We start from the raw sequence: 60,948 nt of genomic DNA, 5'->3' as shown, positions 1-60,948 counted from the left end.
TATACCAGGCGGTGTCAGAGGAAGGCCCTAAAAATGGCCAAATACTCCAGCTACCAAAGTCATAGACTGTTCTCTCTGCTACCACACTGTAAGCGGTACCAGAACGCAAAGTCTGGGACCAAAAGGCTCCTGAACAGCTTCTACCCCCAAGCCATGCGACTTCTGAACAGTTAATCAAGTGGCTACCCGGTGTATTTGCATTGATCCCCTTTGTTTTGCACTGCCTCTCTTGCACTGGCTCTATCCATACTCACTGGACCCTACCGACACACTAACACATACTACACTGACACACCAACACACGCATACACATACACACACATAGACACACTTTCACCCTCTACATATACGCTGCTGCTACCTATTATTATCTATTCTGATTGCCTAGACACTTTAACCGTTACCTACATGTACATATTACCTCAATTTCCTCAACTACCTCATACCCCCTGAACATTGACTCAGTACCAGTACTCCTTGTATATAGCCTCGTTATTGTTATTTTATTGTGTTACTATTTCCTTTTTTCATTTAGAAAATGTTTCTTCATTTTTAATGATGCATTGTTCTTAAAGGGCTCGTAGGTAAGCATTTCATGATAAAGTCTACAGCTGTTGTATTTAGCACATGTGACAAATTAGATTTGATTTGATTTAATTTGCTGTGTTTTGAAAATAGACATATAAATGGTTAGGAAATAGCAGAAAAGTCGGTAATTACAAATAAGTCCAAGCAATCATGAGGCAGATCAGATTAAGTTCAGTTAAACTTTAAAGAGAAAAATAAGTTCAAAACATTTAGCAATCAATAGCAAAAAATAAAACAAACGTACAATTTTTTTACACGCAAATTACTATGTTTTTAGAAGTACATTTGTGAGAGACGGAGCACATAATAACTACGTACAGATACATATTCCTTCATTGTTTTATACAGAAAATTGCAACCCAGTGCTGAGCACCAATACACCTCCAATACATGTACGTAACTCTTAAGAAATATGGTTATGGACTCACACTTTACAATTGAGACACAAAATGAATAAGAAATCGATCACATATTATATGTAGCCTGTACTGTACTTCCATGTTATTTTTGACAAATGACTTTATGGAATATGTTGTACTGTTATGTCAATCATCTAATATGGTTTATTATAATCTTCTTTCTGCTATTGTGCAGATCTTCTGGTTTCTGGGAACATTTCCGGCATCTGTTAAATCATAATGCTGTAGACAGAGATGACGTCATCCATTGAAGAATAATAAACTCAAAAAATGGAAGCAGAGCATTGCCAGGTAATCTTACTTAACCCCTATTTTATCACTCTCAGTTTGTCTCTCTGTCTATAGTCTCTTTGTCTATAGTCTGTGCTTTGCGTCCTTGATCTCTTCTCTCATCCTCCTCAGTCATTTGGGTCCCTGTTCACAGATGAAGTTGCCAAGTTCTAACCCCTCTTTTCTCTAATTTTCTTTGTGTGTTGTGCCCTTTAATCATCCCTCCTCCTCCTCCCCCTCCTCCTCCTCCTCCTCAGTTGTCCCTGGCCCCAGAGGAACCACAGCTGGGGTAGTCACTCTCCAGCGACATGTTACTCCCCAGCCCGCCTATCCTCCTGCGTAACAGGAAGTGTGTCCGTCTTTGCAGTAGCCTCTGCTGCTCCTGCTTCAGCTCCACGTAGGACCGGGAGAATGTATGGAAGATGGAGGTGACTGGGAACGCCATGAGAAGAATCCCGCTCAGGATACTGCTCAGAGCCACCACCTGACCCGGGATGCTCCTCGGAACCATGTCCCCGTAGCCCACTGTCGTCATGGTAATGACGGCCCACCAGTAGGTGGCGGGGATACTGCTGAACTCGTGGGTCGTAGCCATCTCGTTCTCAATGAGGTAGAGCAGCGGGGAGAAGAGGGCAATGGCCACGCAGAGGAAGAGGAGGAGTAATCCGAACTCCCGCGTGCAGCGCCGTGCAGTAAGCCCCAGAGTCTGCAGGCCCAATGAGTGGCGTGCCAGCCGCATCACGTACAGAATCCTCAGGGCACGGAGGATCCTGAGCACCAGACCCACCTTGTCCAGGTAACTGCTGCCCGAGCCCAGCTTCTTCTCCCCCTGGTAGCTGTCCACTACCAGCGTGATGTAGTAGGGCAGGATTGCCACCACGTCTATGAGGTTCAGAGGGCGTCTCAGGAAGGCAAGTTTGTCCCGGTCCTGGATGAAGCGCAGGGTGAACTCAAGGGAGAACCAGCCCACACACACCGTCTCCACTATGAAGATGTTGTAGCACATCTGGGAGCACTTGCCCTAAGAGGCACAGGAGACACTGGTTAGCACCTGTACATACATCTAATATTATGCATCTAGCATATACAACAGTGTTCTTCACCATTTGTCCTATAAAGCCACAGGGTGTGTAGGCTTTTGTTCTGAACTAATTTTGGACCTTTTGTTGTTACAAGGATGTAGTTAGACACTAGATGGAGCTATTATGCTGCCTAAAATCTAAGGGGTATTATTGTGGTATCCCAACTTGTATTCCTCAAATGTCAAATTGTAGACTGCAGGGCATCAAAAACAGACTCTATTTATAACAGACCATTTATTTTCTAGTCACAGCTTGTTGCCAATCTTTTCATGTTAAACTCCAAGATTGCACCTTCTCTGTTCTCTGCTCAGATGGTTCTGTTCAGAGTGAGGTGTTGTGAGTGTAGGTGTTGCTTTATTAAGCTACATAAAAGATGAGAATGCAATGTACTGAACCAAAAACCTGACAAAACTCCTGAATGTAGTTAGCACCAGAAAATCCTCTCCAAGCCCGATGGTTATGTATTATTTGGGAGGTTGTTTCTAATACATTGTTTTTGTGAAGATGTTTCAATTGATATTCAATTGTTAACCAATTCAAAGCACATACAATATAATATAAAATGGCCTTTGAGTTGATTCTATTTCAGAAGAAAGGACGCAGTATTATTATGAAACACTCCCACACAGTCGGAAATGACTTATACCAGTGTATCATATCTACACAGAATGTAGAATAAGCTTTTTTTCAGACAGAACAGCTTTTAGAAAGCAACATACTCCTCTTCAATTAATTCTAACTGTGTAACAATATAATATATCAGGGATACAATTTTGGAATGCACTGCTCAGGTACAAGCCTTTGGAGCCCCATATAAAGTAATTCCCCTCTGGGGTAATGAATTACCTTCTGGGTACAAAAATATGTTCCATAATGGTTACATACAGGTAACTGAGTCTAAAGACAAATTAATTGCTTTTGCTAAACCTGAAAGTACTCTCCTAGAACTCACAATGAAACCAGAGAAGTGCAGTGTGTCTGTGCGTGTGTGTGTATGTGTGTGACTCCAATTTTCGATTTATTTTCTTTTTATCTGGCTACCGAGGCCAGAAAAAGTTAATTACCGCAGTGATTGAAGTCAGCCATGATAATGAGCACCTAAATTAGATTAGAATGAGACTTTTCCAAATGTTTTCTTTGCAAATTAGAAGGGTGGTCTGATGCCCACACACATACTCAATTATTAATGTTACTTGCCAAATGCTCTTTGAGCTTTGATATAAAAAAAGTTATTTACAATTTCAAAGTGCAGGCTTTGTTATCAAGGGTCGGGGAATAGAATTCTGTGTTGATGTAATGGCTATGTTAGTAATTATGTAATACGTATGGTGTAATTATTATGTCCATATGTAATAACTATGTAATAACCATGGTGAGAGTGTATGTCCTGTTGCCCTGTGCTGATGCCTCCTAGGCCTCATGATGTCCACCTACCTGCTCCTCCTCCTCTCTCATGGCAGGCATGGTGCTGATGGACAGGTTGACAGCCGTGATGGTGACAAACAGCACCGACAAACAGGCAAAGATCTTCCCTGGCAGGCCTGAGTGAGGCCTCTCCACCATGTCTCTCAGTTTGTTCATATAATGTCCCATCCGGGTCTCCGTAGCCCGGGCGGCGCTGCCCCTTCGGTGCCCGCTTTCGGTGTCCATCATCAGCTCCTCCTCCTCGTCCTCCTGGGCTGCCCGCTCCAGCTCGTCACACTCCTCCACCCGCTGGATGAGGCGGCGACGGCAGCACCACTCTAGGTTCTCCTCAGGGACCCCCCAGTAGAGCAGCTCCTCCCTGAAGGAGAGGGCACACATCTCCCTGAGGGATCGCAGCTTCCCGGCCCGCAGGAAGGTCAGGATGGTGCGGAAGGCGCAGGGCGAACGATCGAAGAAGTACTCGTTGCTGGCAATGTCGTAATCGTCGCAGACGCACATGATCTCGTCAAAGCTGCTGCAGAGGCGCAGCTGGCCAAGTCGGGACAGGGGGAAATCCTCCAAGGTGGTCCAGGGTAATTGATAACGCAGCCCGCCGACGTTGATAATGGCATGGAGTTTACGGGCAGCGGAGAGCGGGGTGGAGTTGGTGAGGAGGTGGTCTGGGTTCTCAGGCAGGAGTTGGGCCCGTTTGTAGAAGGCCCCCTTGAGGGCCTCTTGCTCTGACAGGGGCGGGGGTTGAGGGAGGAGGAGGGAGGCATCGGAGGCACAGCTCAGAGCGCTGTAGTCATAGTCTGAGCCGTCGCCTCCCAGCAGAGTCATCTTTACCTATACAGGCACAGAACCTCCATGTGCACTCCCACCGCAGCTCACATTCCTGTGGTCAACCTCTCACGGACACACCTTAACCTTCTGGAGGGAAAGGACAAACACAAAAAATCTCATATGAAAAGTGTACATGTACTATACACTCTTAAAAATACTCTTAAAGGGTTGTTAGAACCTTGTTAGAACCTATGGTTCTCGAGGGAAATATGGCCTTTTAGAATGTAAACATTTCTTGACCCTTGCATTAAAGGGATAGTTCACACAAATTACAAAATTACATTCGTTTCCTTACCATGTAACCAGTTTATGGACAAGGTATGACAATAATCCATGCTTTGGTTTAGTTTACCTGGCACTGTTTCCAAATGATAAAGTTTTAGCGTTTGTGGCACAAATCCCATTCTAGTCATGGAACTGACATTAGCATTTTTCGAGCATCATGTCCAAATTATTCAAAAGAATCTAAAATGGATTGTAAAGCTCAACAAAGTCACTTAAAGATCATTTGAATATGATGCACGAAAAATGCTAACATCGGTCCTATGACTTGAATTGGATTTGATCGATTGGAAACCATGCCAGCCACTGCCAGGTAAACTAAACCAAAGCATGGATTGCTGTCATACATTGTCAACATACTGCTTACATGGTAAGGAAACCAATATGTAATTTTGTTATTTGGGTGAACTATCCCTTTAAGAGTATAAGCCACCAACATACTTTAGGCATAGTTAGCCTCTTTCGTCAGTGGCACGGGGCCCCAAATGCAGTAGTCCGGCCCTGTCTTTTGTATTTGCTTGTAGCTTAATGTCATACAGTACATCAAACCTAAGGACATTTTCTCCACGTCCTCCTCTACCCCTCCCCCCACAAGTTATCGTGCCACTTTTTCTGAGATAATATCACCTGATGTTGAACCTCAACCTCTGTCTGAAGAACACGTGCCTGGGATGCCGGAATTAAAACTTTAGGTGAGTTACTTTTTCCTAACATTACTTCTTTGCATTTAACTGAATGAGACCTACATTATATTTGGTAGTGTATCTTCCTAGTTAGCTACATTTATATTGTTTCTTCTTTGAGTTGACTCGTAGCATATCAAATTGTAGCTGGCTGGGAAGCTAACTGCTCATTCCTGTCTATGCAACTCGGTGAACATTTCTCTATGTAGGCAGAACCAGTGCCACACCTGTTGTTTTTTTTCTTGCCTATTTTGCATGTTATTTTGGCATTAATACGTGTCACATATCAGTTTGAAAACAATGTAAAAAAAAAAATATATATTTAAATTAATAAATCCACATACAAATATGGTCTCTTTTTTGCTTTCTTGAGTAAGGCAGCTCCAAAATGCAGGTGTTTCAGTCTAGCTCAGTGCTTTCTGTGGTGGTGGGGCAGCCAGCGGAAAATACGGACCGTAGGGGTTGGTAATGTTCTCTAGTTGCTCAATGTTTTGTCACTCATAGGGACACTACGTCGCCACAAAATCTATCACTAGCCTGGTATTAAGGGGAGTGGGTGTGTGGTCCAAGTCTGGGTTTAAGGGTCTATTTTCCAAGCTTAGAAAGATCAACATTCAACATGATTTGCCAGAAAAGGTTGAATACATTGGCCATGCTGTCAATCCAGCATGACTTCTGCCGTGTTCAAAACAACTGGAAACTCAGAACTGGGAAAGACTTCAGTGAGTTCAAGACAACTGGGAACTCTGAAAATAACGAGCTCCGACTGGGAAAATACGTTTTGAACGGTCATCCAACTCGGGAACTCGGGCCTCTTTCTAGAGCTCCGACCTGAAGATCACTGACGTCTTGATTCAACCTTGTTCCCAGTTGTCATGAAAGCACCATAATTCCAGAGAATGCCATACTTTGATGACAAAGTTTGATGACAAAATTTGCCCACAAAGGACCGTCGCACCACTTTCCTATTCAAGTGAGCACAGCACAAGAAGGTGAGTCCAAAAATGTATTGTATGCTGCTGCATAAGGGATGTAATATGCCAGGGAGATATGTATACTGTAGCTAAGTAATACTAAATGTATGTTGTGTAGTAAGGTATTAGTAGCCTATGTGCCTCACCCTAATAATTTGGTCCCTTTCCCCCTCATGACTAAGCCTACTGTTCTGACTTGGTGGTCCACATGTAGCCTATGTTTTAGAGAAATGTCATCATCTAATATTGTAAGAGGTTTCATTGTCTGCTTATATGGCCCCTTTATTTATCCTACGGTTCTGACTTGCTGTAAAACAACACATTTCACTGCACCTATGTGACAATAAAACATTTAAGTTTTAGGAATATATATTGAAATTTCAACATTAATTTTCGATGGTATTGTAAAGGTAAAAATTGCAGAATGAGTCCAAAAACCGCAGTAATTTATTTATTTTCATGGCAGTTCATTCAGCCTCATTCACTGCCTTAAAAAAAAACATAGCTGATATGGCTAACTTGCTTAAACAAAATGTGGATTCTACTGACAATTGAGATGTACAAACTATGGCATAATGGGGCGACGAGCAGATAAGAGGCAATCCGTAATTTTGATTAAGATATTAATGAGCGAGCTAGGACGGACATAGTCAATATAACTATTTGTTCAGCCCTTTGAAATGTACAGCGACTGAATTAAGAACATGGGCTGTTCTTACAGTATTTTCCCTGAACACCAAGTCAGAACTGTAGGATAAATAAGGGTGCATATAAGCAGACAATGCTTACAATACAATACTCAATGATTATATTTCTCTATAACAGGCTATAGACTACAGTCAAGTCAGAACAGTCAGAACAGTAGGCTAAGTTATGAGGGAGGAAAGGGACCAAATGTTTAGGGTGAGGCACATGGGCTACTAACAGCTTACTACACAACATATCCTTAGTATATATTACATAATTTATGCAGCAGCATACAATCAATTTTTTGACTCACGTTGTTGTGCTCTGCTCACTTGAACAGGAAGTGGCACAGTGGTCCTTCTTGTGGGCTCTATAAAGAGACCTGAAATCCCGACTTCGAATTCAGAGTTGGATGACCATTCAAAATTATTTTCCGTATTTTCCCAGTCGGAGCTAGTTTGATCCGAGCTCCCAGTTGTCTTGAATTCACTGAAGTCTGAGATTTCCCAGGTCCGAGTTTCCAGTTGTTTTGAACGCAACAGAAGTCATGCTGGATTGTCAGCATGGCCAATGTATTCAAACTTTTGTGGCCCATGGCGTTACCATCTTTTTCGTGATATCCAATTGGTAATTACGATGTTGTCTCACCCCCACGGACTCAGCAAAGGTCGAGAGCCAAGCCGCACTGCTTCTTGACACACTGCTCACTTAATCTGGAAGCCAGCAGCACCAATTGGTCGGAGGAAACACTGTCGGGCTGATGACCGAAGTCCGCTTGCAGGCGCCCGGCCCGCCACAAGGAGTCGCTAGAGCACGATGAGACAAGGACATCCCGGCCAGCGAAACCCTCCCCTAACCTGGACGACGCCAATTGTGCACCGCCTCATTGGTCTCCCGGTCACAGCCGGCTGTGACACAGCCTGGGATCGAACCCGGGGCTGCAGTGGCGCCTTAGCACTCATTGTTGAATTTGCGATTTCCAACTTGTTATGTAATGTTTATGACCGATGAGTACTGATACATTTTATCTATAATTTCTCTTCATATGACAAGGATTGAAAAGTATTTGCCAGTAGATTGCAGACTTGATGCAGGATGATAACTGCTTGTCTAGCTTGCTAACTAAGATTTTGAAAGTATGATGTTGACATGATCTATCCAATTAAAGCTGCGGTAGATATAACGTGATTTGATGTAATTTTATCTCTGGCCAATGACCTTGTAAATCTAATGTAAATCTATGGCAGCACCCAAGGGGCTGGAATTTTCAATCTCTACCTGTAGGTAATGCGGTGACATAGTGTCCCAATGAGTGACAGAATACTGAGACAATCTCGGCGAACATTACCAACCCCTATACTCTGTACTTTCCGCTGGCTGCCCCACCACCACAGAAAGCACTGAGCTAGGCTGAAACACCTGCATTTTGGAGCTGCCTTACTCAAGAAAGCAAAAAAGAGACCATGTTTGTATGCAGCTATATTAACTCAATTATTCATTTTTGTACATTGTTTGCAAACTGATATGTGGCATGTATTAATACCAAAATAACATGCAAAAATATATATACAGTTTGGACACACCTACTTATTCTGAGGCTGGTAACTCTAATGAACTTGTCCTCTGCAGCAGAGGTAACTCTGAGTCTTCCTTTCCTGTGGTGGTCCTCATGAGAGCCAGTTTCATCATAGCGCTTGATGGTTTTTGCAACGGTTTTTGCAACTTTCAAACTTCTTGATTGACTGACCTTTATGTCTTAAAGTAATGAGGGACTTGTTTCTCTTTGCTTATTTGAGCTGTTCTTGCTATAATATGGACTTGGTCTTTTACCAAATAGGGCTATCTTCTGTATACCACCCCTACCATGTCACTACACAACTGATTGGAGGAAAGAAATTTTGCAAATTAACCTTTAACAAGGCACACCTGTTAATTGAAATGCATTCCAGGTGACTACCTCATGAAGCTGTTTTAGAGAATGCCAAGAGTGTGCAAAGCTGTCATCAAGGCAAAGGGTGGTGTCACGTTCCTGACCTTGTTTTCCTTTTGTATAGTTGTGTTTAGTGGGTCAGGACGTGAGCTGGGTGGGCAGTCTGTGTTTGTTCTATGTTAAGTGTCAGGTTTAATTGACCTTGTATGGCTCTCAATCAGAGGCAGGTGTTTTACGTTTTCCTCTGATTGAGAACCATATATAGGGAGGTTGTTTCACATTGTTTGTTGTGGGTGGTTGTCTTCCGTGTCTGTATGTTTGTACGTACCACACGGGACTGTAGCGTTTGTTCGTTCGTTTGTTGTAGTCTGTACCTGTTCCTGCGTTCTTCGTGTTATATGTAAGTTCTCATGGTTTAGGTCAGTCTACGTTTGTTTTGTTATTTTGTAATCATTCCAAGTGTTTGTTTTCGTGTTCGTTTTCGGCAGTTAATAAATTCATTATGTTTTCAAAACCCGCTGCATTTTGGTCTGATCACTACTCCTCCTCTTCGGAAGAAGAGGAGGAGGACAACCGTTACAGATGGCTACTTTGAAGAATCTCAAATATAAAAACTATTTAAATTTGTTTAACACTTTTTTGGTTCGTTATGTGTTATTTCATAGTTTTGATGTCTTCACTGTTATTCTATAATGTAGAAAATAGTAAAAATATAGAAAAACCCTGGAATGAGAAGCTGTGTCCAAACTTTTGACTAGTACTGTATATATTTTTTATTTACATTTTTTAGCTAAACAGGTAGTGCTCAAAACAGGTGGGTCTGCCCTGAATGACGGGTCGCCACTGCACCAATCTGAGGTATAAAGTTGGGTAATATACATTAATTAGATATGGAAAAATTATTTAATTTTATAGTTTAGCATGATAGTGAATGAAGCAAACTTTGAGATTTTTTCAGTAATGAAATATATTTCTCACTAGTTACATTTTTAAAATCAAATCAAATGTTATTTGTCACATGCGCCGAATACAACAGGTGCAGAGCTTACAGTGAAACGCTTACTTACAAGCCCTTAACCAACAACACAGATTTAAGAAAACAAGTGTTAAGAAAGTATTTACGAAATAAACTGAAGTAAACAATAAATAAATAAAAATGAAAAAAGAGGAAAATGGAAAAATACAAATAATTAAAGAACAACAATAAAATAAAAGTAGCGAGGCTATATACAGGGGCTACCGGTACAGAGTCAATGTGCCGGAGCACAGGTTAGTCGAGGTAATTGAAGTAATATGTACATGTAGGTAGAGGTAAAGTGACTATGCATAGATAATAAACAGAGAGTAGCAGCAGTGTAAAAAGGGGGGTTAGCCATTTGGTTCGCTGTTCAGGAGTCTTATGGCTTGGGGGTAGAAGCTGTTATAAGCCTTTTGGACCTGGACTTTGTGATTTGTACTGCTTGCCGTGTGGTAGCAGAGAGAACAGTCTATGACTAGGGTGGCTGGAATCTTTGGCAATTTTTAGGGCCTTCCTCTGACACCGCCAGTTATAGAGGTCCTGGATGGCAGGAAGCTTGGCCCCAGTGATGTACTGGGCAGTACTCACTACCCTCTGTAGTGCCTTGTGGTCGGAGGCCGAGCAGTTGCCATACCAGGCGGTGATACAACCAGTCAGGATGCTCTCGATGGTGCAACTGTAGAACTTTCTGAGGATCTGAGGAACCATGCCAAATCTTTTCAGGCTCCATAGGGGGAATAGGTGTTGTCGTGCCCTCTTCCTGACTGTTTTGGTGTGTTTAGACCATAACAGTTCGTTGGTGATGTAGAGACCAAGCAACTTGAAGCTCTCAACCTACTCCACTACAGCCACGTTGATGAGATTGGGGGCGTGCTCGGCCCTCCTTTTCCCGTAGTTCACGATTATCTCCTTTGTCTTGATCATTTTGAGGGAGAGGCTGTTATCCTGGCATCACACTGCCAAGTCTCTGACCTCCTCCCTATAAGCTGTCTCAACGTTGTCGGTGATCAGACCTACCACTGTTGTGTCATTGGCAAACTTACTGATGGTGTTGGAGTCGTTCTTGACCATGCAGTCATGGGTGAACAGAGAGTACAGGAGGGGACTGAGCATGCACCCCTGAGGGGCCCCGTGTTGAGGGTCAGCGTGGCAGATGTGTTGTTACCTACCCTTACCACCTAGGAGTCGCCCTTCAGGAAGTCCAGGATCCAGTTGCAGAAGGAGGTGTTTAGTCCCAGGGTCCTTAGCTTAGTGATGAGCTTTGGGGGCACTATGGTGTTGAACGCTGAGCTGTAGTCAATGAATAGCATTCTCACATAGGTGTTCCTTTTTGTCCAGGTGGGAAAGAGCAGTGTGGAGTGCAATAGAGATTGCGTCATCCATGGATCTGTTGGGGCAGTATGCAAATTGGAGTGGGTCTAGGGTTTCTCGGATAATGGTGTTGATGTGAGCCACGACCAGCCTTTCAAAGCACTTCATGACTACAGATGTGAGTGCTACAGGTCAGAAGTAATTTAGGCCTATTACCTTGGTGTTTTTGGTCACAGGGACTGTGGTGGTCTGCTTTAAACATGTTGGTATTACAGACTCGGTCAGAAACAGGTTAAAAATGTCAGTGAAGACACTTGCCAGTTGGTCAGCGCATGCTCGGAGTACATGTCCTGGTAATTCGTCTGGCCCTGCAGTCTTGTGAATGTTGACCTGTTTAAAGGTCTTACTCACATCGTCTATGGAGAGCGTGATCACACAGTTGTCCGGAACAGCTGGTGCTCTCATGCGTGCTTCAGTGTTGCTTGACTGGAAGTCTGCATAGAAGTAATTTAGCTCATTTGATAGGGTCGTGTCACTGGGCAGCTCGCGGCTGTGCTTCCCTTTGTAGTCGTAATAGTTTGCAAGCCCTGCCACATCCAACGAGTGTCAGAGCCGGTGTAGTAGGATTCAATCTTAGCCCTGTATTGACGCTTTGCCTGTTTGATGGTTCATCGGTGGGCATAGCAGGATTTCTTATAAGCTCCTTCAAAAGCGGTAGCTCTACCCTTTAGCTCAGTGCGGATGTTGCCTGTAATCCATGGCTTCTGGTTGGGGTATGTACATACTTTCACTATGTGGACCACGTCATCGATGCACACATTTTTGAAGCCAGTGACCGATGTGGTTTATTCCTCAATGCCATCGGAAGAATCCCAGAACATATTCCAGTCTGTGCTAGCAAAACAGTCCTGTAGCTTAGCATTGCATCATCTGACCATTTCCATCTTGAGCGAGTCACTGGTACTTCCTGCTTTAGTTTTTGCTTATAAGCAGGAATCAGGAGCATATAGTTATGTTCAGATTTGCCAAATGGAGGGCAAGGGGGAGCTTTGTATGTATCTATGTGTCTGGAGTAAAGGTGGTCTAGAGTTTTTTTCCCACTGGTTGCACATGTAACATGCTGGTAGAAATGAGGTCAAGCAGATTTAAGTTTCCCTGAATTAAAGTCCCCGGCCACAAGGAGTGCCGCCTCTGGATGAGTATTTTCTTGTTTGCTTATGGCCTTATGCAGCTCCTTGAGTGCAGTCTTAGTGCCATCATCGGTTTTTGGTTTTAAATAGACAGCTACGAACAATATAGATGAAAACTGTCTTTTTTTTGTAAACAAATGTATATATATATATTTTTTTCTTTTAGGGGCTAGATCAGCTGTAATACTGAAAACTCGTAGTGTGGTCTAGTGTGGTCTACAGCTTATCATGAGATACTCAGGCAATGACTCAGTCAAGCAAAACCTAATATTCGGATTCTTACAAGGCACCCCGACCTATGACCCATATATATCTCCGTCTCTTCGTCATGCTAATGACGAGGATTTGGGCCGTGTCCAGTGTCTGAAGTAAATCCTTCGCTTCAGACACGTTAAAGAAAAAAATCTTCGTCCAATACAAGGTGAGTAATCGCTGTTCTGATATCCAGAAGCTCTTTTCGGTCATTAGAGACGGTGGCAGAAACATTATGTACAAAATAAGTTACAAATAAGCAAAAGAACACACACAATGCTCCTAAGCACAATTGAAGCACTATTTAACCAGCCGCTCTGCTACACAGACCCTATGGAGTGTCCATAGGGTCTGTGTAGCAGGCTGAATGTTTTACGTCCCTACTCTTCGCCAGTGCTTTTATATAGCTGGCTACCATTGTCATTCACAATAGCTTGGTTAGTGATTGCTAACTAGCTAAAGTTATATGGACTTGTCACGCCCTGACCATAGAGAGCTTTTTATTCTCTATGTTGGTTGGGTCGGGGTGTGACTAGGGTGGGTCATCTAGGTGTTTTGTGTGTCTATGTTGGCCTGTTATGGTTCCCAATCAGAGGCAGCTGTTTATCGTTGTCTCTGATTGGGGATCATATTTAGGCAGCCATTTCCCCTTTGTGTTTTGTGGGATCTTGTCTATGGATAGTTGCATGTCAGCACTATTATTAGCTTCACGTTTCGTTTTGGTAGTTTGTTGTTTTTTGTTCAGTGTTCATTGATTAAAGGAAAATGTACGCCTACCACGCTGCACCTTGGTCCATTCCTTATGACGAACGTGACAGGACTAGACAAACGGGGCTATTTATTGGGGGAAAATTGTACTTGCTAGTTAGGATTTCTAATTGACTTTCTATATGTATCCTGCAATTTAACTTATACGTTAATTCAAAGAAGTGATGAGTTAATTTCATAGCTGTAATATATTTTTGTGTCTTTTAAAAGGATTATTTTACAATCATGTAAGGGATAATCAATGAGGAGCTATGCGTACTAAGGAAAATAAAGTATGTCGTGGAAGTTGTTAGTCACAATGCATAGCCTAATCGGAGTGGCACCAACCTTCCACGGAGTTGCATTATTTTCCAGAGAACGCATAGAACCCTGAGTTGATTATCCCGCTTATACCACGGCTATAATTTAACACATTTGCCACTAGAAATTTGTTAATTTCCCGGTAAAAATGAGTTCACTATCCACTACAGTAGCTAGAAAATGTATCAGATAGCTACAGCCTTGGTAATCAAACAGACTTGCTAGCTTAGCGAACAAAACCAACAGTCCTCCTACAGTAGTTTGCTATTATGAAAATCAAATTCAACAATGCCAAGAATGTTTTAAATTCTACTTTCAAAAGCAGCTTAACATAGAACATGTAAAAATGAACTTCATAGCCTTTGAATATTGCTGGGCATTATAGGGAAATCATGCATGCTCTAGAATGCCCTTCAAGCCAATCAGAAACAAGATTTCAAAAATCCCACGGTATAAGTGGCCATAATGTACGTCACTATACCACAACATACATGGCACCAAATGTACAGGGTGTTGTGACAATTATGGGAAACATCGAACACCACAAACATGAATAAATCATTGATTTAGCCTACTGTCTTTTCTCATTATGCCCCTAATGGAGAGATTATTGTCACAGCAGAGCAAAAGCCTCAACAACAAAAAAAACTATTGCATTTAGTGGTTGATTTAGGATGTTTGAAACAGTTACTGATTGTGGCTGATTTCCCCTTAATGCACATAAAAGCTTTGTCTAATCAACATATAAAATGTCTTGGGATTTGCGCATCAAAAATTCTGACTCAGGATTTTAGGCAACAACATGGTTTCACTGTGATGTTGATGCTTGATTGACAAAAGCTGAAATGATCCTGGCTTCCTATTATGTAGGGGGTGTCATTGTGAAATATGTCAATGTGAATAATTGCTGTTACGTGTCACCACACACACACTGTGTTCAATTCAGCCAGAGGGGAACCATGTATCATGTAGTGGAGTCATGTAGCCATGATAAACATTGGGTTGGAATGAAAAAATTACTTGTAACCAAAACACAAGTGAAAACTCATTCAGAGCCAAAGGTGAGGTGGTTCTGTTGTGATGGGAATCAAGATCTTCTAGAAAACTGCTTCTATTTCAGGAGCTTTGCATAACAACACTTATAGACAATAGACACACTAACACACACAGATACACAAACGCAGATAGCAATATGACATCATCATACACAGCGGGGTGACTTCCTGCTTACAAAAAAGGATTTCTAATCCGCCAAGACTGTTACTATTGGCTCTTCCTAATATGGACATTCCTGCCACATTGGTTCTGACTGAATTGTTGTTCTTGATGGCTGGCCTAATGCTGTCGAGGCAGCAGAACAGAGAAAACCCCAACCCCGTTACCCCCTCCCCCCGGGTTGGTCACAGCAAACGGATCATTACAATAGAATGGTGCAGCACTACACCCACACTGTTGACCCCTGTTACATGAAGATGCAGTTTACACATCTTTAAACAAGATTACTTGTCTAGATGAATTGATAATAACCTAGCCATGTTCTGACAGCAAATATATGCTATCCGTTGTGTAACAGTTGCTCAAACTGAGAACAATATGTTGCTTTTTGTTTTTCTGAAGTTGTTTTTATTTTTCCAGACTATATGTTAGCAAGAGCATTTAGGGCTGGATTGATTGCATGTGGTATCTAAGGCGAAAACTATGTATGTACTGAACACTTTTTAACAGTACAATCACCTCTGCTTTATACAGCTACACTCTCTACAACTAAACTCAGCAAAAAAAAGAAGCGTCCTCTCACTGTCAACTGCGTTTATTTTCAGCAAACTTAACATGTGTGAATATTTGTATGAACATAACAAGATTCAACAACTGAGACATAAACTGAACAAGTTTCACAGACATTTAAGCACCAGCTGTCAGAGCAGCTCACAGATCACTGCACCTGTACATAGCTCATCTGTAAATAACCCATCCAATCTACCTCATCCCCATACTGTATTTATTTATTTATCTTGCTCCTTTGCACCCCAGTATCTATACTTGCACATTCATCTTCTGCACATCCTACCATTCCAGTGTTTAATTGCTTATTGTAATTACTTCACCACCATGGCCTATTTATTGCCTTACCTCTCTTATCCTACCTCATTTGCACATGCTGTATATAGATTTTTCTACTGTATTATTGATTGTATGTTTGTTTATTCCATGTGTAACTCTGTGTTGTTGTATGTGTCGAACTGCTTTGCTTTATCTTTGCCAGGTCGCAGTTGCAAATGAGAACTTGTTCTCAACTAGCCTACCTGGTTAAATAAAGATTAAATAAAAATATGTAAAACACATGTGACTAACATAAATGGAATAATGTGTCCCTGAACAAAGGGGGGGTCAAAATCAAAAGTAACAGTCAGTATCTGGTGTGGCCACCAGCTGCATTAAGTACTGAAGTGCATCTCCTCCTCATCGACTGCACCAGATTTGCCAGTTCTTGCTGTGAGATGTTCCCCCACTCTTCCACCAAGGCACCTGCAAGTTCCTGGACATTTCTGGGGGGAATGGCCGTAGCCCTCACCCTCTGAACCAACAGGTCCAAGACGTGCTCAATGGGATTGAGATCCGGGCTCTTCGCTGGCCATGGCAGAACACTGACATTACTGTCTTGCAGGAAATTATGCACAGAATGAGCCGTATGGCTGGTGGCATTGTCATGCTGGAGGGTCATGTCAGGATGAGCCTGCCGGAAGGGTACCACATGTCTTCCCTGTAACGCGATTGCCTGCAATGACAGCAAGTTCAGTCCGATGATGCTGTGACACACCGCCCCAGACCATGACGGACCCTCCACCTTCAATTCGATCCCACTCCAGAGTACAGGCCTCCGTATAACGCTCATTACTTCGACGATAAACGCGAATCCGACCATCACCCCTGGTGAGACAAAACCGCGACTCGTCAGTGAAGAGCACTTTTTGCCAGTCCTGTCTGGTCCAGCGACGGTGGGTTTGTGCCCATAGGCGACGTTGTTGCCGGTGATTGGTGGTAAGGACCTGCCTTACAACAGGCCTACAAGCCCTCAGTCCAGCCTCTCTCAGCCTGTTGCGGACAGTCTGAGCACTAATGGAGGGATTGTGCATTCCTGGTGTAACTCGGGTAGTTGTTGTTGCCATCCTGTACCTGTCCCACAGGTGTGATGTTCGGATGTACCGATCCTGTGCAGGTGTTGTTACACGTGGTCTGCCATTGCGAGCACGATCAGCTGTCTGTCCTGTCTCCCTGTAGTGCTGTCTTAGGCGTCTCACAGTTCGAACATGGCAATTTACGGACATGGCCACATCTGCAGTCCTCATGCCTCCTTGCAGCATGCCTAAGGCACGTTCACGCAGATGAGCAGGTACCCTGGGCATCTTACTTTTTGTGTTTTTCAGAGTCAGTAGAAAGGCCTCTTTAGTGTCCTAAGTTTTCATAACTGTGACCTTAATTGCCTACCATCTGTAAGCTGTTAGTGTCTATTCAACCGTTCCACAAGTGCATATTCATAATTTTTTTATGGTTCATTGAACAAGCATGGGAAACAGTGTTTAAACCCTTTACAATGAAGATCTGTGAAGTTATTTGGATTTTACGAATTATCTTTGAAAGACAGGGTCCTGAAAAAGGGACGTTTCTTTTTTTTGCTGAGTTTATATAAAATTACCTTTTGTTACACTCCAATTTCCGTCTTGTGTGAAATACCGTAACTACCAATCCCACAACACAATACATTTTGTAGCTGTAAAAAAATACATGCCAAAAAATCTCCAGTTTGAATGTTTTGTTATGCCTATGATCCCATCGGTGCCCTGATTATAATGATTACAATAAATATTCTAATAGTATTTCTCTGATTCCTGACAGACTTTCCTTGGCAACGCCATAGCAACCAAAAATACCACTAAGAAAACAAAATTGGATTTCAATTCAAGAACAATTTTCAGAAGTTTCAGTGTGCAGCCACAAGACCAACCACAAATTAAAACGATTTACTTCATCAGTGGCTCTAAGGACCTTGTGGCTTATGTCCAAACTAATTAAATAAATTATTGTGATTAAGGAGAGGCAGGTTAGCAAGTCGCAAATTGTGACAAATTAATGTCAGAGCGCAGGCGTCTTCAGCCACCAATCACTGGGTGAGGAAGGATCCTAGGGGTTCTAAAAATGGATGGATCGGAGTGCGTCACGGTCAGTGGATGGTTATTAGGCACCTGCACTGTCAGTCCCTCTGAGCCAATGATTACAGTTGGCCTTCTCTCTGTTTCCCGCCTGTCACATTAGAGTGAACCACCCCAAGCGAAGCCAAAGATTATGGAGTACATTGACATTCGCCTATTCCTCTCTGGCAAAGCATCACTGTAACATTTAGCCTGCTTGGTATCCAATGGGAGCAATCTGTGTTTGGTTTGCCACTGGTTGTTTCTGAAGAACAGAGGGAACCAGCATTACTCATAGAAGGATATGTGTAAGATGAGGAGAGACACTTAGGTCACAATGATCAGCATCTTGAATCGACTCAACAGCTTGAACAAAACCTACAGTCCACTGTTGTGATGGTCAATAGAGAGCAATAGTAATAGCGTCTTTTTGTAGGCACTAACTCCGCCATGGTTCGTGGTCAAAGCTTATATTAATGTTTTAATTTTTTAATTTTCTAATAAACGCTGAAAATATGTCCTGTGGTAAACACATGCTTATGAGATCTTATAGGTTTTGTTCTGTGAGATCATCTTAATCAGCTAACAACACTTTTTGTGAATTTTGAAGCATTTATGTAATCACAATGAGCACATAAAGAACATAAAGGCCTCATAATTCATAAAGGCCATGTTAACTGACTGATATCTCATAGAACAAAATGTATAAGATCTCCTTAGCCTGTGTTAACCTCAGACATTATTTTCTGCATTTATCCCAAAACCCCAGTAATTTCCCCATAGGAATGACTGAACGAACCAGAGGTAACTCATTCCCGGTTTTTAGGAAAACAAGCTGGTGAGCTCTATGACACTGCAGTGATTCCCAACAGCATTCTATATCTTTATGGAATACCACAAAAGTATAACAAATAGACCATTTTAGTTTCAACAAACCATATCCCATCTGCTTCTAAAATCCTAAATATCCAGTAAATCTTTCATGAAAATTACTAATTTATTGATGCTCCAAGGATATTATACTGGTAAAAATCAAGAATAAAAGTTATTGAGACATTCTTCAAATCCTCTCCTCTTCTTTGCCCAAAGACAGTAAAAAACATGTTCCACTCTAAATTGCAGAACAATTAGTTATTTATTCTTCATGCTCCAACGGTCAAAATTCTCAAATAAATTATCTTAAATTCCTCTCCTCTTCTTAGCCCAAAGACATGGATGGCAAAGATACGATAGATAAAACCCTTATATTCTCCAGTTTTGTTTACTCTCTAGGGCCAGTAGTAACAGGTGTCTCCAGTCACAGGAGAACCCTTGTAGTTGTTGTGTTTTAGAACTCTGCTGTGCCTTTAAACACCTCCTTAAGGGAGATTTGTATTTCCCAGGGATCTCGGAGAAAGAGATGAAACAACACAGAGCCAGATACATTTTTCTCTCTCCACCAGATCGGGTGAGGTCTGGCCCTCTCTCGATGTGCCTCTCTGTGCAGGCGCTATGCCATGCTATCTATCGCAGCTTTGCCACAGGGCATGTTCTCTCCAGATTGCTTGTGAGTCACTGGCCTGGGCTGTGATTCCCTCTGTCTGCAGTGCTCATGCATTTCCAACTGTGCCTCGAGAAACTGACTCAAACTGTCTTTGGAAAACACTACCAGATTATACAGAAAATTTCAAGGGTCTGAGATATATAGGATTGACTGTGGCTTCGAAATGCAACACAAATGAAGCAGATTTCCAACAGTACCTTGAGAATTTGACTCAAATTGCTTGGGAAATATAGTGAGCAACATACTTCAAGTGTCTGATAAAGGCTATGGCTGAGATCCTTGAATTGTGCCATTCACGGCATTGTAATGTAACAAATATGAAGTTGATCATAAGTGATCCTTATTTGGTGACATTTTCTGGTCACACTTTGAATCAACATTGACGTTTCTGTTAGCTTTCAGAGGTCATTGGTTTGGTAATGAGTAAAAGGTTTCAGAGAAGTCTGTGTAAACACAAGTACATTATAGTTTATTAACTATACAAAGCTTAAATGCATCATACATTTTTTTATTTCATATTTTATCCCCTTTTTCAATCTTGTCTCATCGCTGCAACTCCCCAACGGGCTTGGGAGAGGCAAAGGTGGAGTCATGCGTCCTCCGAAACATGACCAGCCTTAACACCCGCCAGCTTAACCCGGAAGCCAGCTGCACCAATGTGTCGGAGGAAACACTGTTCAACTGGCAACCGGGGTCAGCCCGCAGGCACCCGGCCCACCACAAGGAGTCACTAGAACACGATGAGCCAAATAAAGCCCTCCGGCCAAACCCTCCCATAGCTGGGACGACGCTATGCCAATTGTACTACGGACCCGTGAATGGACCCGGGTCTGTATTAACGCCTCTAGCACTGTAATGCAGTGCCTTAGACTGCCGCGACACTCAGGAGGCCCCTAAATACATCTTCTTAAGTTCTTTTTAAGCTAGACACATTCATGTTCAGTTTAGATCAAATGACCGAAACTGAGTCAACATTTTTCCAGTCTCTTATAAATGAAATATTTGTAATTTAAAACAGAATCTCGGTCTGTTAAATGTAAAACTCACACCGAGGTTGAATTATGCAAATCATATATCTTATTAGTCATACTGTTGGTTACTTTGATTCGTTTTGTATTCTCTGTCATTATTTAATAATCCTGTCTACTTGGTATGAGCAGAGTGGGATTTTTTTTTCACCCTCTACTATGGACTGGTTTCTCTATAGACCATTTTCTCTGTTTCTCCACACGTTACGTGAAATGGATTTTTGACCACAGAGATACTGAGCTCTGCCTGTCACTCACTCTCTCTTCCCCTCTCTCTGGCTCACTTGCTCTCTCTTTCTCTTTCTCTTTCTCTTTCTCTTTCTCTTTCTCTTTCTCTTTCTCTTTCTCTTTCTCTTTCTCTCTATGTCTCTCTCTCTCTCTCACCTCTCTTTTCAAATCATTTTTTTATGCAGGCAAGAATCAACGCCTGGAGCAAACCTTATGCTTATGAATTGCGGAATCGAAAAAAGGCCCTTTTCTGATGCAAGTGGGTGGATTTAATAAATACTGAATACATTAGTACAAGAAATATCTCCAGGGCTATAATTGCTTTGCTAGCCTTCAACATTGTCCACCATATCCAAACGTCATTTACTTTAATCCACACAATACTACTACTTTACATTTTTCATATAACCAACAGTTGGTTTCGTACAGTGTAATGTATAAGGAGAGAGTGGGGTAAGTTGAGCCAAAGGGGTAAGATGAGCCAACCCTGTTTCTAGGGAACCATACACAAAATGTATAATTTCACCAAATATTTTATTTTATAATTATGAAATGTTAATGAAAACCATTTGTATCTCTCCTGTCACTCTTCCTTTGATGAAAACCCTTCATGCAATATTTTTAATCCTTCACTCATGCTGCCAAACATACCCTCGTAAAACTGACCATCCTAACGATCCTCGACTTTGGCGATGTCATTGACAAATTAGCCTCCAACACTCTACTCAACAAATTGGATGCAGTCTACTACAGTGTCATCCGTTTTGTCACCAAAGCCCCATATACTACCCACCACTGCGACCTGTACGCTCTCGTTGGCTGGCCCTCGCTTCATACTCGTCGCCAAACCTACTGGCTCCAGGTCATCTACAAGTCTCTGCTAGGTAAAGCCCCGCCTTATCTCAGCTCACTGGTCACCATAACCGCACCCACCCGTAGCACGCGCTCCAGCAGGTATATCTCACTGGTCACCCCCAAAGGCAATTCTTCCTTTGGCCGCCTCTCCTTCTGCTGCCAATGACTGGAACGAACTGCAAAAATCTCTGAAGCTGGAGACTCTTACCTCCTTCCCTAGCTTTAAGCACCAGCTGTCAGAGCAGCTCACAGATCACTGCACCTGTACATAGCTCATCTGTAAATAGCCCATCCAATCTATCTCATCCCCATACTGTAGTTATTTATTTATCTTGCTCCTTTGCACCCCAGTATCTATACTTGCACATTCATCTTCTGCACATCCTACCATTCCAGTGTTTAATTGCTTTATTGTAATTACTTCGCCACCATGGCCTATTTATTGCCTTACCTCTCTTATCCTACCTCATTTGCACATGCTGTATATAGATTTTTCTACTGTATTATTTATTGTATGCTTGTTTATTCCATGTGTAACTCTGTGTTGTTGTATGTGTCGAACTGCTTTGCTTTATCTTTGCTAGGTCGCAGTTGCAAATGAGAACTTGTTCTCAACTAGCCTACCTGGTTAAATAAAGGTTAAAAAAAAGAAAGAAAAAAAGAATGTCTTGAAATTCGTTTTCTTTTGTGTGCACTGGGGAACCTTTTGACGTTAATCTAAGGAAATGTCCTTTCTTGCAGTGGTTATGTCTTTCTTTCAGTAGACAGTTCCCACTCTCAGAAAATGTTAGGCCATCAATGGGAATGATCATAATTTTCTCCATTTATCTTAGTCTACCCTCCTTGTCCTCCTTCATGCCCTCAAGACACTGCCAATCCAATCAAACCCACAACCCTGGTGTAGCAAGCAACATTCTCTACCAACTGACCCACACAGGACTTTCAACACCACCACAGCGTGACTGATAATAATTTATCCCAGTGGTGTTCAATGGGGTTGAGGTCAGGGCTCTGAGCAGGTCGTCAAGTTCTTCCACACCAATCTCAACAAACCATTTCCATATAGACCTTGCATTGTGCAGGGGGGCATTGTCATGCTGAAACAGGATAGGGCCTACCCCAAACTGCTGAAACAGGAAAGGTCCTTCCCAAAACTGTGGAAGCACAGAATCGTCTAGATTGTCATTGTATGTTGTAGCGTTAAGATTTCCCTTCACTGGAACAAAGAGACCTAGCCTGAATCATGAAAAACATCTCTAGCTGATGATTCCTCCTTCACCAAACTTTACAGTTGGCATTATGCATTGGGGTAGGTAGAGTTCTCCTGGTATTCGGGGAACCTACATTTGTACGTCGGACTGCCAGATGGTGAAGCATGATTCATCACTCCAGAGAACGAGGTTCCACTGCTTCAAGATCCAATAGCGGCGAGCTTTACACCACTCCTGCTAATGCTTGCCATTGCGCATGGTGATCTTAGACTTGTGTGTGGCTGCTCGTGAATCTCCCAACGAACAGTTCTTGTGCTGATGTTGCTTCCAGAGGCAGTTTGGAACTTGGTAGTGAGTGTTGCAACCGAGGACAGACGATTTTTACGTGCTACATGCTTCAGCACTCGGCGGTCCCATTCTGTGAGCTTGTGTGGCCTACCACTTCACCGCTGAGCCGTTGTTGCTCTTAGATGTTTCCACTTCACAGTAACAGCACATACAGTTACAGAAATTTGATGAACTGACTTGTTGGAAAGGTGGCAACCTGAGCTCTTCAGTAAGGCCATTCTACTGCCAATGTTTGACTATGGAGATTGCATGGCTGTGTGGTCGATTTTATACACCTGTCGGGTGTGGCTGAAATAGTCAAATCCACAAATTTGAAGGGGTGTCCAGATATTTGTGTATATATAGTGTAGTACAGTGCATTGGAAAGTATCAGACCCGTTTACTTTTTGCACATTCCAGCCTTATTCTAAAATGGATTACATTTTGCACACAATACCCTATAATGACAAAGCAAAACAGTTTTTTTTTTATTCTTGCAAATGCCAAAAAAAACGGAAATATTACATTTATATAAGTATTCCGACCCTTTACTTAGTACTTTGTTGAAACACCTTTGGCAGCAATTACAGCCTCGAGTCATCTGGGTATGACGCTACAAGCTTGGCACACCTGTATTTTGAGTTTCTCCCATTCTTCTCTGCAGATCCTCTCAAGATCTGTCAGGTTGGATGGGGAGCGCCACAGCACAGCTTTTTCCAGGTCTCTCCAAAGATGTTTGATCCGGTTCAAGTCCAGGCTCTGGCTGGGCCACTCAAGGACATTCAGAGACTTGTTCTGAAGCCACTCCTGCGTTGTCTTGGCTGTGTGCTTAGGGTCGCTGTCCTGTTGGAAGGTGAACCTTCGCCCCAGTCTGATGTCTTGAGCGCTCTGGAGAAGGTTTTCATCAGGGATCTCTCTGTACCTTGCTCCGTTCATCTTTCCCTCGATCCTGACTAGTCTCCCAGTCCCTGCCGCTGAAAACATCCCCACACCACCGTGCTTCACGGTACGGATGGTGCCAGGTTTCCTCCAGACATGTTGCTTGGCATTTAGGCCAACGAGTTCAATCTTGGTTTCATCAGACCAGAGAATCTTGTTTCTCATGGTCTGAGAGTCATTTAGGTGCCTTTTGGCAAACTCCAAGCAGGCTGTCATGTGGCTTCCTTCAGGCCTGATTGGTGGAGTGCTGCAGAGATAGTTGTCCTTCTGGAAGGTTGTCCCATCTCCACAGAGGAACTCTGGAACTTTGTCAGAGTTACCATGGGGTTCTTGGTCATCTCCCTAACAAAGGCCCTTCTCCCACGATTGCTCAGTCTGACCAGGCGGCCAGCTCTAGGAAGAGTCTTGGTGGTTCTAAACTTCTTCCATTTCAGAATGATGGAGGCCACTGTGTTCTTGGGGACCTTCAATGCTGCAGACATTTTTTGGTACCCTTCCCTAGATCTGTGCCTCAACACAATCCTGTCTTGGAGCTCAACGGACAGTTCCTTCGACCTCATGGCTTGGTTGTCACGACTTCCTCCGAAATCGGCTCCTCTCCTTGTTCGGGGGGCGTTCGGCGATAGACGTCACCGGCTTTCTAGCCATCGCCGCTCCATTTTTTCATATGTCCATTTGTTTTGTCTTGCCCTATACACACCTGGTTTTCATTCCCTAATCAATTTACATGTATTTAGCCCATCATGTCTTTGTGTGTAATTGTTTGTTTGTGTTGTGGATTATTGTTGGGCGCTTTACTTTTGCCATGTTCCGTGTTTTTGGCACGTTATTATTTTTATGTGCTGTATTTTGTAGTATGGAATTAAAGTGCACCTGTTCACTACACTCTGCTCTCCTGCACCTGACTTCGCCTCCCGTACACACCCTTGACATTGGTTTTTACTCTGACATGCACTGTCAACTGTGGAACCTTATATAGACAGGTGTGTGCCTTTCCAATTCATGTCCAATCAATTGAATTTACCACAAATGGACTCCAATCAAGTTGTAGAAACATCTCAAGGATGATCAATGGAAACAGGATGCACCTGAGCTCAATTTCGAGTCTCATAGCAAAGGTCTGAATACTTATGTAAATAAAATATATATTTTTTATTTTAAATAAATAAATATATAAAAATCAGTTTCGCTTTGTTATTATGGGGTATTGTGTTTAGATTGATGAGGATAATTTTTTTTCGTCCATTTTAGAATAATGCTGTAACGTAACAATGTGGTCTGAATACTTTCCGAATGTGCTGTAGCTGTCAATCATCATAATTTAGATTAATGTTATGCTTGTAAAAGATCACTTGTCATACAAGAAGTAGTTTATATCTATATTTGATAAGTATTCTTATCTTGTTCTCATGTATATGTGTTTCTCTTGTCCTTCCACACTTTCAGGGTTTTTGTTTGACATCACTTTCTGAGTATGAAAGTACACTAGATAGAACACAACTTTATATTGCATAATGATTATAAGATCTCAGCTGTGAGACTGTACGTATTAGGCCCCACATGACCACTCATTAGTATCCTGTTACAGTATTGTCCATTCATGTCTCGGTCGGCGCAGGGGAAGCAGGTTAAATTCAGGTTTATTTGAGCCCCAACTCTGGTCTTCAGCCATTGGTAAAAGCATCCCAGTAGGGATGTGTACCTGAAGGAAGACAGCTTGACACTGCATGGACAGAGTGTTTTGAAGGGATTGCTCTGTGGGATTGCTCTGCTTCTTTAGAAGGGATTGCTCAGTGTGGATACCAGACCAAACCAGACCCCACTACAAGCCTCAGCGGGATGGTCTGGAAGGGAGGACAGGGAATGACAGATCAAAGAGAGATGGAGGGATGAGGGATGAATGGTGTTGGACTGAAAATGTGAAAAATCAACATCCAGTCTTTCTGGACACCATTATTAGATTGTGTCAGCCTGAACAGAGAGGGGAAACTACTTTAGTTGATGGGATTGATTAACAGAGTCCTAGGTAATACCAACAGGGGGAAACTTGTTTTGTGTGGAGTTGAGTGAAGAGTTGAGTGCAGTGGTAGCAAATAGGATTGTATAGAATGGTAGGGCCTCAAAAGGAAAAGCTATTTTATTTGGAGCGGATTTAAGACTGATATATTCAGCAGTGGTTTGGTAGCAAATCGGATAGATTTGATAGAATGTGTAGTGGCTCAAAAAGATGGACAGTAGTTTCCTCTGTCATTTATAATCTCCTGCCAGCAGGGATTTGTACTGTAACATGTAATTGTACAAAAGAGATATAAAATGACAATCTGCCCTGTTGGTAAAGTTTAATGCAGTTGAAATGCACATAATTAGATGTAAGCCTCTGTCTGCTTACTGTTCAGCCAGCGTTGGTTTACCCAAATTACCTAGACCCCAAATCATTCTAAACTGGGAGATTTGAACTGTACATCAATTGCTATTGAATACATCTAGGAATAGCAGTTTATAATTACTCTGGCTGTCACGCCCTGACCTTAGTATTCTTTGTTTTCTTTATTATTTTGGTTAGGTCAGGGTGTGACATGGGTGATTATATGTTTTTGACCTGTCTAGGGTTTTTGTATGTTTATGGGGTTTGTTTACCAGTCTAGGGGTTTTGTATGTCTATGGTTGCCTAGATTGGTTCTCAATTAGGGGCAGCTGTTTATCGTTGTCTCTGATTGGGAACCATATTTAGGCAGCCATATTCCTTGAGTATTTTGTGGGTGATTATCTATGTCTATGTTTAGTTGCTTGTGTCAGCACTATGATTATATAGCTTCACGTTCGTTTTGTTGTTTCTGTATAGTTCATTCCGTGTTCTTTCTTTATTAAAAGAAGATGAATTCAAATCACGCTGCGCTTTGGTCTCATCGTTATAACGAACGTGACACTGGCCCTGGCTCTGTCTGAGTGTGGGGGAAGCATGACTGCTAAAGATGAAGGTACAAGAAAGTCATTAGTTCATCTCATTCAAATCTGAATGACCCTGTAGAGTGGGAGAAATTGATCCATGGGTTACACACATCATAAATAGGTCTAAAGAAGAAATTAGAATTTTGCGCACTAATACATTTGCGGAAAATCATGATCAGGTTTTTGATAGTATCACAATTGATGAATGACCCTAACAAATCCTGTGATCAACAGGAGTGCAAGTAAATCAACTCTGGTCATTTCCTTCACTTCATAGCTCTCTTATCGCTCATAATTTCCCAATAGGCTATTTCCAGTAGTGGATTTAAAGAGATGTAATCAACGTTTTGAGCATTGCCACCTTCATGTTGCCTGTTACAAATAAATATAGATAGTCAGTGTGGGGTTTACAGTGTATAGCAGAAATATTTAGGGTTTTCTGGAACAAAAAGGAGCTTAGGTGGTGGGCGTGGCAGGGGGCATGCCAATGGGTGCGGTCGGCCTGTCGGCATGGCTGAAGTTTTGACAAAATATTTGTCTGTAACCAAGTTTCCACCCAACCTTTTTGTCAGATGAAACATGTCGTGACAGGCCTGATGGAAAACTTTCCAAATGTGACAAAACAGAATACGCTAGAAAATGGGGGATCTTTTTGTTTCTGTAAAATTAATTATGCGAGAAATTGGTGGAAATGCTTTTATGCGCAAATATTGACATAATAATCCTCAGGGAAGCATGCTGTTAATTAGGCTACAGATTAAATAAATTATGATGAACTTCCCAGGATGGTGAAAGTGCAAGGTTGATGTTTGTGTCACGACTTCCGCCGAAGTCGGTCCCTCTCCTTGTTCGGCGGCATTCGGCGGTCGACGTCACCGGCTTTCTAGCTACCGCCGATCCACTTTTCATTTTCCATTTGTTTTGTCTTTGTTTCACACACCTGTTTTCAATCCCACAATCACCTGTTCATTATTTAACCCTCTGTTCCCCACATGGTTTTTGTGAGTGTCACGCCCTGACCATAGATTGCTTTGTATGTTTCTATGTTTTGTTTGGTCAGGGTGTGATGTGGGTGGGCATTCTATGTTGTATGTCTAGGTTGTCTATTTCTGTGTTTGGCCTGGTGTGGTTCCCAATCAGAGGTAGCTGTCTATCGTTGTCTCTGATTGGGAGCTATACTTAGGTAGCCTGTTTTCCATTGTGTGTTGTGGGTGATTGTTTCCTGTGTTAGTGTTTGTTTCACATTTCAGGATTTCACATTTCACATTTCAGTTTTCGTTATCATTCACTTTGTTATTTTTGTATTTTGTCGTGTTCAGTTTTATTAAAACTATCATGGACACTTACCACGCTGCGTATTGGTCTGATCCTTCATACTCCTCGTCTGAAGAGGAGGAAAATCGTTACAGTGAGTGATTGTTTGTTGTATGGTGGTCCGTATTGTGTGGCCGTGTATATTACGTTTATATATTTGGATTTTTGAGTAAAAGTGTTTTTATTACTTATATCTGCTGTCCTGCACCTGACTCATCTCAACAGCTACACACAGACGACGTTACAGCTTGATGCTGTTTTCCAAGAAATATCAAGGGTCTTATTCTGGTGACATGATGATCGATGCTTGGCTGTCATTTGACAAGTAAAAAAATCTTGCTCTTTTGTCCAAATTTTATTTTATGTGTCACACGCGCCGAATACAACAGGTGTAGACCTTACCATGAAATGCTTACTTACAAGCCCTTAACCAACAATGCAGTTTTAAGAAAAATAATAGTTAAGAAAAATATTAACTAAATAAACGAAAGTAAAAAATTAAAGAGCAACAATAAAATAACAATAACGAGGCTAGGGGGTACCGGTACAGAGTCAATGTGCGGTGGTACAGGTTAGTCAAGGTAGTTGAAGTAATATGTACATGTAGGTAGGGGTAAAGTGACTATGCATAGATAATAAACAGCGAGTAGCAGCAGCATAAAAAGTGGGGGGTCAATGCAAATAGTCAGGGTAGCCTTTTGATTAGCTGTTCAGAAGTCGCATGGCTTGGCTGTTAAGAAGCCTTTTGGACCAAGACTTGGCGCTCCGGTACCGCTTGCCGTGCGGTAGCAAAGAGAACAGTCAATGACTAGGGTGGCTGGAGTCTTTGACATTTTTTATGGCCTTCCTCTGACACTGACTGGTATAAAGGTCCTGGATGGCAGAAGGTTTGTCCCCAGTGATGTACTGGGCCATATGCATTACCCTCTGTAGCACCTTGCTCTCGATGGTGCAGCTGTATAACCTTTTGACGATCTGAGGACCCATGCCAAATCTTTTCATTCTCCTGAGGGGGAATAGGCATTGTCGTGCCCTCTTCATGACTGTCTTGGTGTGTTTGGACCATGATAGCGTGTTGGTGATGTGGACACCAAGGAACTTGAAGCTCTCAACCTGCTCCACTACAGACCCAGACCCAGATCGATGAGAATGGTGGTGTGCTCGGCCCTCTTTTTCCTGTAGTCCACAATCATCTCCTTTGTCTTGATCACGTTGAGGGAGAGGTTGTTGTCTTGGCACCACACTTCCAGGTCTCTGACCTCCTTCCTATAGGCTGTCTCGTTGTTGTCGGTGATCAGGCCTACCACCGTTGTGTCATCTGCAGACTTAATGATGGTGTTGGAGTCGTGCTTGGCCACGCAGTCGTGGGTGAACAGGGAGTACAGGAGGGGACTAAGCACGCACCCTTGAGGAGCCCCTGTGTTGAGGATCAGTGTGGCCCTTACCACCTGGTGGCGTTCCGTCAGGAAGTCCAGAATCCAGATTCAGAGGGAGGTGTTTAGTCCCAGGGTCCTTAGCTTTGTGATGAGCTTTAAGGGCACTATGGTGTTGAACACTGAGCTGTAGTCAATGAACAGCATTCTCATGTAGGTGTCCCTTTTGTCCAGGTGGGAAAGGACAGTGTTGAGTGTAATAGAAATTGCGTCATCTGTGCATCTGTTGGGGCGGTATGCAAATTGGAGTGGGTCTAGGGTTTCTGAGAGGATGCTGGTGTTGATGTGAGACATTACCAGCCTTTCAAAGCACTTCATGGCTACAGATGTGAGTGCTACGGGTCAGTAGTCATTTAGGCGGGTTACCTTGGTGTTCTTGGGCACAGGCACTATGGTGGTCTGCTTGAAACATGTAGGTATTACAGATTCGGCCAGGGACAAGTTGAAGATGTCAGTGAAGACACTTGCCAGTTGGTCAGTACATGCTCTGAGTACACGTCCTGGTTATCCGTCTGGCCTTGCGGCCTTGTGAATGTTGACCTGTTGAAAGGTCTTGCTCACATCGGCTATGGCGAGCTTGATCACACAGTTGTCCGGAACAGCTGGTGCTCTCATGCATGCTGCAGTGTTGCTTGCCTCGAAGTGCACAGGATGCACCTGAGCTCAATTTTGAGTCTCATAGCAAATGGCCTGAATACTGTAAATATGGTATTTCCTTTTCACATTTTTTATGCAAAAATGTCTAAAAACCTGTTTTCACTTTGTCGTTATGGGGTATTGTGTGTAGATAGAATCCATTTAAAATAACGCTGTAACGTAACAAAATGTCGAAAAAGGGAAGGGGTCTGAATAGTTTCCGAATGCACTGTACGTACATACATAAAATACATGACCAAAAGTATGTGGACACCTGCTCGTCGAACATCTCATTCCAAAATCATGGGAATTAATATGGAGTCAGTCCCCCTTTGCTGCTATAACATCTTCAACTCATCTGGGAAGGCTATCCACTAGATGTTGGAACATTGCTGCGGGGTCTTGCTTCCATTCAGCCACGAGCATTAGTGAGGTCGGGCACTGATGTTGGGCGATTAGACATAGCTCGCAGTCTGCCCTCCAAATCATCCCAAAGGTGTTTGATGGGGTTGAAGTCAGGGTTCTGTGCAGGCCAGTCACGGTCTTCTACGCTGATCGTGACAAACCATTTCTGTATGGACCTCGCTTTGTGTACAGGGGAATTGTCATGCTGAGACAGGAAAGGGCCTTCCCCAAACTGTTGCCATAAAGTCGAAAGCCCAGAATCGTCTAGATTGTCATTGTATGCTGTAGCATTCAGATTTCCCTTCACTGGAACTAAGGGGCCTACCCCGAACTGTGAAAAACAGCCCCAGACCATTGTTCCTCCTCCACCAAACTTTACAGTTGGCACTATGCATTGGGACAGGTAGCGTTCTCCTGGCATGCTCCAAATCCAGATTCTTCCGTCGGACTGCCAGATGGTGAAGCATGATTCATCACTCCAGAGAACGGGATTCCACTGCTCCAGAGTCCAATGGCGGCGAGCTTTACACCACTCCAGCCGACACTTGGCATTGCGCATGGTGATCTTAGGCTTGAGTGTGGCTGCTCGGCCATAGAAAACCCCATTTCATGAAACTTCCGAAGAACAGTTATTGTGCTGACATTGTTTCCAGAGGCTGTTTGGAACTCGGTAGTGTACTTCAGTACTCGGTGGTCCTGTTCTGTGAGCTTGTGTGGTCTAGCACTTCGCTGCTGAGCCGTTGTTGCTCCTAGACATTTCAACTTCACAATAACAGCACTTACAGTTGACCGTGGCATCTTTAGCAGGGAAGAAATTTGACAAAATTACTTGTTGGAAAGGTGGTATCCTATGACAGTTCCACGTTAAAAGTCACTGAAAGCTTCAGTACAGCCATTTTACTGACACTGTTTGTCTATGGAGATTGCATTGCTATGTGCTAGGCTTTATACACCTGTCAGCAACAGGTCTGGCTGAAATAGCTGAATCCACTCATTTGAACGGGTGTCCACATACTTTTGTATATAAAGGGTATGTATGTACTGTATGTATTTGTGTTTACTTTTTGGTCTTTTTTTGGGGGGGGGGGGGGGGGCACACCACTTGCAACCAAATATGGGTAACTTTTGGCAAGGAGTATAATAAGCACCCCACAAAAAAAAAAAAAAAAAAAAAAAAAAAGGAGTATAATAAGCAGATCTTTGCTTTAGAAACGTTTATATTATGTTCAGAATGATCTGCAGTCATTATTATCCACTCTGCTTAAAATGTCTGTCTGACAGCAAAATTACTAAATACCAATAATACTGGAACCATTTTGTCGTGTGAATCTTTTTCAATTCAATCTTTTTATATATACTCCTTGCCAACAACAAATACTGTATGTTGCTCAGCTACAGCAACGGAATTTCTACAAAATCTGGCCTCTAAGAAGAAATACATGTGACTCACTATGTAGCGTATCTGCTGTATCTGCCACTCTTTTACCATGGGCTGATCAACAGTATGCTAATCATAGTCATCTGTCAGAGACATGGAGATGGAGTGATACAACAAGAAGAAATGAACAGATGGAATCATTGGATAAAATCAGAGTGGACAGTAGCTAAAATGTTTCATATGGCACTGAAAGCACAGTATATTACTATGATTTAATTCAGAACCTGGGTAAAAATATGAACTTGCAATATGCACATAGATACTCAAATGAGTGCTGCGTGCAAGAGTACCAGTATCAAAACTTGTTAATGCTGAAAACTATGATCTCTGGTTGACTGATTTTTCCAACTAACTGAAAACATGCTCACCAGATTAACATGTTGATTGATCATCATTTGTTTACATTTTGAACTGTTTAATCATAACCATGTAAACTGTGAGGGTGATTAGTACAGTAGCAATACTGCTGTTACACCACCCAATGTTTTACGTTTTCCACTGAAAATTAAAAAGGAATACAATACATTAAATGTTGAAAGGGTGGTCAGCTTCAACAGATGCACACTTGTTGAAGTCTTGGTAAATACTGATAGCACGTGATACCACTATGCATTTACTATTACATGAGCTGTGAAAATTGTATTGTATCAATATCCTCTGAGATGAGCTAAATAAGAACAAATATGATGAAATACTCACTGTGGTTGTGCATCAGTTCTTCCAACAGTTGTGAGTTTTAGTTGATACAAAAAAGCCAGCGGATCTCAAAGTGATCAAAAAGAGAAGAAAACATGAAGTCCTAACTGTTGCTGTTGCTTCTGCATCGCACGACAACTGTGCTCTCTCTGCACACAGGCACAAGGCTTGCAGAGTATTACCAGGTTATTTGATGATCATGAGCAACAGGCTACAGTCTCGCCCCTCCCACTATATCAACAGCTAGCCTCGCAGCTATGACATCACAGGTGGGATGTGCCATTCTAACATTATTCTGAGAGCTTTTCACATAAATCCATAGCAACCAGCATCTAGCTAGCGAGCAGAGCGAAGGGTTCCCCCCCTGAAACAGGAATAATCACTCTCTTTTGGCCGTAGACTCATGTGGATGGTTTATATTTTCCCTCTGAAGATAGCGCCTGAGAAGGTTCACTCACTGTGGTTCCTCGTTTTTTTACATTTTTTTATTTAACCTTTATTTAAGTAGGCAAGTCAGTTAAGAACACATTCTTATTGACAATGTGTAAGGGCTGTCGTTCTCCTCTTCCTCGGATGAGGAGAGGAGAGAAGGATCATCAGACCAAAATGCAGCATTAGGGAAATAAGCCATCTCTTTATTTGTAACGGCGATGGCAACACGAAAAAAACAAAACACTTTCAAAAATACAAAAACAAGAAAACGACGTAGACGAAAAAACCTGAACCTGAACTTACTTAACTAAAACGTAAAACTCACGGACAGGAACAGACTACATCGAAACGAAACGAACAACCGAACAGTCCCGTATGGTGCAAGACATAACACAGATACGGAAGACAATCACCCACAAACAAACAGTGAGAACACCCTACCTAAATATGACTCTTAATTAGAGGAGAACGCAAAACACCTGCCTCTAATTAAGAGCCATACCAGGCAACCACAACCAACATAGAAACAGATAACATAGACTGCCCACCCAAAACACATGCCCTGACCTAAACACATACAAAAACAACATAAAACAGGTCAGGACCGTTACAGAACCCCCCCCTCAAGGTGCGAACGCCGGGCGCACCAGCACAAAGTCCAGGGGAGGGTCTGGGTGGGCAGTTGACCACGGTGGTGGCTCCGGCTCTGGACGCTGTCCCCACACCACCATAGTCACTCCCCGCTTCTGTCTTCCCCTCCCAATGACCACCCTAAAACAAACATCCCCTAAATGAACGGCCAGCACCGGGAGAAGGGGCAGCACCGGGACAAGGGGCAGCACCGGGACAAGGGGCAGCACCGGGACAAGGGGCAGCACCGGGACAAGGGGCAGCACCGGGACAAAGGGCAGCACCGGGACAAGGGGCAGCACCGGGACAAGGGGCAGCACCGGGATAAGGGGCAGCACCGGGATAAGGGGCAGCACCGGGACAAGGGGCAGGTCCCGGCTGAGGGACTCTGGCAGATCCTGGCTGAGGGACTCTGGCAGATCCTGGCTGAGGGACTCTGGCAGATCCTGGCTGAGGGACTCTGGCAGATCCTGGCTGAGGGACTCTGGCAGATCCTGGCTGAGGGACTCCGGCAGGTCCTGGCTGAGGGACTCTGGCAGGTCCTGGCTGAGGGACTCTGGCAGGTCCTGGCTGAGGGACTCCGGCAGGTCCTGGCTGAGGGACTCTGGCAGGTCATAGCAGGACGGCTCTGGCTGGTCATGGTAGGACGGCTCTGGCTGGTCATGGCAGGACGGCTCTGGCTGATCATGGCAGGACAGCTCTGGCTGGTCATGGCAGGACGGCTCTGTAGGGAGGAGAAGGAGAGACAGCCTGGTGCGTGGTCTAGGCACTGGCTGCGCTGGAGAGGAGGAAACAGCTGGAGAGAGAACCCGGAGAGACAGCCTGGTACGGGGGGCTGCCACCGGAGGACTGGTACATGGAGGTGGCACCGGGTATACCGGACCGTGAAGGAGGACACGTGCTCTTGAGCACCGAGCCTCCCCAACCTTACCAGGTTGAATGGTCCCCGTAGCCCTGCCAGTGCGGCGAGGTGGAATAGCCCGCACTGGGCTATGCAGGCGAACCGGGGACACCACCTGTAAGGCTGGTGCCATGTACGCCGGCCCGAGGAGACGTACTGGAGACCAGATACGTTGGGCCGGCTTCATGGCACTCGGCTCGATGCCCAACTTAGCCCTCCCAGTGCGGCAAGGTGGAATAGCCCGCACTGGGCTAAGCACGCGTACTGGGGACACCGTGCGCTTTACCGCATAACACGGTGTCTTACCAGTACGACGCCTTCTACCTCCACGGTAAGCACGGGGAGTTGGCTCGGGTATCCTACCCGGCTTTGCCACACTCCTCGTGTGCCCCCCCCCAAGAAATTTTTGGGTCTGACTCACGGGCTCCCAACCGCGTCGCCGCGCTGCCTCCTCATACCAGCGCCTCTCAGCCTTCGCTGCTTCCAACTCCGCCTTGGGACGGCGATATTCCCCTGGCTGAGCCCAGGGTCCTCTACCGTCCAGGATCTCCTCCCAAGTCCAGAAGTCCTGGTTGCTCTGTTGAGCATTCCCTTGCCGCTTGGTCCTAGGTGTGTGGGTGATTCTGTAAGGGCTGTCTCCCTCCTCATCCTCGGACGAGGAGAGGAGAGAAGGATCATCAGACCAAAATGCAGCATTCGGGAAGTAAGCCATCTTTTTATTATTAACGACGATGGCAACACGAAACAAAAACACTTTTAAATATACAAAACAAGAAAACGATGTTGACGAAACCTGAACATAAACTTACATAACTAAACGTAAACTCACGGACAGGAAACAGACGACATCAAAATAAACGAACAGCCAAACAGTCCCGTATGGTACATACATTCAACGACACAGGAGACAATCACCCACCAACAAACAGTGAGAACACCCTACCTAAATATGACTCTTAATTAGAGGAGAACGCAAAACACCTGCCTCTAATTAAGAGCCATACCAGGCAACCACAACCAACATAGAAACAGATAACATAGACTGCCCACCCAAAACACATGCCCTGACCTAAACACATACAAAAACAACATAAAACAGGTCAGGACCGTTACACAATGACAGCCTACCCCGGCCAAACCCGGATGATGCTGGGCCAATTGTGCGCCGCCCTATGGGACTCCCAATCACGGCCGGATGTGATACAGCCTGGATTTGAACCAGGCACTGTAGTGAGGCTTCTTGCACTGAGATGCAGTGCCTTAGACCGCTGCGCCCCTCACTCTATGTACTCAGATAGCCGTCACTGTGTCCAAAATTAGACAGGTGTGAACTCACTGTTAGAATGAGTTGTTGGAGGTACAGTCTACCATTATCATCAGATATCCTCTTCCTCCATCCCATTCTCTATGTCCATTTCTGGTAACACTTTACAGAAAGTAGATTTTATACCTGTGTAGTAACTTTGTAATTACACTCTTAATAATCCCTCAGGCATACGACAGATGTTGATAATGGTAATGCCTATACTTACTGTAGCTTGGAGAGCCAAAGGGTCTCTGTCTTGTAATTCTGATCAACTCACAGTAGGCTCTCTTTGGGTTGATTCCCCAGTCAATACATGTAATGCTTACTTAAGAATTTTTGTTTATCTTCTTGTTGATATGGCTTTATATATCATGGCTGAATACTGCACACATAGATGTATTTCACGTATCGGGTATTACAGAATGTTTTAAGGTATGGAATAATGTGGTAGTTATCAACAGGAACCATCATTAGCTCTTTAAATGTGTTTGTCACAGACAGCTAATTGTCATTTCACAGTTAATGAGGCCAAGGGTCCAAGACAAAAGCAACTCTGAGTTCATCACTTCTGAAGTTAATCCACATTATAGTTAACATGCAGAGTTGATTTGGTCATTACTTTATACTCAGTGATGTGTGAAGGGAGAATCCCTAAAGGTTTCAGGACTATAATCCAAGGAACCTCAAGAATTTCTTGATGTAAAATCAAGGTCTTTTGCTGTATGATGAGATCGAATCGGTCTGTCTTTGGTGGTTGAACTGACTGGTTTCATCCCTGGTCCAGCTTTCAGCTGTAGCCTGGCTCAGATGAACGGACTGCACATGAGCAGGCACACACAATCAGAGCATTCACCATCTCATCTCTGGGTGATGGGATGTTGCATTGATCTGACAGAAGGAAACGTTTGAAACATTCACTTACTTACATGCGCTTGTGCTTCCTAAAGCCTGACTGACCCACACTAATCACCCCAGATCTCTCCCTGATATAACGCTACACCCAGAATCTAATTTTATGCAATACACTGGAGGGGAATTGAAGGTCTCCTTGAGATTATTATAGTTTGCTTCATTAACTTCTTGACGCTAGGGGTCAGATTTTTTTTTTTTTTTAAATAACGTTCCCAAGGTAAACGGACTATTTCTCAGGTCCATATCGTAGAATATGCATATAATTTACAGATTAGGATAGAAAACACAAGTTTCCAAAACTGTCAAAATATTGAATAGTTCCTGCGCGCGAAAGGGGAGCTCTCCATTTTCCTTTTCTCTCTTATTGAATAGGTTATGGTCCGGTTGAAATATTATCGATTATGTTTGTTAAAAACAACCTGAGGATTGATTATAAAAAACATTTGACATGTTTCTACGACCATTACGGATACTTTTTGGAATGTTCGTCAAACGAAACGAGGCTGTAGTTTTCTGAACATAACGCGCAACCCAAACGGCGTTTTTTTTCTTATAAAAGTAACATTTATGTGTAACTGGGAGTCTCGTGAGTGCAAACATCCGAAGATTATCAAAGGTAAGCGATTAATTTTATTGCTTTTCTGACTTTCGTGACCAAGCTAACCAAGCTAATATAAGGCTAACTGTTCTAGCATTGATTGAAACACTCACAAAAGCTTAGATTGCTTTCGTTGCAAAGCATATTTTCAAAATCTGACACGATAGGTGGATTAATAACAAGCTAAACTGTGTTTTGGCATATTTCACTTGTGATTGCATGATTATAAATATTTTTTGTAATATTTTTGTATCTGATACGTTTGGGAATTTTCTTCTGCCTTTCAGCACCGGAACGAGGCTGTAGTTTTCTCAACATAACGCGCAACCCAAATTACGTTTTTTTGTTATAAAAGTAATATTTATCGAACAAAAATAAAATTTATTGTGTAACTGGGAGTCTCGTGAGTGCAAACATCCGAAGATTATCAAAGGTAAGCGATTAATTTTATTGCTTTTCTGACTTTCGTGACCATGCTAATTTGGGGCTAGCTGTTGTAGCATTGATTGATACACTCACAAAAGCTTGGATTTCTTTCTCTGTAAAGCATATTTTCAAAATCTGACACGGTAGGTGGATTAACAACAAGCTAAGCTGTGTTCTGGTATATTTCACTTGTGATTGCATGATTATAAATATTTTTTGTAATATTTTTGAATTTGGCACCCTGCAATTCAGCGGTTGTTTAGGGAAATGATCCCGTAATCGGGATCTGTGCGCAGAAAGGTTAAATTGTTCGTAGTTCACCTGACTTGTCTTTTGTGAAAGGATAATACTCAAATTGCCAATTGCCATTTTATTGTAGCAGGTTTCATTCCATCATTGTTGTCACTCAAAGAAGAGATTGTCAATAGAGCATTGATAACTGCGTATCAGCTTCCTACAGTAGGGTTGGCTTGCTATACTGTACTGTTATTATTAGGATGTATGTAAAGCTACAATGCAGCAGCATCACACAGTGGGGAAGTATGTGGGAGGCAGCTATGACCCCTGGCTATTTCTGACAGATTTCAGCTCTCAAATCCCTGTGTAATTCAGGTGTGAATAACAGCTTGATTGTACTGTACATTCACTTTGTTTACCGGTGGATAACAGACACCTTTACAGTATAGGCATAGCAATATAGCAAAAAATACAATTGGTTAAGAGTAATTCTTGAATTCAAGTAACTCACCTCTCTGCCATGTTAGGTATTCAACTCACTTCTCATAATATCCCCCTCTCTAGGGCCAGCAGTGTGGAAAATATCTGCTCACAGACAGTACTTCTGGACAAGTACTTCAGTATCTCTGCATTATCATTCATCACAGAACACAATTCTAAGAGTATGAACTCAAAAAACTATCCTCTCCACTGTGTTTGGTATTCAACACACTTCCCCTTCCACCTCATGAAATGTTAAGTCGTCCACCTAGTAGCTCTGAAAACAGTCTCATCCATTCATTTGTACTAGCTAACACATCTGTTGTGTGAACCATCTTGCCAAAGGGTAGGTCTTCCAAAATATTAACAAACAGTTGATTCAGATTAGTCATCATCTTGGGGTAATGGCCACTATGAATTAAAAATACACTCTAAGTATCCAAGCAGTTTGGATCATTGTAAAAAAAATAACAAAATGTTTTTAAAAATCTGAATACAAATTAGGAGGAATCTAATTGCGCTATTAAGTGTATTTGACCATGGCATGGGAATAACATATATTCATATTCATTCATATTACTTATCATGAACATAACAATTATTCCAATTCTGTAAGTGGTTTATGTACAGGTAACTGCCAAAATAATGGAATCGCCAACAAAGTATCTTAATAGGGCATTGGGCCACCACGAGCTGCCAGAACAGCTTCAATGTGCCTTGGCATAGATTCTACAAGTGTATGGAACTCTGTTGGAGGGATATGACACCATTCTTCCAAGAGAAATTCCATCATTTGCTGATGGTGGTGGAAAACGCCATCTCAGGCAGTGCTCCAGAATCTCCCATAAGTGTTCAATTGGGTTGAGATCTGGTGATTGAGATGGCCATAGCATACGGTTTATGTCGTTTTCATGCTCATCAAACCATTCAGTGACCACTTGTGCCCTGTGGATGGGGGGTTGTCATCCACTCCCATCAGGATAGAAAGGATTCAACGTAGGTTGAATGTTTACCTTGCCCTCTTAGGGGTTGAGTGGACCTAAACCACGGCAGGAAAATACACTCCACAGCATAACAGAGCTACCAGAACCCTCATTTACTCATGTGTTGTCACGTTCTGACCTTAGTTCCTTTTTTATGTCTTTGTGTTAGGTTGGTCAGGGCGTGAGTTGGGGTGGGTAGCCTATGTTCTTTTTTCTATGTTATTGTATTTCTGTGTTTGGCCTGGTATGGTTCTCAATCAGAGGCAGCTGTCGATCATTGTCTCTGATTGAGAATCATACTTAGGTAGCCTGTTTTCCCCATTTTGGTGGTGGGTGTTTGTTTCCTGTTTAGTGTTTGTTTCACCTTTCAGGACTGTTCGTTTGTTGTTTTTGTTGTTTTGTCTAGTGTTGCGTATTTTTATTAAAGAATATGAACACTTACCACGCTGCACCTTGGTCTTCTTCTTCTCCTCCAGACGACTAGCGTTACATGTGTTTCCATTATTTTGGCAGTTACCTGTATATTAGATGTGTGCATGCACTGTTAATTTTAATTTTTACAATGACAAGATAAAAATAATAAATATAATGTAATTATATAATAAAATTAGGCATCTATTTGTTCCTCGTGAAAATGTTTATGCATGTTGACAATTAATTTAATGAACCATAAACTATTCAGTACATTAAATGTATATTGCTACATTAATTACATCTTTATAATACATACAGATGAATCTTAAAGAGCAAGAACGGTTTATCAATGCAATTCATTTGGCAATGCAATAAACTGTGATTTTCTTTCTACCATGTAGAACAAAAACTACCATAAAAGTCTGTTTGTTAAGCTTTCTGTAGACTGAAATACAAAACAATCAATTCAATTAAAGTAGGTTGTTTTGCAGCCTTTATTTCAGACACATTGGCACCTAATTAACTGACTGCTTTTTGTTCTCCTTTTTATTGAAATTTTAATGACACAATTAGGAACCAGTGGGCAACTTAATTCCCCTCCTCACCAGCAGGGCTGGAGCAGAATGTCATTTGAGGAGCGTACAGTGTCAGTCATCCCTACTCCCGTTCCCTTTCTTCGGCGCTCGACGTCACCAGTCTACTAACCGCCAGTCCTGGCAACCCACATTATGCACACCTGGCAACCATCATTAAGCACACCTGCTCCCCTTCGTTAAGCACACCTGGACTTCAAAATGACCTTGATTACTTCCCCTTTATTTAGCTCTCAGCAGCCTCAGTCTTCAGGCAGTATTGGTTTTGTCTAGCATCACCACCCTGGACGGTTCCGACCTAGAATATGTGGACATCTATAAGTACCTAGGTGTCTGGCTAGACTGCAAACTCTCCTTCCAGACTCATATCAAACATCTCCAATCCAAAATCAAATCAAGAATCGGCTTTCTATTCCGCAACAAAGCCTCCTTCACTCACGCCGCCAAACTTACCCTAGTAAAACTGACTATCCTACCGATCCTCGACTTCGGCGATGTCATCTACAAAATAGCTTCCAATACTCTACTCAGCAAACTGGATGCAGTTTATCACAGTGCCATTCGTTTTGTTACTAAAGCACCTTATACGACCCACCACTGCGACCTGTATGCCCTAGTCGGCTGGCCCTCGCTACATGTTCGTCGTCAGACCCACTGGCTCCAGGTCATCTACAAGGCTATGCTAGGTAAAGTGCCGCCTTATCTCAGTTCACTGGTCACGATGGCTACACCCACCCGCAGCACGCGCTCCAGCAGGTGTATCTCACTGATCATCCCTAAAGCCAAAACCTCATTTGGATGCCTTTCCTTCCAGTTCTCTGCTGCCTGCGACTGGAACGAATTGCAAAAATCTCTGAAGTTGGAGACTTTTATCTCCCTCAACAACTTTAAAAATCTGCTATCCGAGCAGCTAACCGATCGCTGCAGCTGTACATAGTCCATCTGTAAACTACCCACCCAATTTACCTACCTCACCCCCCATACTGCTTTTATTTATTTACTTTTCTGCTCTTTTGCACACCAGTATCTCTTCTTGCACATGATCATCTGATGATTTATCACTCCAGTGTTAATCTGCTAAATTGTAATTATTCGATTTATTGCCTACCTCATGCCTTTTGCACACATTGTATATAGATTCTCTTTTTTTTCTACCATGTTATTGACTTGTTTATTGTTTACTCCATGTGTAACTCTGTGTTGTCTGTTCACAATGCTATGCTTTATCTTGGCCAGGTCGCAGTTGCAAATGAGAACTTGTTCTCAACTAGCCTACCTGGTTAAATAAAGGTGAAATAAATAAAATAAATAAAATATTCTTCATGTTTCTTATTATTATACTCACCTTCTGCACCTGCTTCCTGACTCCCTGTGTATACGTTACATACAGAGAGCAGTATGACTGATCATGCTGGAGTCATACAGTTGAAGTAGGAAGTTAACATACACTTAGGTTGGAGTCATTAAAACTCATTTTTCAACCACTCCACAAATTTCTTGTTAACAAACTAAAGTTTTGGCAAGCTGGTTAGGACATATACTTTGTGCATGACACAAGTAATTTTTCCAACAATTGTTTACAGACAGATTATTACACTTGTAATTCACTGTAACACAATTCCAGTGGGTCAGAAGTTTACATACACTAAGTTGACTGTTCCTTTAAACAGCTTGGAAAATTCCAGAAAAGGACGTCATGGCTTTAGAAGCTTCTGTTTGGCTAATTGTCATCATTTGAGTCAATTGGAGGTGTACCTGTGGATGTATTTCATTGCATACCTTCAAACTCAGTGCCTCTTTGCTTGACATCATTGTAAAATCAAAAGAAATCAGCCAAGACCTCAGAAGAAAAATTGTAGACCTCCAAAAGTCTGGTTCACCCTTGGGAGCAATTTCCAAACGCCTGAAGGTACCACGTTCATCTGTACAAACAATAGTGCGCAAGCATAAACACCATGGGACCACGCAGCCGTCATACCGCTCAGGAAGGAGACGCGTTCTGTCTCCTAGAGATGAACGTACTTTGGTGTGAAAAGTGAAAAAAAATCCAGAAGGACCATGTGAAGATGCTGGAGGAAAAAGGTACAAAACTATCTATATCCACAGTAAAACGAGTCCTATATCGACATAACCTGAAAGGCCGCTGAGCAAGGAAGAAGCCACTGCTCCAAAACCGCCATAAAATAGCCAGACTACGGTTTGCAACTGCACATGGGAACAAAGATCATACTTTTTGGAGAAATGTCTTCTGGTCTGATGAAACAAAAATAGAATTGTTTGGCCATAATGACCATCGTTATGTTTGGAGGAAGAAGGGGGAGGCTTGCAAGCTGAAGAACACTATCCCAACCGTGAAGCTACATGTGGAAGTAACATGAGGAACTGATGCGCTTCACAAAATAGATGGCATCATGTGGAAGGAAAATTGTTTGGATATATTGATGCAACATCTCAAGACATCAGTCAGGAAGTTAAAGCTTGGTCGCAAATTGGTCTTCCAAAGGAACAATGACCCCAAGCATACTTCCAAAGTTGTGGCAAAATGGATTAACTTCACTAGGGTAGGGGACAGCATTCGGAATTTTGGATGAAATGCATGCCCAATTTAAACTGCCTGCTTCTCGGGCCCAGAAGATATGATATGCATATAACTGGTAGATTTGGATAGAAAACACTCTAAAGTTTCCAAAACTGTTATAATAGTGTCTGTGGGTATAACAGAACTGATTTGGCAGGCGAAAACCTCAGAAAAATCGATTCAGGAAGTTTATTTTTGTTTTGTTTTTGTAGTTTTCTATTCAATGCCATAACAGTATCCATTGACTTAGGACTCAAACTGCAGTTTCTATGGCTTCCACTAGATGTCAACAGTCTTTAGAAATAGTTTCAGGCTTGTATTCTGAAAAATTAGGGAATAAGAGTATTCGGAATGACTGGACGCTAAAGTGTCGCAGAGCTTTTTCATGCACTCGACAGAGAGAGAGCAATTCTTGTTTACCTTTTAAATTGACGACGTTATTGTCCGGTTTAAATATTATCGAGTATTTAGGCTAAAAACAACCTGAGGTTTGAATATAAACATCGTGTGACATGTTTCTATGAACTTTACGGATACAATTAGGATTTTTTTGTCTTCCTGTTTTGACTGCGTTTGAGCCTGTGGATTACAGAAGAAAACGCGCAAACAAAACAGAGGTTTTTGGTATATAAAGAGACTTTATCGAACAAAATAAACATTTATTGAGTAAATGAATGTCTGCTGAGTCAACCATATGAAGATCATCAAAGGTAAGGGATTCATTTTATCTCTATTTCTGACTCTGACTCTGTTCTACTTGGCTGGTTACTGTTTGTAATGAATTGTCTAGTGGGCTATGTTCTCAAATAATCGTAAGGTATGCTTTCGCCGTAAAGCATTTTTTAAATCACCGTGGTTGGATTCACAAGACGTTAATCTTTAAACCTATGTAAAATATGTTTTGTTTTCTGAATTTTTATAATGAGTATTTCTGTATTTGAATTTGGGGCCCAGTAGTTTCACTGGCTGTTGAAGAGGTGGGACGCTAACTGACCTCAATCCTATAGAAAATGTGTGGGCAGAACTGAAAAAGCTTGTGTGAGCAAGGAGGCCTACAAACCTGACTCAGTTACACGAGCTCTGTCAGGAGGAATGGGCCAAAATTCACCCAACTTATTGTGGAAAGCTTGTGGAAGGCTACCCAAAACATTTGACCCAAGTTAAACAATTTAAAGGCAATGCTACCAAATACTAATTGAATGTATGTAAACTTCTGACCCACTGGGAATGTGATGAAAGAAATAAAAGCTGAAATAAATAATTCTCTCTATTATTATTCTGACATTTCACATTTTTAAAATGAAGTGGTGATCCTAACTGACCTAAGACAGGGAATTTTTACTAGGATTAAATTAGGAATTGTGAAAAACTGAGTTGAAATGTATTTGGTTAAGGTATATGTAAACTTCTGACTTCAACTGTATATAACCTGCTCTTCGCACATAAACAAAAGCATACAAAATGGCCCAAAACAACTAAATTTCATTTTATGGCTTTTTAACCAAATGTATTAAGATTTGAAGATGTGTCCTCTCCACTCTCCCAAATACCACCCTAACTAATGGTCTGAAGTATGAACATAATCCAGGGACGGAGCAGGGGTACTGTATGCAGTACTGTATGCATCTCATTGAGCAGGTTCAGAATTCTACTGTAATGATCAGGGTGGAGGTTTGAGCAATCAACCAAGATGAATATGATGAATGGTACTGTATAAATCAATATATCAGTAATGGATCAATACATCTTAAATTATACCTCAACTCCTGTAATGTGGAAGAAGAATCTTTCTCTCCAGTTTGAGTTATCTACCCATTGTGAATATGCATTATGCATGACGGAAAACCCATCCTGCCTCTGCCTGGGCTCACTCTCAAATTCTGTTGCTGTAATTTTGAGACACAGCACATCAATCATGGTACTGTTGAAATATGTGCAGAAAATACCTAGACCTCTCTATCCATCACTAGTTTTACAATTAACTGGGGAACAAAGTTTTATTGTGGCTGAACTTGTAAGGGACATCTGGGTGCAGTAGCCTTCCTTTTTATATATCCAACAGCAGTCAGTAATTAATTAATGCAGTCAGGAGCAATACTATCTGCAAAATAATTGTAATGCTAATACAATACTAACACTAAAATAATATCAACGCTAAAATAAACCTCAATAAAACACTCGTCCCTATCTGTCTACTACAGTAACTGAGGTTCTTTTGTTATTCTGGACAGCGCTCAAAGATCTGTGAAGAAGAAGGAGAGGATGAATTTGACCGCTCCACTCTGCTGAAGAGCCTTTGATGGGCTCTTCAGGGGAAAATCAATGAAGTGTTACCGCAAGTTCAGTCACAACTGAGAGTCAAGACAATAACACACAGCAATACTATAGGTGCTCCAAGACAAAGCAATAAGAGCACATTCGCAGGATGGGAAATGTAGGCCCTTCATGTCTTACTTGTCTTTATTGATAGATGCTTTGTCGTTCTGGAATGTTTTTGTAGAAAGAATGTACAGTAGACAAATTCATATTTTCTAGTATGATTTGCAGCACGGCTCTGCTTGTTACAAGCAAACTGAGCAGACCTGATAACAGATATCAAGGGCCAGAGACATGAAAGCCTTCCATTCTGCAAAAATCTGTAAAGCAACTAAGTTTGAAACAATAATCATCTTGTCATTGGAAGGGAGAACAAAATTAAATTGCTTCATCAATAGTTTTTCTATGTGGTTTAGCTGTAACTTCAGACAAGAAAGCAAAGGACTCTAAATCAAATCAAATCTAATTTTATTTGTCACATACACATGGTTGGCAGATGTTAATGCGAGTGTAGCGAAAAGCTTGTGTTTCTAGTTCCGACAGTGAAGTTATATCTAACAAGTAATCTAACAATTCCCCAACAACTACCTAATACACACAAATCTAAAGGGGTGAATGAATATGTACAGTACATATAAATATATGGATGAGCGATGGCCAAGCGGCATAGGGAAGGTGCAATAGATGGTATAAAATACAATATATACAGATATGTAAACATTATTAAAGTAGCATTATTTAGAGTGCTTTAGTCTTTTCCCAGAGAGGTGTTTATCTCTGTCGGCGCAATGCATGGAGAAGCCCAGTGGCTGAACCGATTCCGACAACATATCCCGAGAGAGCCATGTTACAATCCATGTTACAAAGAGAATGTTACAATCTCCGATGTCTCTCTGAAAGGCAACCCTTGCTCAAATTTCGTCTACCTTGTTGTCAAGAGACTGGACATTGGCTAGTGGTATACTCGGGAGCGGTGTGCGATGTGCATGTCTACGGAGCCTGGCCAGGTGGCCGCTTCATCTGCCCCTTCTGCGGCGTCATTGTTTAGGATCGACTACTGGAATTAGCTCCATAGTCCTGGGTGGTGGTCCGAACAGAGGATCCGCTTCGGGAAAGTCATATTTCTGGTCGTAATGTTGTTATGTTGACATTGCTCTTATATCAATAGTTCTTCCCGGCTGTATGTAATAAGACTTAAGATTTCCTGGGGTAACAATATAAGAAATAATACATAAAAAAACAAAATACTGCATAATACTTCATGTAATAATGTAACTGATGATTTGTGCATAAGTACGTTAGATGGTGCCACCATTGATCGTGTCCCCGCCTATAATTATCTGGGCATCTGGATTGACGAAAAGCTATCTTTTAAAAATGAAGTTTGGCTTCTTCTATAGGAGTAGGGCTTGCCTTTCGTTAAATAGTAGAAAACAGATAATTCAGTCTACATTAATTCCTGTTATAGATTATGGTGGTATTACATACATGACTGAAGCTACCAGTGTTTTGAAGCCCTTGGGCACAATTTATCACAGCACACTTCGTTTTATAACATCTGACAGTTTTGACACTCACCACTGCATCCTTTATCATAAAGTTAGTTGGACCTTGCTAAAAACTCATACTTCATTATTCTGTTTTTGTTTATAAAGCCTTACTCAATAAACTACCAATTTACTTGACATGATTGTTGAAATGTACTGTAGAAACTCGGATTACAACACTAGATCACAGTGTTGGTTAATGCTGGAGACTCCACGTGTATCCACAGAGTTGGGTAAATCTGCCTTTTCCCAACAGGCCCCTGTCAGGTGGAATAATCTCCAGGTAACGTTTCATTTGAATGTGTTGTTGTCTCTGGGTCAGTTTAAGAGAAAGGGATTTTTATATAGATAAATGTGTTTGTTTGATTGTTTATGTGTATATAATATTAGCTATTTATTTAATTTTGTGTTTTAAATTGTGTATAATTGTATTGTTCCAAGGGCACATTTGCAAATGAGACCTAGGTCTCAATGTATTTTTCCCTGGTTAAATAAATAAATAAAATAAAAAACTGAGGAAGGCTTAGGCCCTTATTTGTTTAATTAAAATACAGAAGATATTGTTTCCTTTTAAGCATAATTAGTCCTAAGAGATGGAATTTTCCCATCAGTGTTTCCTGAAGAAAACAAACAAGAGGTGCACAACACCGCTGCTAGCTGTTTATATTTCCGTGGGGAGGAATATTGTTGACTTGCTGCTGTCAGCCTGAGAGCGTGATGGTTCCCTTCTTGATTGGCTTGCTGCTGTCAGCCTCAGAGGAAAATGGAGGCAGCAGGACAATCTCTTCACGCTGCAGTCAGATGACAGGTCGATTGTGCTTCTATCCCATTGACTGCCATTTGAGGGTGGGATCTAAAAGAAACAACATGTTAACCGGTCATAACCAGATAGACACTGACTGAAGTTGCCGTTGGGCAATAACTCCTACAGTACCCTCATATCATTAGTGTACTGTCTGTGTGGTGATGGGAAAAAAATGGTTTTGGGAAATGTTATGAGTTTACCTAGCATGTGAAGACCAGAGGACAGTTGTTTTCACAAGGTGGCTGAGCCACATGTCTTTAACCACAGAAGAAAGTGATTAAATCTATAAGGGTGAATTTTTCTATGCCCGCAGTACCTTATCACAGGGCCATATTGAAGCTAACTGTCCATGGTTGAGCTGTCTTGTTGGTCAATGGATTAGCCCTTATCTTGTATTGAGGGATACTGTGTCTGTGTTCTGTTTCCAACTGACACCTGGCCTGAAGACAACTTGGGAAAGGTATAATTATTATTGACTACATGTCAAAGTGGATTTGTTTATCTATTTTCAATACATAACATTACAAAGTGAGTGGGGATGGCTAAGAGTTAGGGGATAGTAAACGTTTGTTGATCACAGAAACAACGGCATACCTGTCATGCAAGGTCATTTGTAAGTCTGTAGTGTTTTCACACTGGCCTTTTAACCCTGAGGGGAGATTTTTTTTTTAATTAAAAAGGGGAGACCGAACCTTGCTATGGACCAGTGTCACCCTTTTATGAACAGAACACAATCAGAGAATGGTCTCACAGACCTACAGTACAATTGAAAACTGTGGCACTCACTCAAAGTGCTTTTTATGTACAATATGGTCATCACTTTTTTCCCGACATATTAATTGCAGTGTATCAGTAAGAGGGTGCAGAACTGGGCCAATCATCCCTATTAGCCCTACTGTATAATAAAGTGATTATAACAGATTCCCTTCTTCCAAAGTGGATCGAATGGCCTTAATTGATAAATTAATTACTAATAGTCAATTTTTTTTTCATATTCTGTTGCAGTATTCTGTAAGAGGGCTGGGACAGGAGCTAGCTAGAATCTCGTAGCTAGTAATGTAATGTTCAATGTTTTTCTCTGATAAAATATTGTCATGCGACAGCACCTACAGTATAGGTTGAATCTTTTTGATTAAAATCCATACAGGATCATGATGGGAGAGAATACTGGGTTGGAATTCATTTCTGAGCACATATGGTCAAAAAGATGATAGTGGAAAAAGGTTCAGTGACAGTGGTCGAAAAATGGTTCTCCGATTTCCATCATTTAAAAGGGTCATCCATTCCCTTACTGTCCTTCCCGTCTTTATGATCATGTCAAGTCAGTGGACGCCAGGAAGAGTAGCTGCTGCTTCAGAAACAGGGGACCCTAATAAATACTAAACATTAACACATACAGTATGATATGAAAATCCTGTCTAAGTATAACTCCATCATTATTTGGATAAGAAACTCATAAAGAGGTTAAATCTCAATCTAAGTTCATTCTCAACATACTACATTTCTTGCCTCGTGGATGTCTGAACCCTGACTTGAATTGTTTTTCTCTCATCTCTAACTCTCCGAAAGAACAGACTGAGTGGGCGGAGAGCTTATATTCATGAGCTCGCCTTGACTGACAGCTCTTTGAAATGCCTTGTGGTGGTTGCCAGGTAACAAGGTAAACAACGGCAACATATTATTGCTGACAAGGTAAACAATGGGCCACATGTCATTAGGGGCATAAATAGTATGCCTCCCCATTTTCTCAGCAAAATACTCTCGTGCTCAACAGAGCTGATCATGGACTGTTGGATATCAGACAAACAGCAGCAATACACAATTGCATTTATATTGTTTTGTAACTAATTACAGAATACAGTTGACTGATACACTTCTTCACCATAATTAGTCAAGCCGGAGTCACCTTAGAAGCTTAGACATAAGGGAATGTATATGAAAACAGCATACAATAAGTGTACTGGACAATTTATTTGTGCCTCTGCAATAGCATTATAATTGACTGCGTTCAGAATTGTATGTATTGATCAGACATTTATTGGACCATTTAAAATAGTCCAGCCGAAACATTGATCACCCTAATCTAATGATCTGGGTGTAGTGGGTGCGAAGTCAGGCGCAGGAAGCAGAGAGTTCAGTGGTAGTGCTATTTAATGCACAAAACGGCGAACATAAGCCACCCCACAAAACACAGGGCGCACACAAAACAAATGCCCCAAAACCGGGGACTGAAACAGTCCAGCAAAACCCATGAAATGGGAAACACGTAAATCTCAAACGTGCACCCTAGTCACACAAACAATCCCGCACAAATAGCAGGCGGGCCTACTGGGTAATATAGCCCGACTAATTAACCAAACACAAAACAGGTGAAACCAATAAACAGAAAAGGGGAAAAAAGGATCAGTGGCAGCTAGTAGGCCGGTGACGACGACCGCCGAGCGCCACCCGAACAGGAAGGGGAGCCACCTTCTGTAGGAATCGTGACACCTAAAGTGTGCAGGACCCATTGATCCATACGATTTGTAACACTAATCTCCGGTCTGCATGCTTGAGAAAAAAGAAATGACAAAATGTGATATCATATAACATAAAAGTGAATAATTTTTAGGAAATGGCTTTAGGAAATGCAACTAACTACAGAGATTGATGGGGAGGGTAGCGGGGGAGGGGACCCATGCACCCCGCTTCAATGAATCACCCGCTTGGCTTCAGTTACCCCCAAGATTGAAGCGGGAGACAAATCCAGCTATATCCTCCTCCTTGTCAGGCGCAGACAAGGATCCTGGAATGACAGCTAGCACAGCTTCCCACATACGATGCTGGATCAAGGGTGACCTCATTGAAGGGGAGATCCAGGAGCCTGTCTACCTAGCCTATATTTAACCTTTATTTAACTATAATATTTTTGAAAAGGAAACATTTGTTAAATGGGTAGTGAATTGAATTTCCTTTTATTTACTGGTCTGTTATGATGCTGTATATTTGTTCATGTAGTGATCTAGTCATTCTAAAATGTGTTTTCTGGTGTTTTTGAAGTACTCAATTTGAAATATGCAATATTTGGTCCAGCACTTTTGGTGAAAGTTTTCAATGTTTGTATTTTGAGTTTTTGTGTGCCTGAAATGCTCAATGGATACAGATTTGATATGAATAACGACACTACATGGCCAAACGTATGTGGACAGCTCCTAGTCGAAAGTCTCATTTCAAAATCATGGGCATTAATATGGAGTTGGTCCCCTTTGCTGCTATAACAGCCTCCACTTTTCCAGGAAGGCTATCCACTAGATGTTGGAAAATTGCTGCGTGGACTTGCTTCCACTCAGAACACAAGAGCTTTAGTGAGGTCGGGCACTGATGTCGGGCTATTAGTCCTGGATTGCAGACAGCATTCCAATTCATCCCAAAGGTGTCCGATGGGGTTGAGGACAGGGCTCTGTGCAGGCCAGTCATGTTTCTCCACATCGATCTCTCTCTTTGTGCACAGGGACATTGTCATGCTGAAACAGGAAAGGGCCTTCCCCAAACTGTTGCCACAAAGTTGGAAGCACAGAATCGTTTAGAATGTCATTGTATCCTGTAGCGTTAATATTTCCCTTCACTGGAATTAAGCGGCCTAGCCCAAACCATGTAAACACACACCCAGGCCATTATTCCTCCTCCACCAAACTAGTTGGCAGTACGCATTCGGGCAGGTAGCGTTCTCCTGGCAACTGCCAAACCCAGATTTGTCCGTCGGACTGCCAGATGGTGAACTGTGATTCATCACTCCAGAGAACGCGTTTCCACTGCTCCAGAATCCAATGGCAGAGAGCTTTACACCACTCCAGCCAATGCTTTGCTCGTGACGGCGCCACGTTGAAAGTCACTGAGCTCTTCAGTACGGGCCATTTCACTGCCAATGTTTGTCTATGGAGATTGTGTGCTCGATTTTATACACCTGTCAGCAACTCATTTGAAGGGATGTCCACATACTTTCGGCCATGTAGTGTATGTCAGCATCTGTAAAGCCATCATGGTTGAGTACATGGTTTTGAACTGGAATGGAAATTGAACAGCAGAATATATCCTAATATGTGCCTTTAACTTGTCTTGTTTGTCTGGATTAAAGATGACCAAGTGAGGTACAGTATATGGCAGCAGAGAGGTGGAGGTTGCAGCTGGGATGTTACCAATGAGGGGCTGGCTCTTCCACTGTCTGAAAAATTAGCCTTTACTGTAGGAACATTTCTGCTCCACAGACAAGAATGTTCCCCTCACGAATCTTGTGACATTGCACACCCTTGTGCAGATGGGGCAGTCTTGGAAAAGTTCCAACAGGCAATCCTCATACACAATGTATTTTGGAATGTCCTGCATGGATTTCAGGGGTAATGTGTGGGGAAAGAACACACACACACACACACACAAAGAGGACTCAATAAATCTCCCAACTCGCCAAAAATGGTCAATCATGGAACTAAGGTTTTGCGGATGAATCTACATTATTACAGTATGAGTGTAGAAAACATGCCCATAGTAAATGTCATATCAGGACTACAAGCTCTGTCTCATGTCAGAATTAGATGTTCATCCATGTTTCTCAGACGTCAAATTTCTAAGTTGTTCCAAATTTCAAAGTGCTTAAAGTTAAGTTTAGGCATTAACTCTGAATTGTTAAGGTTCGGCATTAACTCTGAATGGTTAAGGTAAGGGTTAAGGTTTGGGATAGGCCACCATCTCTGTCCACAACACCCACAAAAACCTACTTGAAGGTAACAGAATTCACTGTTGCCCCTAGTGGCCGGTTTCCACATTATCTCCTGATGTCCTCAGACATGAATGGACGTTAAATATTGACTTGTATCACAGGTAACCGGCCCGTATCAGAATTTATTAGAGTAACTGTCAAATCCTTGCTTCTTCCCATCACTGTTGTCTCTATTATTCACAACCTCTCTAAGCACGATGGATGAGAGGATCAAATGTCTATCCACTTAGATCTCCTCCTCCAATGAGCAATGACATTGAGATGAGGAATTGAGGACACGTGGATAGGAGTAAATAAGTATTTGATGTCTAGTGTAGAGACACTGAGAGCAGTGTCACAACCAGTCCCAATTCACTCCCCAGCCCTCCCCTTTTACCCTAATCCTTTACTGTTTGCTGATATGTAAGGTGTAAACAATATAATGGAAGCTCCACTAGTACTTATACCTATCCACACTATTCAGATCTGGAAACATTGAAGTGTTCGGGACAAGGGGAAGCGGGGGGATTTGGGACTGGTAGTTCCTCTTCCAATACCAAGGCCATTGTAGAGGATAATAGAGAATATCTACAGATCCATCAAGATTTACAGTAGCTTACTGTTTAATTGGAGATTCATCCAAGCAACTGTCAAAGAAGCCACAGCCACAGTTGCATTATCTAACTTTAGCCCCCCGATCCCCGCAAAATGTTGGCTTCCTGGCAAGACCCATTCTCCCCAATTGATAAAGCAACTTCGCTCTAAATGCGCACTGCACACACGTGACATGATTTTAATTTTCAGTGCAGATTTTTCACCTGAAATGAAAAGCAGCACCTGCTGTCTGATGTCTTCATTCTTCGGAAAATAGTATAACGTTAAATTTACACTATGGCATCGAGCCACAACACAGTGTGATTTTGCCGATGTGCTGGTAAGTAGTTTGCTAGCTAACACACCACAGATGAAAGGTGAAAGGTTACTAGTGACTTTGGCTGTATATTCTGCTTGAGCTAGCTAACTTACAGTTTGTTAACAAAGTCAAAGAAGGCATAGGTACACATGTGATGATGGTTTTAAGGCGGTACATATTTAAATTAGTTAAGATGATAAGACATTGGTGTATTACATTTCTGGCTTTATGTCACATTGCATAAAGCCCGGAAGTAAATCCTTGGTAATGCCTGTGTAACGGCTTTCGTTGGTGGAAGGAGAGGAGGACCAAAATGCAGCGTGGTACGTATCTATAATATCGTTTAATCGAGAATGAATACAAAATACAAAAAGAACAAGAGAATAAATGAAAACCGACACAGTCCCGTAAGGTGCAAACACTGAAACGGAAAATAACTACCCACAACCCATAGTGGGAAAACAGGCTACCTAAGTATGATTCTCAATCAGAGACAACGATCGACACCTGCCTCTGATTGAGAACCATACTAGGCCAAACACATAGAAATATAACGTACAGACCAAAACATAGAAAAACAACATAGAATGCCGACCCCAATTCACGCCCTGACCAAACTAAAATAAAGACATAAAAAAGGAACTAAGGTCAGAAAATGACAGCCTGCCTCCTGAATCCAAGTGTTTGACACAGGGGAAGGGGACCTGTAACTGTATGATAAAACTTTATCAATGTACTAGCTACAGTCATTTTTCATTCTTGGGTCACCCTACCTTGAACTTGTTTCATAGAAAAACATGATTTTCACTGTTCGCGACCTTTAATACTCTGAATTGAATTGATATATTTTCTATATGAATCATCATCCTTTTATCATTGCAGACATGTTTATCTAGAAAACAAGTCAGGAATTGTTATTGCTTTGGCTTGTTTTTAAAAGCAAAACAAACACATTCCCAGAATGTAATAAATTAAACCTAAAAGAGTTCACTTTGTTGATCTGCTTGAGTGCAACTTTTTCAGCACATATCCTGCAATGCTGTGACTGTGAGGGCACTAATTTATATTCAGAGAGAAATATGATGTGTTAAAAAGAATCAGCGCCGCAGAGTTTAATAGATCACAGATTGAGGGAGCATAATTATAACCTAGTGTGACATGCGTCACCTGACTATGATTGTGCCCAGGTGCGTCTTGTTATCGTGTGATACGGTTTTTCCCTATAAAATGTCAGCATTTCCCTGTGCCCAGCAGATTCCTATTATTCACAAAGGTTGCATTTCGCTACACCCGCAATAACATCTGCTAAATATGTGTTTGTGACCAATAAAATTGGATTTGATTTGAAGAGACCTAGCTAAGCTTCCTTGATCGGTGCTGCTCTCTGTCAACCAGTAACTAACAATTGAAATGCATTCCTCATCAATCATGTGGAAGACACTGCAAGGATCAGACCAGATTTTATCCGCCATCTACAGTATATGTACCTTAAATGTAAATTGTTATGGTAATACAGTCATTGAACTGTCAGTATTTTACTGAGCTGAGTGCAGGCTATTCATCTTTTCACCAATTAATTTTTTTGTTGTAGATACAGACATGTTTACATTTACATTTAAGTCATTTAGCAGACGCTCTATTGCAAAGTTGAAAATATGTTATATATAATTTATGTACAATGTAATTACGGTATCTATAGTTGAAAATGTATAATCTATATTAAATATCTATATACAATGTAAATATCTATAGTTGAATATCTATATACAATGTATGTAAATATCTATAGTTCAAAATGTATAATCTATGTGAATTATAATGTACAGTTTTCATAATAATCTATAAACTAGTGGTAGGATGACATTTCACTGTGTGACTGTGACACATTTGGCATGGCTTGTATCTGAAAAATGAGTGCTTCGTTTTCACATCCCTACCAAAATGAATATAATGATGGGGTTATGACATGAGGAAACAGATCCATAGGAGGGGTGCTTTTAAGGTTCAGCACTGTGTTCTTAATTGTGTTGTTGCCATGGACAAGTGGCTCGTCTCCCCCTCACTTCCTCTTTCCGGAGACCATATTATTGTGTGACCCTGTTAGACTGTTTCATTTAGCATATTAAATTAACTCACTGTACTATATGGCTGCTTCCCAAATTAGCACCCTATTCCCTATGTAGTGATCTACTTTAGTAGTTTTTAATAGACTTCTAATAAAATGCCAGGCCAGTCAATGAAAACCACAGCCCACTGGTAATCTTTGCTCCACAAACAATGTAACGGATCGCACACCAGGTCTATACAGTCGTGGCCAAAAAATGTTCAGAATGACACAAATATTAATTTTCACAAAGTCTGCTGCCTCAGTGTCTTTAGATATTTTTGTCAGATGTTACTATGGAATACTGAAGTATAATTACAAGCATTTCTGTCACGACCTCCGCAGAAGTCAGCTCCTCTTTTCCCCAATTAAGCTAATTGTATTTAACCCTCTGTTTCCCATCATGTTTTGTGTGTAATTGTTTCATGTTGCGGTGGTGTCTTTTACGCGCTTTATTTTTGTTATGTTCCGTGTTTTTTGAGCGCATTTTATTTATGTTGTGCTCTTGTTTTGGAACTTTAATAAAGTGCACCTGTTTACATCACCCTACTCTCCTGCACCTGACTTCGCCTCTTTTACACACGCTGACAATTTCATAAGTGTCAAAGGCTTTTATTGACAATTACATGAAGTTGATGCAAAGAGTCAATATTTGCAGTGCTGACCCTTCTTTTTCAAGACCTCTGCAATCTTCCCTGGCATGCTGTCAATTAAATTCTGTGCCACATCCTGACTGATGGCAGCCCATTCTTGCATAATCAATGCTTGGACTTTGTCAGAATTTGTGGGTTTTTGTTTGTCCACCCATCTCTTGAGGATTGACCACAAGTTCTCAATGGGATTAAGGTCTGGGGAGTTTCCTGGCCATGGATAGTCTGGGGAGTTTCCTGGCCAAAATATCTATGTTTTGTTCCCCGAGCCACTTAGTTATCACTTTTGCCTTATGGTAAGTTGCTCCATCATGCTGGAAAAGGCATTGATCGTCGCCAAACTGTTCCTGGATGGTTGGGAGAAGTTGCTCTTGGAGGATGTGTTGGTACCATTCTTCATTCGTGGCTGTGTTCTTAGGCAAAATTGTGAGTGAGCCCACTCCCTTGGCTGAGAAGCAACCCCACACATGAATGGTCTCAGGATGCTTTACTGTTGGCACAGGACTGATGGTAGCGCTCACCTTGTCTTCTCCGGACAAGCTTTTTTCCGGATACCCCAAACAATCGGAAAGGGGATTCATCAGAGAAAATTACTTTACCACAGTCCTCAGCAGTCCAATCCCTGTACCTTTTGCAGAATATCAGTCTGTCCCCAATGTTTTTCCTGGGGAGAAGTGGCTTCTGTGCTGCCCTTCTGGACACCAGGCCATCCTCCAAAAGTATTTTCCTCACTGTGCGTGCAGATGCACTCACACCTGCCTGCTGCCATTCCTGAGCAAGCTCTGTACTGGTGGTGCCCCGATCCTGCAGCTGAATCAACTTTAGGAGACGGTCCTGGCACTTGCTGGACTTTCTTGGGCGCCCTGAAGCCTTCTTTACAATAATTGAACCGCTCTCCTTGAAGTTCTTGATGATACGATAAATGGTTGATTTAGGTGCAATCTTACTGGCAGCAATATCCTTGCCTGTGAAGCCCTTTTTGTGCAAAGCAATGATAATGGCACGTGTTTCCTTGCAGGTAACCATTATTAACAGAGGAAGAACAATGATTCTGAGCACCACCCTCCTTTTGAAGCTTCCAGTCTGTTATTCGACTCAATCAGTATGACAGAGTGATCTCCAGCCTTGTCCTCATCAACACTCACACCTGTGTTAACGAGAGAATCACTGACATGATGTCAGCTGGTCCTTTTGTGGCAGGGCTGAAATGCAGTGGAAATGTTTTTGGGGGATTCAGTTCATTTGCATGGCAAAGAGGGACTTTGCAATTAATTGCAATTAACCTGATCACTCTTCATAACATTCTGGAGTATATGCAAATTGCCATCATACATACTAAGGCAGCAGACTTTGTGAAAATTAATATTTGTGTGATTCTCAAAACTTTTGGCCATGACTGTACACCTGTCCTTCCCCACAACAACAAAAGGAGAACACTGATGCTCAAACCTCAAAGCCTGTGACTAGCCGGCCAGCATTGAGAAGCTTTTAAGATCCTTTTAATCCGGTGATTTTTGTTGTGCAGTTCATGACCATTGGCCTTTCCAGACAGTTCCAAGCCTCATCTCCTTATCCCAGTCATTTCTTTCTCCATCTCGGGGGGAATTGAGGATGTCTCTCTCCAACAAAGCAGAATGATGGTGATATATTGTCCTGGAGGGAAAGTCAGTGACTGGAGGAAAGGAGAAAACTAACTCCAGGCTCCTTTTTATGAACCAATTATTACCGTCCAAAGGCGTAGCCCCAGGTTCATGGCTAAAGTGAATGCACTTGACATGCTCTGATGTCTCAGGATTCGGTTGGTGAGAGCAGCATGTGTATGTTGGATTCGGTCTGTTTCATCATTGAATTCCTATATATCCATTGTCCATGTTTACAATCAAAATGCAATTAAAAGTAGCAGATGTCCACATAGACTACATGATCATTTAATGATCAACATGTGAATAATTCATATTTTCGTTTTTTTCAATCTAATATTTTTGACTGGCAAAAAGCATGTAGCAATTTATTCATGGTAATGTTGTAATAATATATGCATAACAGCTCAAAGCAATGAAGTGATGTGACCTTTGCAGCAACTCAACCAGCCTAATACACAACCTGTTATACTAACGAGAAAGACAGATCTATTACAACAGCAGTGGAGTCACTCTTCTAGCTCTCCATTTCAATTCCCATGCATGCCCAAAACAAACAAAAGACAAATCCAAATCTTATTCACAGCATACAAAAGGCAGACAGATTTGCAATTCAAATGTCATTTCAACTGCCGGTGCCAGCGCCAATGTTAATAATGGACGGCATAGTGTTTCAGTTGGAGTGCGTTTTTTAATTGGGCATCCAGCTTTCAGAATAATTGAAACAAGTGGTGTAACCACAACCATGTTCAGTGCTACTGCTTCTTACCATGATCATATTGCTGATTGGAAAAGCAATGTGCAATGATGAGATTGATTGAATTAATGAATTAATCAATATGTATAAATCTATTTTAGACTATGCCAAGGGTAAAAGAGCCATATACACTGAGTGTTCAAAACATTAAGGACACCTGCTCTTTCCATGACATAGAGTGTCTAGGTGAAAGCTATGATCCCTTATTGATGTCACTTGTTAAATCCACTTCAATCAGTGTAGATGAAGGGGTGGAGGGAGTTTAAATAAGGATTTTTAAGCCTTGAGACAATTGACATGGATTGTGTATGTGTGCCATTCAGAGGGTGAATGGGCAAGACAAAAGATTTAAGTGCATTTGAACAAGGTATGTTAGTAGGTGTCAGGCGTACAGGAACTGCAATGGTGCTGGGTTTTTTACGCTCAACAGTTTCCTGTGTGTATCAAGAATGGTCCACCATCCGAAGGACATCCAGCAAACTTGACACAACTGTGGGAAGCACTGGCGTCAACACGGGCCAGCATCCCTGTGGAACTCTTTCGACACCTTGTAGAGTCCATGTCCCGACGAATTGAGGCTGTTCTTAGGGCAAAAGGGGGGTGCAACTCAATATTAGGAAGGTGTTCCTAATGTTTTGTCCACTCAGAGTACAGTATAATGATGTCTAGATATGACTGGTGGGTAATACTGCTATACACTGAAAGGTGTGTACCTGTACCTGAGAGCAAATGTCACATGTAAAGATGTATGGCACCCATTTAGTCTGGATATGATCATGGGTGAGTTCGTAAATTCACTCTGGAGTGCCAGAGAGCGCGCAGAGTGCGCTCAGAGTGCGCAATTTCAAAATGGCAGTGTCCGTAACGGCAAGATGTGATGGATGTGGCTATATTGATACACTTGAAGTTATAATTCAACATATTGCAAAATGTAATGACAAAACAAACCAAGGAGGTAATTTAGTTATGTATGTGTTCATGAAGATTGATGGTGTACATAATTTATTACGTTCACTTACTAGGTAAGCTAATGTTAGCTAGCTAGCTAACTTATATAACGTTAGCTAGCTAACATTAGCTAACATTAGCTAGCCCAGTTTCTCCATCCTTTAATTGATCTAGGGGTTGTTATCTTCAACCTAGTAATACAATAGCAATATAATTGCACTTTACTATGACAGTAGCCTTATATTGTTGTATTAAATGTTTATTTTGTAGAGTCAGGATCACTGCAGGAGCCAACCAGTGAGGGAGCAAGGGAGTCGGGGATTCAGGGAGCCAGTGAGGAACCTCATCAGTCAGTCAGTGAGCCATTGAGTCAGGGGTAGCAGGGTTCACCTGGGACCAGGCAGCAGTCCATCTCCTCATTGCACTTTATGAAAAATATAGATCGAATTTCCATTCTTTAAAAATGATAAATAAGCTTCCTGGGAGCTCATAGCACTAGAAACACAGGGAAAATGCCAACAGGTCATAGGCCCCCAATGTGACAACAAGTGGAAGGGCATGTTCAAAGTGTACAAGGAGCAGTGGCCCATGTGCCCCACATGTTTTTTTGTTGTTGCCTGTTTTGCATGTTATTTTGGAATTAATACGTGTCACATATCAGTTTGCAAACAATGCAACAACAACAAAAAATCATTGCGTTAATAAAGACGCGTACAAACATGGTCTCTTTTTTGCTTTCTTGAGTGAGGCAGCTCCAAAATGCAGGTGTTTCAGCCTAGCTCAGTGCTTTCTGTGGTGGTGGGACAGGCCAAATTAAATCAAATCAAAGTTTATTTGTCACGTGCGCCAAAAACAA

General features: G+C 42.0%; 1 protein-coding gene across 1 annotated transcript; it reads right to left on the bottom strand.

Annotated features, from left to right (window-relative positions):
• Positions 1 to 753: 753 nt before the first annotated feature.
• LOC139557636 (voltage-gated potassium channel regulatory subunit KCNG1-like) lies at positions 754 to 33,371 on the bottom strand. Its single transcript, XM_071372696.1, has 3 exons — positions 33,194 to 33,371; positions 3,794 to 4,693; positions 754 to 2,298 (listed from the first exon to the last, which is right to left on the bottom strand). The coding sequence occupies exons 2-3, from the start codon at positions 4,601 to 4,603 to the stop codon at positions 1,531 to 1,533; spliced, it is 1,578 nt and encodes a 525-aa protein (XP_071228797.1). The 5' UTR covers positions 4,604 to 4,693; positions 33,194 to 33,371; the 3' UTR covers positions 754 to 1,530.
• Positions 33,372 to 60,948: the final 27,577 nt, after the last annotated feature.

Source organism: Salvelinus alpinus, chromosome 28 (assembly GCF_045679555.1).
Source record: "Salvelinus alpinus chromosome 28, SLU_Salpinus.1, whole genome shotgun sequence".
NCBI classification, from domain to species: domain Eukaryota; kingdom Metazoa; phylum Chordata; class Actinopteri; order Salmoniformes; family Salmonidae; genus Salvelinus; species Salvelinus alpinus.
This window is presented reverse-complemented; position numbering and strand designations above follow the sequence as displayed.

What these genes read in the sequence shown, in the direction of transcription:
- LOC139557636 (XM_071372696.1), bottom strand. Translation starts at nt 4,603, where the DNA reads ATGACTCTGCTGGGAGGCGACGGCTCAGACTATGACTACAGCGCTCTG. An exon ending in TGAGAGAGGAGGAGGAGCAG is followed by an intron (nt 2,299 to 3,793) that starts GTAGGTGGACAT and finishes TGTGCCTCTTAG; the next exon opens with GGCAAGTGCTCCCAGATGTG.